Source organism: Pinus tabuliformis, chromosome X, assembly GCF_031772625.1.
Source record: "Pinus tabuliformis cultivar Carrire ecotype Pingquan chromosome X, CPIR1, whole genome shotgun sequence".
Lineage (NCBI taxonomy): Eukaryota > Viridiplantae > Streptophyta > Pinopsida > Pinales > Pinaceae > Pinus > Pinus tabuliformis.
In genome coordinates this window covers 1,236,591,320-1,236,663,408 of record NC_142308.1, presented here as the reverse complement: position 1 = coordinate 1,236,663,408, position 72,089 = coordinate 1,236,591,320, and the positions used below count along the sequence as shown (strand labels likewise).

Here is a 72,089-nt window from a genome sequence, read left to right as displayed (position 1 = left end):
CTTGGTAGCACGAAGGGAAGGAGCCCACCCACCACTCTCACTCTCACTCTCATTCTCATTCTCATCTATAGTGAATCTATCCATAGTTAGTTGACCCGGGTTGAGAAGCAATAAAAAACGGATAAGAGCTGGGGGCTGGAGGCTGTGCCGAAGAAGGAGTATGCTACATTGGATGGATGAAAGGCTCCGCTGGACATATACCTTAGATTCTTAGTGTTTTTGAAGTGTTCTATTTTTAGAGACGTTCCCGAAGTGTCCTCGGATCGTATGCGTACCTTCGCAGGTGGTGACTTAGTGCAGCAAATCTCATCGAAAGGGATTAGCAGACATACATATGAAATAGGAGGGCATATACCCTTACCCTTTCAAAAGCATCCTCAATTCTTGTACCGCCCACCTCAGCATCCACTCTATATGCATTCAATTTATTCAGAAAGCGGGATAGAGTAATTGGTCAACTCGGCGCCAAGCTCATGACCTGGATACTGCAGGTTCGAGTCCTGCTCGCGCAAGCATGCCCTGCTCGCTTTTCGAGAAAGGTGAGCTACTATCTATTCTATAGAGCTATGGAGACCCACTGAAACCACCCAACCCCGTTCTGAGTAAGGATGAGGGGTGGATGGCAGACCCCAGAACCCAACACCAAATAGAGTCCACCACCCTTGAACTCGAAAGCTTCTTATGTCTTATCTAGAGCAGGTAGTCGGTTGTCGGTTCTCAGCTGCCCTATAAAACGAAGCTAGCTACTTCCCTCTCCCACCCGTCAAAGAAACCAACCCAAGAATGTACGGAAAAGCTTGAACATCGGTTGATCTTGATCACCTTCCCCCAGAAGAGTTACGATACTGGTCACATAGGCGAAGACCAATCGAACCGGGGTGGGATAAATAGAGTCGTTTTCATGTCACCCCTCCCGACCTGTTTCACTTTTTTTCAGGCATTGAAGCTCCCCCCCAACCAACAAGTAGAGTCTATTATCTATTTTTCACAATCTACTAAAGGTCTCCTCTTTACACTAACTAAGAAAGATTGCACTAACTCTTTCTAAGGGAGGCAGTAAACAGGGCAGTAACCATTCCTCATCAAATCCCTCGCTTTCTATAAACTGTAAGACGTATTAACAATACATAAGAATAGTACTATTCTAATTATTGAAGCTGAAGTGCCCTTGCCTGAGGAAGGGATTCATCGCTTGCTCTTCTGAGAGCCCCCTCCTTTTTCTCCTCTGGCGGCTTCACACCTTTTTTGAGCGTTTTCCTATTAGAGCCGGGATGCATTCATTTGCTTCACAGTTTAGCGCCTTTATGCTTGATGATATCTTTTACCTTCATAGGGTCGTTGACAATAGCCAAGAGTCATAGAAGCCAATCATAGACAGGAGGTGGTTGTCACCAATAGACAAGACAGTCTCATTGACAGTAGTCAAATTGCCAGAAGGAAGGTCATTACCTGCCGATCATAGCCCAGTTGCCTTAGCTTATAGCCATCGCTGATCCACCACCGATCATAGTCAATCAGTCATTGCCGAAAGGAGAAGGTCCCCATATTTGGACGGGGCGGCGTACCCCTATGAAACCGTAGTTCCTACCTTAGTTAACCTACCCGCTTCTCTAACCAAGGAATGTGAAGTCGCTTGTCCCTCCGGGGGGCAAGGAACTTCACCTTTTGACTAAACCTCTCAACCTTGAATCTACATCCTGTAGACCTACTCTACCGCTACTACTCTACAACTAGTAGTTCTACTCTACAGCTTCAGACTACTGCTAATAATTGACTCTATATGGGGCCTTAGGGCAAGTAAGAGAAAGTGTCCACAGTGTCCACAGGGCCTACACAAATAACCTGCCCACAATGACAATGGGACACCCACCTAACTCCAATAGGACAATACTTCACCATACCAGTGGTCATATCACATTATATATGAAGAAACCTATCAACTATCACCTTTGGCCTAACCAGGTCCAACAGATGGAAGCTGCCTTTACCCAGGAGCCTTCAAACAGATGATGCCTTGAAGGAGCATTTTTCCAAGTACACCAAGTCCCATAGATGCTTAACCTGGTCCGACAGATCCTGGTCCCATAGATACAGCCTTAAACCTTTCATCTTCAGCCTTCATCACAAGCCCCAAAAGCCTAATAAACAGGCCCAACAGAAAGATGCTTGTAACCTTTTAATAGAACCTTTTCCCTTTTGTCAGAAGCAACCAGAACCCTTTCAATGGAATCAGCAGTTCAAATATATAAATAAGACTAGAATAACTGAAGCTAGTCCAGTCCAATAGGCTAAGACTAATTGCTTGGACTAAGGCTAAGACTAGGGACTACACTACATGGATACCATTGGGCTAAAGCAAGTCTATTAAGGCTTTCACTCCATGGAACTAAGTGCATGGACTAAGAGAGTCTATTAAGGCTTCTTACCATGATGGAGCACCTTAAGTAAGTCTAAAGTGCATGGACCTTACTCGTAAGACTAAAGCTAATTCAAGTAAGTAAGCAAGACCTGAAGTCTATCACCGTTACCATACCCGTAGAGCTATGGAAGGAAGTCAAGAAAGCTAGTACTGATTAGAGCTAATAGGACTTTCTCTAGAGCTAGTAGTACCTTATGAGTAAGACGGTCACTAGTGTCTCTTAAGGCTAGAACTTTCATAAGGCTTATTCGCGGCACACTCTATGGAACTATTACTTTCTTTTTATCTCTATGGTTGTGGGACTACTGGGACTACGGGAACCTTATGGCTAATACCTTAAAGATAGCTTACTAAGGCAATACCTAATTCTTATTCGCTGGAGCTCAAGGAAACTGGAACTTAAGGATGAGGACCTTACCTTAGTGGGAACCTTACTTACCTTACTAAAGCTTCTAATTACGACATGGGCACAGGCTTCTTTTGATCTTTCTTTTTACCATGGAATGGGGACCTCGAAGAATGCATACCTTTCAGGAAGATTTTTTCACTCTATCTTTAAGATTGAACAACTAATGAGAAAGATAGATTATTCACTACAGCTATAGGAGATCATAGCCGGCAGTCTGAGCCATATTCCCCATGCTTGCGAGTCAGTGCAGAAGTTGAAGCTGAAGCGGAAGTGAATGAAGTTACGTTACTCCATTGTTATTAGGTATTAGCTTAAGTCTTAGATCACACTAAACAGGTAGATTGTGATATGTAAGAGCTATAACTAGAGTAGTGTGTCTTCCATAATCAATAACAAGTACAGATAGTATTAACCCTATAGAAACATTTCCATAGACTAAGAGCACGTACGTATTCAATTTGTGTCAATTACACGTGGTAAGTCCATTGTTATGGTAATACTGATGTGAATATTCCAATGGCTTTGATATCATAAACCTCTCACCTTTTGCCAGGAACCAGTAGCCAGAAGCCAAGAGCTTTGAGAATATCATATTAGTTGTAACCTTTCTTCGAACTTATAGCCTTTTGCCTCTCACCCCACCTTTCTATTTATTCACTTTACAACTATGGGTTGTATGCAGGTTTCCAAGGACTCTCTCTTACCCTTGGGGCTTACTTTACTCCCTTCGAAATGCTCTTGATATCTGCGTAGATTTGGCTTGCAATCCTGTTGGTTGCCATGTGGATTCATTCCCTCGACCTCCATCCTTGCGTTATTTTGATCCTTTGATTGTACTGTCTTGTGTTCTCCCATTCTAGACTCCTCACCTGCTGTGAACGAGGATCAATTTGTCAACGGAGTTGGTGTTATGTAGCCAACCTGCACCATAATTCATGATGAGTGTGTGCGGGAATCTAAAGAAGAACCCATGGTGGAGGATGACTCCCTTCCATCCATGCCTCATCCACTTTATCCTGACATCCCTTGTGATTATGTCATTGTTGATTTCCCCTGTGAAAACCCATTTCCATATGTTTCTACTTCCGATAATTCATAGGACACATTGGATGTTAGTCTGTCATTATAGTGCGGAGAGGACACATCTTCCTCAGAAAATCCGTCCAATCTATCATCTATCTTTCCTGAAAACACATAGGGTGAAAATATTTGCTTCCCATCTACCCCTCTACCTGATTCATCAAATCATGAGGATGTCGACAAACATCCTAAATTTTCTGATCTTGGTTGTCGTGATCTATCCACTTCCTCATCCGATCACGTTGTTGACTCAATCGTTGTTAATTTGTCCAAGTCACTGGTCTACAATGATCTATCTGTCAATGAAGTTGAAACCCCCCATGTTGTTGAGGCACTTCAGCCCGAGTTGATGGTTATGTCAGGTCCTCGCTGTCCTGAGGTTGGTTTCACTTCTAGTCAGGAAATTGTTGAAATACTCAAGGCTCCTCATCACTCTCTACTTTACATTAAAGATCAACCAAACGCCCAGATTTCGCTTCCCCCACTTGAAATACACGATCCCATCGCTCATGCACTGGAAGAATCTTACGCAACAAGCAGACATGCACAATGTAAGTGGTCTACCTTTCTCACATTTGCTTGCTTGTCCAAGTTAAGAGAATGCATACACTCAACATCTACATACAGTGTAGCACAGAACCATGGCAAGTCCATAGAGTGCATGTCATGCACTATAACTCATTTTTTTTCTTTTTCTGTGGACACTTTTAAACTCGGAGTGTGTTTGTCTTCACTATTTCATCTTTCTTGTTTATTGGTTCATACAGATGTCTTCTTCATGAACCATGACTTCACCAACATGGGTCAACCAATGCATCAGTGGCTGTATTCGAAGTATCACTTCACGTGAGATGGCCCATGCACCGCTCCTTAGGAGTAGGAGTAGTGTTTTCTTGCATGCTTGTTTTCTTACTTGCTTTGTTGGTTTTTTGTCTGCTTGCTTGTTTGCTTACTTTTCTTTCGCTTTTTCTTTTGCTTCCGCTTTTCTTTGTTGTTTGTTTGTTTGTTTTGTTCGTATGATAGCTTCGCATGACACCATGTATGACTCTTGAAACAAGTTGGGTAAAGTACAAGAGGACTTTTACAACTATCAACATTTGGTTATATGTTGTCTGCTCTCTTATGTGATAACTTTCTATCTTCAGTCCATGATACATCAATGGAAAATACGTACTTTTTGAAGTGAACCTTGGTGAAAACACAACCCTTATGTGCTAACGAGTATCACCTACTCTAGTCAGTTTTTTTTGCGTTAATCCTTGTTAGCTTAATCAAGTAGAGTAAGGTGAGGGGGAAAACCTTAATAAGCATGTCAGAGGTATACATAAAATACTTCTCTTCATGAACAACCTCTTCTTCTCTCAATAATTCAAGATCCCTCTTCTACCTCTGAAATGGATACGTGTTATGCATAGTTATGAAGATGAAAAATGAAAAAAAATGAAAAAGTGAAAAAAGTTTGAAAAAATGAAAATAAATAAGGCAAAAGAAGAGAAAGGCTTCCTGCGTAGAGAGGTGATGCAAGTAACTCCGCCAGGGTATTGACAAGGCTCTCTGGCAGTGTAGCCATGCTTGTGTTCCTATGTGACTCTGTCGGGGTATTGTACAGGTCAGCTGGTAGCGGAGCAACACCAGAGATGAAACTAAGACTCTGATGACTATATTGCTTGTGCACCAATATACCCCTCAACCCAAATCGAAACAACTATGTTGCCTTGGCTTGGGATGTGTGTCAATCGACCAAGATCTTGGCAGATGCTACATCTTACAATCGAGCCAGTGTGAAACCAAGACGAACTGAGAACTAAACAATACTTCAGAAGGTGTTAGACTTTATTTTCATGAACAAGGTCCATTCATAGAGTTGGAGTTCTACCAGTGTGTCACCAAGTGTTGTAGCGGCTACAACCACCCTCCAAAATTTTGCCTTAGCTTTGTTTTGGAGCCTCCCTAACAACCTTTCACAACAACATGTCTTGCTTGGTCAGGTACACAAGCTTCAAACTTTTTCTTGCAGAAAGGAAGCCTGTCTATCAGAGCTTGATGCATCCCCCTCACAGGTTGTTTGTCTAGACTTGGTCCAGCTACAGGCTAATCATCTCTCTCAAGAAATTCCACAATTTTGGATGGAAACCAGCCTTCCCTCTATAAATTGTGCGATTATGTCTGGTAGCCTGTTGGGCTCCAAAATTGCACAATTTTGCCAGTCAGGCTCTAGAAAATTGCTCAATTCCTCCCAGCAGGGTTGCTCAGCCTAGGAATTGCACAATCTTGGACAACAGTCACCTACTCTGCCCAAATTTGCATAAATCTCCTAGGCAGCTAGCCCAACTCCCTTCCATAAATGTGCATTTTCTCCCAGTAGTTGAGCAGCCTCTTGCATGTGCAATTGAGTTGACCGGTTCCCTTCGGGACAGAGAAAAACCATGCATGCAGGGGATGCTTCTCCCAATGCAGCATGCTAAGGCATCCCTTGATTCAGGGATCTAGTTTTAGCAGTTGGAGGTTGTATGCAAGGATCATCTCGGAAACCACCCACCAAGTCTCTCTCTTCCTAGATTTGTGGCATGCACGTCACATCTTCTATTTTATCAAAACTCATGAACTAGATGCTATAGAGCTCATTCCTAAAATCAACCTTGCAGCTTTGACATCCCACATCGCATCTAGGATCCATTGACACATTCCGCTTAGTAGTTTTTGGGTAAGCTGCTTCCCATGTCTTGTGTTGCGTTTCTAGCACTTTTTGTGTTTTGCTTCATATGAATGTTGTCTGCTTGATTTCAATGAGCGCTTTCTGTTGTTTTGATACATACTAGCTTGTACTAGCACCATTTTAGTTTTTGTTAACATCTCACTGCTGTCACATGCATAGATCCAAAATGGATACTAAATCAAGAAGAAAAGGTATTACAGACTCCTATGCAGGAATTCCTATATTATTTAGTGCAATGGATCGAAAAGATTGCGAATAATACAAACATTTAACAATTGGATAACATAACAATTCAAGACATCAACATAGTAAATAATCAAGGAGTTCACCAGACTTCCTGGCTACACCTCTTGGTCCAGCTTTCAGTGTCGACCTCTATATTATGTCTTTAAGGACAAAGTTTATAGGTGTGAGATCAGAGCCATAACACAACAAACAGTGATATTACACAGGGATTTTACTCGAAAACCTTGAGTCTAAAGAGTGCAAAAACTCTCCCTTTTAGTGCCTCTTATTAACTGTTCGTAGCTATGTGTTTTCTCTGACTCTCTGTCTCCTCTCTGTCTCTGACCTCCTCCTCTCTGTGCTGCCATTGAATAGCTTTTAAGCCTATCGGTGCTGTCGGTTCAATCCCCTTCTTGGGCTCTTTGCTCCCGACGCTGTCCCTTCATCTCCCTGCTGAGCGTTTAAACAATCACTGCAAAAATGCTTAAGGCATTGAGGCCACCTTTTTACAAACGGAAGCACTGGGCACGGGTGAAAATCCCTGAGAACACACTTTTCCATTTACATAGGGAATACACGGAAATACACTGAAACAGTGGAAAATCCAACCAAAACTATAGGTTTTAACCCCATACAGAAATCACTTGCATATGAATTCTAAAACACAAAAGATAAACAATGCGAGATCATAACACATAAAACACATATACACAGAGATTTTCCCCTGGATCCCAAAACTGGGACTACCAGCTTGATTTTTCATTATGTTCCTTTCAATGTTATAATGCATATTTATTCATGCCCAAGCATCCAATACGATGGACTGAAAACCATCGCTTCTAATACCATGGACCGAAAACCATCATGTCCAAAAAACATGTGCGAAAATCATGCACAAAATCATAGGTGGGTCCGCCCAACCTAACATAGGGTCCAAAACCAAAATTTTCTGGGGCGTTGCCCCAGACCCCATAAAGTGGGGTTACGGGTGCCCTTCAAACCCCCTGTTAACTACGTGGAAAGAATATAACACAACCAAACATTCTCCCACTTGTTGTTTTCTTTCCACGGGGGCCATAAGAGAGCTTAGTCATTTTCCCAGCCCTGAAATGCCCATTGTCTCTCTACACCAAGAGAACTTCTCAGAGCTCACAGATTTTGTCAATGCATCTGCAGTATTCTTCAAAGTGTCCACCTTTACTAGCAACACCTTTTTGTCTTCTATCATATCCCTCACAAAGTGATATTGAACATCAATGTGCTTTGTCTTTGAATTATATGCAGGGTTCTTTTCCAAGAAAATTGCACTTTGGCTGTCACAGTCTATCCTTATAGCTTCCTGTACTAACCCCATACTTGAACACAATCTTTGCAACCAAACTGCTTCCTTGCTTGCATGAGTGGCTGCCATGTATTCTGCCTCTGTAGTTGATAGTGCCACTACAGATTGTTTCTTACTCATCCAACTGACTGCACCTCCAAATAGGTTAAACACATACCCACTTGTAGATCTTCTCTGATCCGGATCTCCAGCCCAGTCTGCATCAACAAATCCATGAATATCCAACACTCTGTCCAATCCTGGTCTTCCTTGGTAGCATAGACCATAATCACTAGTGCCACACAAATACCTGAAAGCCCGCTTCACTTCTGTCCAATGCTCCTTTCCTGGTTTTGACATAAACCTACTCAATACTCCCACTGCATGTGCAATGTCTGGTCTAGTATAGACCTTTGCATACATCAAGCTACCGACTGCACTTGCATATGGAACACAGGACATGTCATCTTCCTCTTCTTGTGTCTTGGGACACTGTTTAGCATATAACTTTACACCTACAGGAATAGGAACCTTCATCGGTTTACTATCCTGCATATTAAACCTCTGCAATATTGTCTCAACATACTTCCTCTCGTTTAACCAGAGCTTCCTCTTTTCCCAATCTCTTTTAATTTCCATGCCCAAAATATAGTTTGCAACACCAAGATATTTCATGTCGAATTTGGAGGACAATTGGGTCTTCAAATCCTGGATAATTTCTTTGTCATTTCCAACCAGCAACATATCATCCACATACAAGACTAGATAAATAACACGGTCACCAATTAATTTAAAATACACACAGTGATCTGCTTTGCTTCTAATGAAGCCAAGTCCCTGTATAAATGTATCAAATTTCTGATAGCACATCCTTGGTGACTATTTTAACCCATACAGAGACTTCTTTAACTTGCATACTAGTTCTTTCTTACCCTTCGCTGCAAAGCCTTCAGGTTGCTTCATGTAGATTTCCTCTTCCAGATCCCCATGAAGAAATGTTGTCTTCACATCCATCTATTCTACCTCAAAATAAAAAGCATCAGCAACAGATAAAAGTAATCTAATAGAAGTTACCTTGGCAACAAGAGAAAAAATATCACCAAAATCAATTCCCGTCACCTGGGAATAACCTTTTGCTACCAACCGAGCTTTGTATTTCTCCACTTTTCCTTCTACATTTGTCTTCTTTTTGAACACCCATTTGCTGCCAATGGGTTTCCTTCCAGCCAACAACTCCACCAGATCCCAAGCCTCATTTTTGTGCAAAGATGCCATTTCATCAACCATGGCCTCTTTCCAGAGTTTTCCATCTTCTGAATCTACTGCTTCCTTCACAGTTCTGGGATCATCGTCAGTAATAGATAAAGCAAAATTTGAACAGAAAGCATATGGACTATACCTTTCAGGCTGCCTTCTTTCTCGAACTGATCTTCTCATAGCCGGAGTTTGTGGCTCTTCATCGTCTCATTCCTCCTCTGCTGTAGAGTTTGATTCTTCCTCCTTTAGCTCAAACTCTATCTTCTCAGGTTCCTTTCACTGGACTTCATGTTTAATAACATCTTTCACCTCTCTGAACATCACATCTCGACTGTACACAACCTTCCGTGTGACTAGGTTCCAAAGCTTATAACCCTTTAAACCATCTTTATACCCAATAAAAATGCACTTTTCAGATTTACTATCCAACTTGGTTTGTTTCTCCTTTGAAACATGTACATATGCATCACATCCAAATACCCTTAGATGTGAAAGAGAGGGTTTCTTACCAGTCCATATCTCTTGTGGAGTCGTATCCTCCAACACTGATGAAGGTGACCTGTTGACCAGGTAACATGCAGTGTCCACCGCCTCTGCCCAGAATTCTTGTCCTAACTCGGCACCACTGAGCATGCTTCTTGCCCTTTCCATCAACATCTTATTCATTCTTTCTGCAACTCCATTTTGCTGAGGTGTATATGGAGTAGTCTTCTGCTGTGCTATACCACACTTCTTATAGAATACTTCAAATTCCTTACTGCAAAACTCTCCACTGTTATCTATCCTCAGCACCTTTATCTTCTTCTCTGTCTGGCTTTCCACCAGAGCCTTAAATTCTTTAAACCTATCAAAGACTTCAGATTTCTTCTTAAGGAAATATATCCATGTATTCCTTGAGAAGTCATCTATAAATGATACATAGTACATAGACTTACCCAGTGATGGAACCTTCACAGGTCCAATCACATCACTGTGCACAAGTTTTAATATATGTTTCGCCCTCTTACTACTAGAGGGGAAACTCACCCGATTCTGCTTCCCATATACACAATTTTTACAGAAATAAAAATCCAGAGAGCTATTACTCATACCTTCTACCATACCTTTACCATGAAGTATCCGAAGGCCCTTTTCTCCAATATGTCCAAGCCTTTGATGCCACAACATGGTCTTCTCTCCAGAGACCACTAGATTTTTTGCTCCACTTTCAGGAACCACAAAACAGTTGCACCCATCAACAACAGTGCTACCTTGTAGCTTGTACAGATTTCCAATCCGAACTCCCCGCATCAATACCAGTGCTCTCTGAACCATCTTGCAGGTATCCTTCTCGAACACTATTTTTACACTTGCATCATCTAGCTTGCTAACAGAAATAAGATTTTTGGCTAATGCAGGAATATGTAGAACACCTGGAAGCGTTCTAACCCTTCCACCTTGCAACTTCAACTTTACTTTTCCATGACCAACAATTCTAGCCTTCCTGTCATCCCCCAAGAAGACATCACCACCATCATATTTCTCATACTCGCAGAACCACTCTCTATGGGGAGTGAAGTAAAAGGATGCACCTGAGTCAATCAACCATGCCTCATGATCTACATGTGTACTTGAAGAAGCCAAGTACACATCCCCACCTTCATCTGAGGTGGTTTTCGCCTCTGCAGAAGGAGCCTCATCAGATCCCTTTCCTTTGTCAGGAGCTTTAGATTTACAGTCCCTTTTGTAGTGCCCTTCCTTTCCACATTTCTAGCACACCACCTTTACAGGTTTTCCTAGAGATTTAGATCTCCCTTTAGATTTAGATCTCCCACTCGATGACTTATTTTTGTTTTTGTTCTGGGTCCGCCCTCGTACAGACAAGGCATCACCATTTTGGCTCTCCATATTTTTCCGTCTCATCTCCTCCGTCAGCAAGGATGAGACTATTTCATCAAAATGCAAGGCAATTGCATTGCTACCTATTGCAATAACCAGACTATCCCACGAATCTAGTAGAGAACACAACAAACTGATGCACTTATCTTCATCTGAAATTTTAATATCAACAGATGCTAACTAACTTACCACAGTATTAAATGCATTCAGATGCTCTGTCACCGAGTCTCCATCTTTCATCCTTAGGTTATACATCTTTTTCCGCAGGAATAGTTTATTCACCAGAGACTTAGATTGGTACAAAGTCCCTAACTTGTCCCACAAAGCATTCGTCGTAGCTTCCCCTGATACATTTAGCAATACTAAATCTAAGACACACAATCGTATTGTGCTCTTTGCCTTCTGATCCAACTTCTTCCATTCTTCATCGGACACTCTCATTGGTTTAGTACCCGGATCTACTGCGATCCACTGGTCTTTATCCACCAATAGATCCTCCATCTTGAGTTTCCACAACTCAAAACTCTAACCATTAAATTTCTTGATCTCTATCTTTCCACTGCTCGCCATCTTCTTTCACCACCAGAATCGATCTCGCAGATCTCCCATTGAACAGGGTCTACCACAGGCCCGAGTGAAACCCCTAAGCAACAAAGGTGTCCCCTTGAAGCCAAAACAGCTCTGATACCAAATGTACGTTTTAACCCCATATAGAAATTACCTGCATACGAATTCTAAAACATAGAAAATAAGCAATGCGAGATCATAACACATAAAACACATATACACAGAGATTTTCCCTTGGATCCCAAAACCGGGACTACCAGCTTGATTTTTCATTATGTTCCTTTCAATGTTACAATACATATTTATACATGCCCAAGCATCCAATACCATGGACTGAAAATCATCATGTTCAATACCATGGACTGAAAACCATCGTGTCCAAAAAACATGTGCGAAAATCATGCACAAAACCATAGGTGGGTCTGCCCAGCCTAACATAGGGTCCGAAACCAAAATTTTTCGAGGTGCTGCCCCAGGCCCCATAAAGTGCGGTTACGGGTGCCCTTCAAACCCCCTATTAACTACGTGGAAAGAATATAACTCAACCCAACAGAAATGCCAAAGACATACTTCAAACGATATAAAGTTCGCCCTATAATCCTCTTGGGTCTGCCTTAATCGTAATTGCAAGTTGCATTGGCTACGAGTCATAATCTCTTTGTATTCCACATCATTGATTTGCCTTCAATCTGACGGTTCACACCCAACCTGATCATCCAACCATCTTGTGCCTTCTTCACCATCTGATCCGTGATTGCTAATCCAATGGCTGACAGCCATTTCGGGTGGCCCACTTGCATGGGAAAAACCCACCCGAAATGAGTGGTTTTCTCTCTCCTGTGCTATGCTACGTGTCGACTAGTGTATGGCATCGGGTTAAGCCCTTCCAATATCACTTACCGCCTGTAGCCTGCTCGAATTACCTTTTACCACGGAACTCAAATCCTTCACTGTTTAATTCATAACTCCTTCGGGTCTGCTGAAATCCTTCCGCCTGTGTTAAGTCCTCCCTTTAGGAATCTGTGATTCGATATCTGTCATATCCACCATTGATCTGTGTGCTCGATCAATGGTCCACATTAAGTTTCTGATCGCAGTCTCATTTCCCTTAGGGCCGCCTCTGATATATTCCTCTGGCCTCTCCTGATGCGATATCCTGATTTAATATGGGTTGTTGATCTGTCTGATTCGACGGTTCTTGTGCAGCAAGACTTTACGCTCTGATTCACTCTGTTTTCTACCATTCCTTAGTGTTTTCCCCTACGATCTCTGTTTTCTAATAGTTTAATATGAAGACTTACATTTTTAGAGGGTTTAAGATCCATTTTGGATCACACCTTCTCACTAAAAAGCTTTTGGACCACCAAAAGTTGGTTTTAGCATTCGAGCAAGTGAGGATACTGCTCCTTCACCTGTCTAAATTGTATTCATCATGCTTTGCTTGGATTTGACCCTTTGAGTCCCACTCTCAGGTACTCAACATCCCGTTGATGTGTAGTTCTTACCTTCATGTCCAGAACTGTGTCCTCCTGTAACTCATTGAGATACGCAGGCAACAAATCCCCTATAGAAGGCAATTGACTTTGCTCTTTAGGATCTTCAATCAATGAAGGTTCATACAATCTCAAGTTTTATGCATTAACGACTAAATATATCTGCATATAAGCTGGAAAATCAAGGTGAAAAGCATTTTCACCAATTTTATCAAGTATCTTGAAAGGTCCATACCTTATTGGTTTTAGCTTCTTACCTTCACCTTGCATTTTGTCTTTGCTGATGTACAACCAGACTTGATCACCAACTTGAAAACTATGTTCAACTCAATGCTTGTCATGTCTTGCCTTGTACTTGGCTTGACTTCTTTCCAGTTGTTCCTGTACTTCCTGGTGAATTTCTTGGATTTGTTCAATGAACTTGGTTGCTTTGTCCACATCACTGTGTCCATCAATTGCTATGTCTTTACCAAAGACAAAATTCAAGGGAGACTTTGGTATAAAACCAAAACAAGTCTCCAAAGGATATCTTTGAGTAGAAGAGTGCTTGGCATGGTTGTAAGCATGTTGCACATAACACAAATGCTCATCCCAAAAGTTGGGATGCTTGCTGCAATAACCTCTAAGCAACTGGATCACTGTCCTATTGACCACTTCTATCTAACCATATTTTTGTGGATGAAATGTTGTGCTCTTCTTCAACCTGATGTCCATCAACTCCCATAAACTTGACCAAAACTTCCCAACAAATCGAGAATCTCGATCAGATACAATAGAAGTGGGTAACCCAATATAAACCCATACATTCTGAAAGGAAAACTTTTTTGTTTGTTCAATGGTAATTTGCTTGTTACATGGTATCAAAATACACATTTTATTGAACATATCCACAAAAACATACAAATAATCATGACCTTTCCTAGATTTTTGCAATCCCCCACCAAAATCCATGGAAACACTTTCCCAAGGATGAGAATGAATTGGAAGTGGAGTGTACAAGCCTAATTTCTAATTATTGGGCTTTCTTGTAGCACACATAGTACACCCTTTGATATATCTAGAAACTATCTCATGCATTCTTCCAGAACCTTTGCAATTGTGTAACTATTTTTCTTATACTAAAATGACCTGATATGAGAGAAGTATGTACTTCTCAGATTACATTAACTCTTTCAGTTTGTGGAATGCATAACTTTCCCAAATGATATAAGAGTTGTTCCTTTACATAATAATCCAATTCTTCTACTTGCTTGCCATGACTTAAAGTTTCATATACATCTTTAAAAGCTACATCTTGAGCATATTGTTCAATGTAACTTTCATGCATTACTGAGTTTTTCCTAAGTATAGTAGATGCATTTATGATTGGTCTTGATAACATGTCTACAACATTATTGTGTATGCCATTCTTATATCTGATGACAAGATGAAATTGCTGTAGAAAACCCATCCACCTATAATGTCTTGATTGCTGCAATTTAGTTTGTGAGTGAAAATATTGAAGTGGTTGATGATCTGTATGTATGATTGTTTCTTTACCCATTAGGTAATGTTTCCACTTTTCCACACTTTGTACTAATGCATACAATTCTTTATCATATGTGGGATGATTAACTACTGCAGAAGTAAATGTCTCAGAATGAATGCATATGGGTTTTCCATGTTGCATCAACACTGCTCCCATGGCATAGTCACTGGCATCTGTCTCAATCTCAAATGGACGTTGAATATCTGGCAGTGCTAGTACTGGTGCTGTACTGATTTTCTCTTTTAAGGTGTCAAAGGTTTTCTGTTGTTTTCCTCCCCACTTAAACACCTATTTCAATCCTATTAAAGCATGTAATGGAGCTGCAATCAAAGAAAAGTTAGCAATAAACTTTCTCCAGTATTGTGCTGCCCCTAGGAAACTCCTAACCTCTATAACGGATTTGGGTTTAGGCTAGTTCGCAATGACCCCAACCTTAGAGGGATCTATCTTCAATTCACCACCCCCTAAAATATAACCCAAATAATTTAAAGATGTTATGCCAAATTCACATTTTGACAGTTTTACATAGAGATTTTCTCTTTTTAAAACATCTAAAGTCTGCTTTACATACTTTACATGGTCTTCCCATGTCTTACTAAAAACAAGAATGTCATATAAATAAACAATTACAAAGTCAACAATACATGGTCTGAGTACATCATTCATAACTCTCATAAATGTAGCAGGAGCATTAGTTAAGCCAAAAGGCATAACCAACCATTCATAAAGTCCTTGCTTTGTCTTGAAAGCAGTCTTCCATGCATCTTTTTCTACAACTATAACTTGATGATAACCACTTTGCAAGTCCAACTTAGAAAAGTAAACTGCTTCTTTCAATTGATCTAATAAATCATCAATACGAGGAAGAAGATAACGATTCTTGATCGTTATTTTATTTAGTGCTCTATAATCAGTGCACATTCTCCACGAACCATCTTTCTTTCTCACTAGCACGATTGGAGATCCACATGGTGATGTGCTTGGTCATATAAGCCCTTTATCGAGCAACTCATGTACCTGCTTCTTTATCTTTGCATTCTCTAAAGCTGACAACTTGTATATTCCAAAGGTAATGGAGAATCTTGCTGTAAATAAATATCGTGTACTATTTCTCACTTGGGTGGCAGACCTTTTGGTTCTTGAAATAGAACATCATACTCTAAAACAACTTTAACTAAATCAGCTTTCTGTTTAGAATCACAACGTTCAAATGCATTGGATTTTTCAGGATCCTTTGCCTTTACAACCATTAGTAAAAATTGCTTGAATTCACAATTCTTTTCATCTTCCCTGAGTTTATGAGAGAATAGTTATCTTTGAGTTTATGAGCTCTTACAATGTATTCTATTCCATTTTTAATGAGTTGATACTTATTCTCAGCTCTATAGAAAACAACTTTCCTATCATACAAGTATGGACTTCCCAAAACAATACTACATATATCCAATGGAACTATATCTAATTCAACCTCATCTACAAATGTTGATCCAATAGCAAACCTAAGTTTACATTGTCTCGTTACTTGTAGCTTTGTTTTATCACACACCCAACCTAATTGATATGGCTTCTCATGAGGTTTTGTTTGTAATCCCAAATTATTTACAACTGTTTCAGAAATCAAATTTACTTGTGATCCACTATCAAACAAAGTATCAATCTTATTGTGCTTGGAAATTACTCTAATACAAAAAAGCTCATTTCTTTCCCTCTCATTATTTTCATTATCAACAAATTGTGCAAAATTACTTGTGGATGCTTCAAAATCTTTACCTTTAATACCTGTGGCTGCAACTATTGTTTCATTGCCTAAATCTAATCCCAAGTCTTGTTGAATAGCAACAACATTCTTTTTCTTCTTACCATCGAACTTCTTAAGTTTCCGTTCTGGATGCAAAGACCAATAGTGTGCCCCATCATGTCCTTCTTTCTTACAATGAGTGCATGAAGGTATATCCTTCTTTACAGTGTTTGCTTTCCTCTCCTTCCATTTCAGTTTCTTCTTTTCCTTGCGCTTGCTTACAGAATATTTAGATGATCCCCCAACCTCTAGGTTTGCATTCTTATCTCTAGCTTCTAGATGTGTGGCTTGAACTGATACATCATCTAAGATAGTGGGATTAAACATGAGAATAGTATGCTTTAAATAGCTACGAAGACCACCTATATACTTCAATAAATTCTCAGGTGAGTCTAATGACATACCTAGAGTTAAAGCTCTCTTTATGAATCCCTGAGTATAACTCTGTACACTTTGACCCTTCAATTGACGAAGAGTTTACCAACTCGTCATTGCCTGCTGCATGTAAGCTAAAGGATAGAATTCCTTTTTTATAAAAGAAACAAATTCATTCCAGGTAGAAATGATTTTACCATGTTTTTGCAGATCAACTTGTGTCTTGCCTTCCCACCATACTAGTGTAGTTCCCCCAAGTCGAAGGCTAGCCAGCTGAATCTTCTTCCTTTCTGAATCAACATTTTGTACCTTGCAATATACATCAATTTGTCTTATCCAATTATTTAGCTTTTCTGCATTGAGTTCTCCATCATAAATTGGCAAATCAAACTTCATATCTAATTTGATTAAGTAAGTTTTCTTCTTCTTCTTAGAAGAGCTACAAGATGATGATGATGAGGATGATGATAGAGGAGATGGTGGAGGAGTCATTCCTCCTTTTCCTTTGCCTTCTGGGGAGGCAACTAAAAAACGTTCCTTTGCTGCTTTGTCTGGTTTGGGTGTTGCAGTGCTTTCACCTTGACCCTTCTTAAACTCCAAATACATCTCTTCCACCATGTATTAGAGTGTCTTAAAAATTTCTATAAGTTGAAATTATGATCCAAATGGAGCTTCTTCTGTCATTCTCCTCTGAGAATAGACTCTTCCAATCTCTGTATTAGCCTCAACAAGTTCTCCTTCTCCTAGTCTGAGCTTTAATCTAGTTATCATTCAAAATCCAGCACAAGCTTGTCTAACCTTAATAAAACCAAAACCAAATGCTTTGATACCACTTTATCCGAAATGGCTACTAAATCAAGAAGAAAATGTATTACAAACTCATGTGCAGGAATGCATATATTATTTAGTGCAATGGATCGAAAAGATTACAAATAATACAAACATTTAACAATTGGAAAACATAACAATTCAACACATGAAAACAGTAAATGATCAAGGAGTTCACCAAGCTTCCTGGCTATGTCTACTAGTCCAGCTTTCAGTGTCAACCTCTATATTATGTCTTAAAGAACAAAGTTTACAGGTGTGAGCTCAATCAAAGACATAACACAACAAATAGTGATATTACACAGGGATTTCACTCGAAAACCTCGAGTCTAAAGAGTGCACAGACTCTCCCTCTTAGTGCCTCTGATCAAATGTTCGTAGCTATGTGTTTTCTCTGACTCTCTGTCTCCCTGTTGGGTGAAACTATGTTCGTTTAATTCTGTTGTAGCACTTGCCCAACTATTTAATTTGTCAATCCAAGGTCCGTAGACTTACGAGACACATGCACTATATATGCAGGACTGAAGTGGAACTAATCTACTCTAATCTAAGTTACTGAAATCAAATTAATCTAAGAAGGCATTGAAACATTAACTATGAAAGTAGGAAATTGCATAAAGGAAAAGCAAAACAACATCTGAAGAATTGAATGACAAACAACATATGTGAGCTCACAACAATAAAACTATGTCAAACTATATTACAAGAATCAAGTTACAAATCATGAAAGCATAAAAATGAAAAACTAAGAATTCCTTTTCCATTATTCATTCATATCCAAATGAAGAGAGAGCACTCTCTTATATACATGAGGAAGATAACCTTCTCATAATTACATATCCAATATTCTCTCAAGCACTCTCAACTAATTTCCCATTATTACAAGATATGATCCCACAAATCTCTCAAGCATTTTTAACTACTTTCCCATTATTACAAAATATGGTCCCTTTGAATCCTCCATAAATCTCTCACATATCTTGGATAAGATATGCCAACCAAATCCTCCATGATTTTCTCCTTAGGAATTGGATAAGATATGCCAACCAAATCCTCCATGCTTTTATCCTTAATATGGTGGAGGAGATATGGATAAGTCTCTTGGAATTCATTCTTCACAGATTTCCTACACATCACAAAACTCACATATTCTTGAGATATATATAAAAAATATGTATATTTTCTAATAATTAATCATAAATTCACTTGTAATACAAAAATGAATAAAATGGAAAATAAGAAGGTGAAACCCAAATGTATGTATGAAAATGATATGATAAAAGGTTAATGGGATGATGAAATGTAAGGAATAGTGAAGAAAAGGTGGATGAAAATATGGCATTTCTGAGTCCCAACATCCTCCCCAACTGAACTTGTTGCATGTCCTCATGCAACCATGCATGGGTCTCTTTAAGAACATTTGGCATCTTGAACTTTGGCTTTACATGATGATGTCTTTTAATAATGAATGTTTCCAGGATATGTGAAAGACATGAGTAACAATTTACATTTTCTTATGGTTGGTTCTTGTGTGACAACCATGAATACAAAGAATGTTGGTTCTTGTGTTAACAACATTCATTTCATTTTCTGTTCTCTTTTCTTCAATAATAATGTAAACACTCACTGGAAATCATAATGTACATAAGAAAACCCTTTTGTAATATTAATGAAGCATGCCAATATTGCGTATGAAGCAAAGTGCAACAACGTATCATTGGAAAATAAATGTTGGTGAATGGTAAATGGAGTGATAGTGGTGAAGAAATGGAATCATGGAAGTGAATATGTAGTGAATATAGTTCTCCCCCCCTCAACTGAATTGGTTGCATGTCCTCATGCAACTTGACATGGCTCATGAAAGGAAATGTAGCATGGCGAGGGAATTTTCCAAAATATTCAAGTTAGCATATAAGGAATTACATGATTAAAGATTAGAAAACAACATACCTCTACTTACCCAAGAATGATGAATTATGCAATAGGAATGTAACTGCTGCTGCTGCTGGATCAGGAAAATGTGACTGCTGTTGTTGTAACTGGATCCCGGGAAATGAAGGAATCTGAACTGCTAATGCTGAATCATGGAAAAGATAAATCCTAAAAGTGGAACTGTGGTACTCTCATAGATCAGAATGCATGCTGCTGTAACTGCTGAGGGAGTCATGAAAAAGTGTATAGTCTTCACCCGCTACAAACCCGATGGTACAATTCTAAACATGCGAATGAATGTGTCGATGTCGAGCATGAATGGAAATCATTGGATTACCGGCCATTGATGTATGCCGTTAACCAATGCGAGGCAACTCACCATTGATGTCAATGAGTGCCAAGGTACCGGAGTACATCTTGCAAAGTGCGAATGGATGTGTCGAGGTCGAGCCACTTGCAAGATCTGAAGATCAAGGGACATTGATGTATTCCCATGATCGTCAGCGAGAGAACTTGCCATTAAGGCATGCAAGCCTCTAGATACTCAAAAGGAACTCTAGTCTATTTCCCAGATAAGGTGTTGATGTCAATGGGGCAAGACTTGTTGAAAGGTGGGCCTTAAGGAATCCCACATCAGTCAACGCGAGTTTGTACAAAAAGATGTGGTAGGACTATAGATGGAAAGAACTCACGGACAAGCAGTTTGGACCAGCATGGCTAGGAAATCAAGGCAATGTAATCATGGAAAGGGAATGAGTTTTATTCAGAAGGCAAACTAGAAGGCAAAAATAAACTGAAAAGGATAAAGGGATGTATGCGATTCAGAAAAATAGGTGTGCATGAAGTCGTGAAAGATAAGGAAATGGAAGATGGGCTGCAACACAAGGATGGTCTAGGCGTTTGGAAGGAAAAAGGGAAGTAATAATGATGCAAAAAGATTTTTGTGTAGTGGAAAATGTCATGATATGTGTAGTGAAGAATTAGTTCCTTCAATCATCCAATGATGCATATTTCATTGTGATTTCGAGAAATCACTTTTGCATTAGATTGTCTTCAACGCTTAGCACCATTCCTGCATAAAAATTGTCACCTTTGTGTGCCATCTCCATCGATCATTCCTGTATGAAGTGACTCAAAAACAAATTAGCTCACTTTCAAGAATTTATGAAATGTCCATTTTTTAATTATTTTTTAAAGTTACACTAATTGTGGATGAAAAAGGGTGTTGCATCGTAATGTTGAGCTTCCTGCATAAGCTTCTCATTAACCTACACATAACACCAATCTCATTTCACTTGTTAGTATATACATCCTAATTCTTGCCCACAAAAATAAATGATAAATTCCAACATACTTTTATTTTCCCCCAACTAGAAATATTGCATGTCCCCATTCAATGTACTCATTGATTGTGCAATACTTTTTCAAAATGTTTTTATTGGTTTGCAGGAAAATTGATTGAAAACATTTGAAAAGGCTTTTTTATTTCTTAGGGAACAAGTATTATGAATGAATGAGGGCCATTTTTTTATTTTTTTTTATTACTATTAATAAATAACAAATTAAAAAAATAAAAGTTATCGATTTTTTTATTTTTTTATTTTTTATTTTTAATTAAAAGCAAAACTATTTTAGATATACACATAAAACCAGAATTTTCAGAGCAAGGAGATCGTATTTTCCAATGAAGCGTAACAGAATTAGCAAGCACCCCCAAAGAAGTCACGCAGGCCGTTTCTGAGAGCATTGGTAGAGTATTTGACATCAGATTCATACATGTATGGCCCTTTGCAAGACCCGCTGCGACAACCCAAAGATCTTCTCCACCAGGATCATTTTGGCGAACAAAAAGAACTAGTGTTGCTATCTCATAATTGATGGTGATCATGAATTGAACTTCTGGGATGTTCGTATACAATCAGCAGCTGAGAAAGTGAAACATACAATTGAGCGTTTTGCTTCTTCATTGAAAATGGATCACATATGTGAACTTGACATAGCAACAACTGTGAGAAAAAAGCTTTTCAAAAATAAGAAAAAGGCTTATAAAGAGAAGAATGTTGAACAGTCATCTTCAATGAGGGTCTAGCCATTACAAAATTAGAAAAATGCAGCAAACAAGAGTGAATTATCAGAGTGCAAACCCAATTACTCCCGTCGCCTCATAGTGGATGCCAACATCTTCAGAACGCAACCCCTTAAAAACGTCAGTTTTGAAAAGAAGTTTGTGATCAAACTGGGACAAATCTAGACAAACAAAGACATGGGTTTTTTCCACAACAGAATAAATTACAACACCCAAAAATCATTTGCCTAAATTTCTAACGGTCTAAGAGGGAATCATGCTTCTTCGGGACCCTGTTTAGATGACTGCGTGAAGAGAATCATCCGCTTTATCTACATCATCCAGAAGTGGAATATCCAAGTTGATTTTCTCCTCAACAGCTATCACCATATGCTTGATCTTATTCTCAGTTACTTTGGAAGATAAAAGCTCCTTGTCTTTCACAACTTGACCTTCCAAATAATTGATGCCGTGATTATCAAGATTAGTAGGTTTCTCTTTATCTACCACCAGTAAATTAGCATTTACATCTTGTACATCTGTCTTTTGAAGGCTCTGTGAGGTGGATATGCTGATTGCCATTTGCTTTGTCCGTTGTTGCATGCCAAGTATCATATCTTTGCGGTTGTGTAAATCCCTCTCACTCAGGACGGGCTCGGCAGGCGGATTTTGAAGAAGAGATTCCAAGCGGTCGAGCTTGGTAGCCAAGAGCATGATCTTACGCCGGGCTCCTATCAGGATAGAGTTGGGATCCCCTCCAACTGCCTAAAAAGAACCTCGCTCCCTAATACGTGATTCATTGTCCTCTGCTAATCGCATCGCGTCCTCCACTTCGTGGATCCATGCATCAAATACAATCATCTGTTGAGACGACATCTCCCTCCTCCTCCAAACATGTAATGGAAGGAAGCAGCTGACTCAATCCCACTACATTAGATTTCGTTTACTCAGACATATCCACAAAAACGTTTTCCTCCAGTTCAGATGTTTATTTTGCAGAATGCTTGCATGAATCGAAAATTTTCATTTTCATTTTTATTATTATTATTATTATTATTTTTAAATTTTTAATTTAATGAAAAACTAAAATTTAGAAAGAAACAAAATTTTCTCTAGATTTAGTTTTTTTTTTTTTTTTAACAAATGGACACAATGATTTTCATATTGAAAGATGTTTTGATCAAGCATATTGCAAAACATTTATTTATTCTTGAAATTAGTCTAAATCATCCCTATTTTCTGATCCTCGCGATCACACTAAGCGCAGAGGAGAGCATACTTATTCTAAGAAAAACTGAAAATGAAAGCAAAAACTAAAAATGAAAGCCTACCTATTCTATACTAATTAGGAAAAAATTAGTTACGTGTAATTAAACTTCCAATGAAGCCATTCACATAGCAGTAACAACAATAGATTCAGTAGCAATTTGTCAAATGAAAAATGAAAATATTCAAGAGTGAATGAGTCTAGTTGTTGTAACTGCAAATCAAAAAAATAAAAAGATGAATCTAATCTAGTACTTACCTGGAACCATTGTTCGATAAAGCTTTGATAAGCACAGTTTCTCTCACTTAGATCACTTTGTAACTCCTCTTCTTCTACCTCGATCTACTGTTCTTCTTCCTCGATCTCCTGTTCAAATGATTGTTCGCCATCAGATATGCAGGATTCTTCATATGTTGAATCTTTGTTTATTTTTTGGGGAGTAGTTGAATTGTCAATTCTTGTCAAGATCTCTTTTTCCAGGGAAGAAGAGATTTTGACTTCTGCAAGGATTTGAGTGAGTAGTTCCAAGATGAAACTCATTATAAAACCATGTGGAAAGAGATTCTAAAAACAAAACAAAAAAATCAGCACACTAAAAATTGAATTAAAAACAAAAGGACCACAGAAATAATCTTGAATTCAATACTCAAGTAAACCCTCTTACAAGGATTGCTCGTTAATTGAGTAATTGAATGCTTCAATTACAACCATGAACCATGAATTCATCAAACACTCTTCACAGTTGCGAAAATCAAACACACCTGTAGAAATTGAAATTCACACTTGCATAAATGTAAACACACCCTACATGCCCTGATCCATAAGAGGTCGAGCCCATTACGGTATCTCGAATGCGATGCGTAGGCTGTTCCCCACGTCTTACCGCCTTAACACCTTGGAGTTAGGAACATGTCTAAACACAATTGCATGAAAAATCAAACTAAACTTCAATCCATCGTGCCTCCCCGGCAACGGCGCCAAAATGTTGGGTGAAACTATGTTTGTTTAATTATGTTGTAGTACTTGCCCAACTATTTAATTTGTCAATCCGAGGTCCGTAGACTTACGAGACACATGCACTATATATGCAGGACTGAAGTGGAACTAATCTACTCTAATCTAAATTACTGAAATCAAATTAATCTAAGAAGGCATTGAAACATTAACTATGAAAGTAGGAAATTGCATAAAGGAAAAGCAAAACAACATCCGAAGAATTGAATGACAAACAACATATGTGAGCTCACAACAATAAAACTATGTCAAATTATATTACAAGAATCAAGTTACAAATCATGAAAGAATAAAAATGAAAAACTAAGAATTCCTTTTCCATTATTCATTCATATCCAAATGAAGAGAGAGCACTCTCTTATATACCTGAGGAAGATAACCTTCTCATAATTACATATCCAATATTCTCTCAAGCACTCTCAACTAATTTCCCATTATTACAAGATATGATCCCACAAATCTCTCAAGCATTTTTAACTACTTTCCCATTATTACAAAGTATGATCCCTTTGAATCCTCCATAAATCTCTCACATATCTTGGATAAGATATGCCAACCAAATCCTCCATGATTTTCTCCTTAGGAATTGGATAAGATATGCCAACCAAATCCTCCATGCTTTTCTCCTTAGGAATTGGATAAGATATGCCAACCAAATCCTCCATGCTTTTCTCCTTAATATGGTGGAGGAGATATGGATAAGTCTTTTGGAATTCATTCTTCACAGATTTCCTACACATCACAAAACTCACATATTCTTGAGATATATATAAAAAATATGTATATTTTCTAATAATTAATCATAAATTCACTTGTAATACAAAAATGAATAAAATGGAAAATAAGAAGGTGAAACCCAAATGTATGTATGAAAATGATATGATAAAAGGTTAATGGGATGATGAAATGTAAGGAATAGTGAAGAAAAAGATGGATGAAAATATGGCATTTCTGAGTCCCAACATCCTCCCCAACTGAACTTGTTGCATGTCCTCATGCAACCATGCATGGGTCTCTTTAAGAACATTTGGCATCTTGAACTTTGGCTTTACATGATGATGTCTTTTAATAATGAATGTTTCCAGGATATGTGAAAGACATGAGTAACAATTTACATTTTCTTATGGTTGGTTCTTGTGTGACAACCATGAATACAAAGAATGTTGGTTCTTGTGTTAACAACATTCATTTCATTTTCTGTTCTCTTTTCTTCAATAATAATGTAAACACTCACTGGAAATCATAATGTGCATAAGAAAGCCCTTTTGTAATATTAATGAAGCATGCCAATATTGCGTATGAAGCAAACTGCAACAAAGTATCATTGGAAAATAAATTTTGGTGAATGGTAAATGGAGTGATAGTGGTGAAGAAATGGAATCATGGAAGTGAATATGTAGTGAATATAGTTCTCCCCCCCTCAACTGAATTGGTTGCATGTCCTCATGCAACTTGACATGGCTCATGAAAGGAAATGTAGCATGGCGAGGGAATTTTCCAAAATATTCAAGTTAGCATATAAGGAATTACATGATTAAAGATTAGAAAACAACATACCTCTACTTACCCAAGAATGATGAATTATGCAATAGGAATGTAACTGCTTCTGCTGCTAGATCAGGAAAATGTGACTGCTGTTGTTGTAACTGGATCCCGGGAAATGAAGGAATCTGAACTGCTAATGCTGAATCATGGAAAAGATAAATCCTAAAAGTGGAACTGTGGTACTCTCATAGATCAGAATGCATGCTGCTGTAACTACTGAGGGAGTCGTGAAAAAGTGTATAGTCTTCACCCGCTACAAACCCGATAGTACAATTCTAAACATGCGAATGAATGTGTCGATGTCGAGCATAAATGGAAATCATTGGATTACCGGCCATTGATGTATGTCGTTAACCAATGCGAGGCAACTCACCATTGATGTCAATGAGTGCCAAGGTACCGGAGTACATCTTGCAAAGTGCGAATGGATGTGTCGAGGTCGAGCCACTTGCAAGATCTGAAGATCAAGGGACAATGATGTATTCCCATGATCGTCAGTGAGAGAACTTGCCATTAAGGCATGCAAGCCTCTAGATACTCAAAAGGAACTCTAGTCTATTTCCCAGATAAGGTGCTGATGTCGATGGGGCAAGACTTGTTGAAAGGTGGGACTCAAGGAATCCCACATCAGTCAACGCGAGTTTGTACAAAAAGATGTGGTAGGACTATAGATGGAAAGAACTCACGGACAAGCAGTGTGGACCAGCATGGCTAGGAAATCAAGGCAATGTAATCATGGAAAGGGAATGAGTTTTATTCAGAAGGCAAACTAGAAGGCAAAAAAAACTGAAAAGGATAAAGGGATGTATGCGATTCAGAAAAATAGGCGTGCATGAAGTCGTGAAAGATAAGGAAATGGAAGATGGGCTGCAACACAAGGATGGTCTAGGCGTTTGGAAGGAAAAAGGGAAGTAATCATGATGCAAAAAGATTTTTGTGTAGTGGAAAATGTCATGATATGTGTAGTGAAGAATTAGTTCCTTCAATTATCCAATGATGCATGTTTCATTGTGATTTCGAAAAATCACTTTTGCATTAGATTGTCTTCAACTTTTAGCACCATTCCCGCATAAAAATTGTCACCTTTGTGTGCCATCTCCATCGATCATTCCTGTATGAAGTGACTCAAAAAAAAATTAGCTCAATTTCAAGAATTTATGAAATGTCCATTTTTTAATTATTTTTTAAAGTTACACTAATTGTGGATGAAAAAGGGTGTTGCATTGTAATGTTGAGCTTCCTGCATAAGCTTCTCGTTAACCTACACATAACACCAATCTCATTTCACTTGTTAGTATATACATCCTAATTCTTGCCCACAAAAATAAATGATAAATTCCAACATACTTTTATTTTCCCCCAACTAGAAATATTGCATGTCCCCATTCAATGTACTCATTGATTGTACAATACTTTTTCAAAATGTTTTTATTGGTTTGCAGGAAAATTGATTGAAAACATTTGAAAAGGCTTTTTTATTTCTTAGGGAACAAGTATTATGAATGAATGAGGGCCATTTTTTTATTTTATTTTTATTTTATTTTTTTATTTTATTATTATTATTAATAAATAACAAATTAAAAAAATAAAAGTTATCGATTTTTTTATTTTTTATTTTTAATTAAAAGCAAAACTATTTTAGATATACACATAAAACCAGAATTTTCAGAGCAAGGAGATCGTATTTTCCAATGAAGCGTAACAGAATTAGCAAGCACCCCCAAAGAAGTCGCGCAGGCCGTTTCTGAAAGCATTGGTAGAGTATTTGACATCAGATTCATACATGTATGGCCCTTTGCAAGACCCGCTGCGACAACCAAAAGATCTTCTCCACCAGGATCATTTTGGCGAACAAAAAGAACTAGTGTTGCTATCTCATAATTGATGGTGATCATGAATTGAACTTCTGGGATGTTCCTATAGAATCAGTAGCTGAGAAAGTGAAACTTACAATTGAGCGTTTTGCTTCTTCATTGAAAATGGATCACATATGTGAACTTGACACAGCAACAACTGTGAGAAAAAAGCTTTTCAAAAATAAGAAAAAGGCTTATAAAGAGAAGAATGTTGAACAGTCATCTTCAATGAGGGTCTAGCCATTACAAAATTAGAAAAATGCAGCAAACAAGAGTGAATTATCAGAGTGCAAACCCAATTACTCCCGCCGCCTCATAGTGGATGCCAACATCTTCAGAACGCAACCCCTTAAAAATGTCAGTTTTGAAAAGACGTTTGTGATCAAACTGGGACAAATCTAGACAAACGAAGACATGGGTTTTTTCCACAACAGAATAAATTACATAACCCAAAAATCGTTTGCCTAAATTTCTAACGGTCTAAGAGGGAATCATGGTTCTTCGAGACCCTGTTTAGATGACTGCGTGAAGAGAATCATCCGCTTTATCTACATCATCCAGAAGTGGAATATCCAAGTTGATTTTCTCCTCAACAGCTATCACCACATGCTTGCTCTTATTCTCAGTTACTTTCGAAGATAAAAGCTCCTTGTCTTTCACAACTTGACCTTCCAAATAACTGATGCCGTGATTATCAAGATTATTAGGTTTCTCTTTATCTACCACCAGTAAATTAGCATTTACTTCTTGTACATCTGTCTTTTGAAGGCTCTGTGAGGTGGATACGCTGATTGCCATTTGCTTTGTCCGTTGTTGCATGCCAAGTATCATATCTGTGCGGTTGTGTAAATCCCTCTCACTCAGGACGGGCTTGGCAGGCGGATTTTGAAGAAGAGATTCCAAGCGGTCGAGCTTGGTAGCCAAGAGCATGAGCTTACGCCGGGCTCCTATCAGGATAGAGTTGGGATCCCCTCCAACTGCCTAAAAAGAACCTCGCTCCGTAATACGTGATTCATTGTCCTCTGCTAATCGCATCGCGTCCTCCACTTCGTGGATCCATGCATCAAATACAATTATCTGTTGAGATGGCATCTCCCTCCTCCTCCAAACATGTAATGGAAGGAAGCAGCTGACTCAATCCCACTACATTAGATTTGGTTTACTCAGACAGATCCACAAAAACGTTTTCCTCCAGTTCAGATGTTTATTTTGCAGAATGCTTGCATGAATCGAAAATTTTCATTTTCATTTTTATTATTATTATTATTATTTTTAAATTTTTAATTTAATGAAAAACTAAAATTTAGAAAGAAACTAAATTTTCTCTAGATTTAGTTTTTTTTTTTTTTTTTAACAAATGGACACAATGATTTGCATATTGAAAGATGTTTTGATCAAGCATATTGCAAAACATTTATTTATTCTTGAAATTAGTCTAAATCATCCCTATTTTCTGATCCTCGCGATCGCACTAAGCGCGGAGGAGAGCATACTTATTCTAAGAAAAACTGAAAATGAAAGAAAAAACTAAAAAAGAAAGCCTACCTATTCTATACTAATTAGGAAAAAATTAGTTACGTGTAATTAAACTTCCAATGAAGCCATTCACATAGCAGTAACAACAATAGATTCAGTAGCAATTTTTCAAATGAAAAATGAAAATATTCAAGAGTGAATGAGTCTAGTTGCTGTAACTGCAAATCAAAAAAATAAAAAGATGAATCTAATCTAGTACTTACCTGGAACCATTGTTCGATAAAGCTTTGATAAGCACAGTTTCTCTCACTTAGATCACTTTGTAACTCCTCTTCTTCTACCTCAATCTATTGTTCTTCTTCCTCGATCTCCTGTTCAAATGATTGTTCACCATCAGATATGCAGGATTCTTCATATGTTGAATCTTTGTTTATTTTTTGGGGAGTAGTTGAATTGTCAATTCTTGTCAAGATCTCTTTTTCCAGGGAAGAAGAGATTTTGACTTCTGCAAGGATCTGAGTGAGTAGTTCCAAGATGAGACTCATTATAAAACCATGTGGAAAGAGATTCTAAAAACAAAACAAAAAAATCAGCACACTAAAAATTGAATTAAAAACAAAAGGACCACAGAAATAATCTTGAATTCAATACTCAAGTAAACCCTCTTACAAGGATTGCTCGTTAATTGAGTAATTGAATGCTTCAATTACAACCATGAACCATGAATTCATCAAACACTCTTCACAGTTGCAAAAATCAAACACACCTGTAGAAATTGAAATTCACACTTGCATAAATGTAAACACACCCTACATGCCCTGATCCATAAGAGGTCGAGCCCATTACGGTATCTCGAATGCGATGCGTAGGCTGTTCCCCACGTCTTACCGCCTTAACACCTTGGAGTTAGGAACATGTCTAAACACACTTGCATGAAAAATCAAACTAAACTTCAATCCATCGTGCCTCCCCGGCAACGGCGCCAAAATGTTGGGTGAAACTATGTTCGTTTAATTATGTTGTTGTACTTGCCCAACTATTTAATTTGTCAATCCGAGGTCCGTAGACTTACGAGACACATGCACTATATATGCAGGACTGAAGTGGAACTAATCTACTCTAATCTAAATTACTGAAATCAAATTAATCTAAGAAGGCATTGAAACATTAACTATGAAAGTAGGAAATTGCATAAAGGAAAAGCAAAACAACATCTGAAGAATTGAATGACAAACAACATATGTGAGCTCACAACAATAAAACTATGTCAAATTATATTACAAGAATCAAGTTACAAATCATGAAAGCATAAAAATGAAAAACTAAGAATTCCTTTTCCATTATTCATTCATATCCAAATGAAGAGAGAGCACTCTCTTATATACATGAGGAAGATAACCTTCTCATAATTACATATCCAATATTCTCTCAAGCACTCTCAACTAATTTCCCATTATTACAAGATATGATCCCACAAATCTCTCAAGCATTTTTAACTACTTTCCCATTATTACAAAGTATGATCCCTTTGAATCCTCCATAAATCTCTCACATATCTTGGATAAGATATGCCAACCAAATCCTCCAAGATTTTCTCCTTAGGAATTGGATAAGATATGCCAACCAAATCCTCCATGCTTTTCTCCTTAGGAATTGGATAAGATATGCCAACCAAATCCTCCATGTTTTTCTCCTTAATATGGTGGAGGAGATATGGATGTCTCTTGGAATTCATTCTTCACAGATTTCCTACACATCACAAAACTCACATATTCTTGAGATATATATAAAAAATATGTATATTTTCTAATAATTAATCATAAATTCACTTGTAATACAAAAATGAATAAAATGGAAAATAAGAAGGTGAAACCCAAATGTATGTATGAAAATGATATGATAAAAGGTTAATGGGATGATGAAATGTAAGGAATAGTGAAGAAAAAGATGGATGAAAATATGGCATTTCTGAGTCCCAACATCCTCCCCAACTGAACTTGTTGCATGTCCTCATGCAACCATGCATGGGTCTCTTTAAGAACATTTGGCATCTTGAACTTTGGATTTACATGATGATGTCTTTTAATAATGAATGTTTCCAAGATATGTGAAAGACATGAGTAACAATTTACATTTTCTTATGGTTGGTTCTTGTGTGACAACCATGAATACAAAGAATGTTGGTTCTTGTGTTAACAACATTCATTTCATTTTCTGTTCTCTTTTCTTCAATAATAATGTAAACACTCACTGGAAATCATAATGTGCATAAGAAAGCCCTTTTGTAATATTAATGAAGCATGCCAATATTGCGTATGAAGCAAACTGCAACAAAGTATCATTGGAAAATAAATGTTGGTGAATGGTAAATGGAGTGGTAGTGGTGAAGAAATTGAATCATGGAAGTGAATATGTAGTGAATATAGTTCTCCCCACCTCAACTGAATTGGTTGCATGTCCTCATGCAACTTGACATGGCTCATGAAAGGAAATGTAGCATGGTGAGGGAATTTTCCAAAATATTCAAGTTAGCATATAAGGAATTACATGATTAAATATTAGAAAACAACATACCACTACTTACCCAAGAATGATGAATTATGCAATAGGAATGTAACTGCTGCTGCTGCTGGATCAGGAAAATGTGACTGCTGTTGTTGTAACTGGATCCCAGGAATGAAGGAATCTGAACTGCTAATGCTGAATCATGGAAAAGATAAATCCTGAAAGTGGAACTGTGGTACTCTCATAGATCAGAATGCATGCTGCTGTAACTGCTAAGGGAGTCGTGAAAAAGTGTATAGCCTTCACCCGCTACAAACCCGATGGTACAATTCTAAACATGCGAATGAATGTGTCGATGTCGAGCATGAATAGAAATCATTGGATTACCGGCCATTGATGTATGCCGTTAACCAATGCGAGGAAACTCACCATTGATGTCAATGAGTGCCAAGGTACCGGAGTACATCTTGCAAAGTGCGAATGGATGTGTCGAGGTCGAGCCACTTGCAAGGTCTGAAGATCAAGGGACATTGATGTATTCCCATGATCGTCAGCGAGAGAACTTGCCATTAAGGCATGCAAGCCTCTAGGTACTCAAAAGGAACTCTAGTCTATTTCCTAGATAAGGTGCTAATGTCCATGGGGCAAGACTTGTTGAAAGGTGGGCCTTAAGGAATCCCACATCAGTCAATGCGAGTTTGTACAAAAAGATGTGGTAGGACTATAGATGGAAAGAACTCACGGACAAGCAGTGTGGACAGGCATGGCTAGGAAATCAAGGCAATGTAATCATGGAAAGGGAATGAGTTTTATTCAGAAGGCAAACTAGAAGGCAAAAATAAACTGAAAAGGATAAAGGGATGTATGCGATTCAAGAAATTAGGCATGCATGAAGTCGTGAAAGATAAGGAAATGGAAGATGGGCTGCAACACAAGGATGGTCTAGGCATTTGGAAGGAAAAAGGGAAGTAATCATGACGCAAAAAGATTTTTGTGTAGTGGAAAATGTCATGATATGTGTAGTGAAGAATTAGTTCCTTCAAGCATCCAATGATGCATTTTTCATTGTGATTTCGAAAAATCACTTTTGCATTAGATTGTCTTCAACGCTTAGCACCATTCTTGCATAAAAATTGTCACCTTTGTGTGCCATCTCCATCGATCATTCCTGTATGAAGTGACTCAAAAACAAATTAACTCATTTTCAAGAATTTATGAAATGTCCATTTTTTAATTATTTTTTAAAGTTACACTAATTGTGGATGAAAAAGGGTGTTGCATCGTAATGTTGAGCTCCCTGCATAAGCTTCTCGTTAACCTACACATAACACCAATCTCATTTCACTTGTTAGTATATACATCCTAATTCTTGCCCACAGAAATAAATGATAAATTCCAACATACTTTTATTTTCCCCCAACTAGAAATATTGCATGTCCCCATGCAATGTACTCATTGATTGTACAATACTTTTTCAAAATGTTTTTATTGGTTTGCAGGAAAATTGATTCAAAACATTTGAAAAGGCTTTTGTATTTCTTAGGGAACAAGTATTATGAATGAATGAGGGCAATTTTTTTGTTTTATTTTTTATTTTTTATTTTTATTTAAAAGCAAAACTATTTTAGATATACACATAAAACCAGAATTTTCAGAGCAAGGAGATCGTATTTTCCAATGAAGCGTAACAGAATTAGCAAGCACCCCCAAAGAAGTCGCGCAGGCCGTTTCTGAAAGCATTGGTAGAGTATTTGACATCAGATTCATACATGTATGGCCCTTTGCAAGACCCGCTGCGACAACCAAAAGATCTTCTCCACCAGGATCATTTTGGCGAACAAAAAGAACTAGTGTTGCTATCTCATAATTGATGGTGATCATGAATTGAACTTCTGGGATGTTCCTATAGAATCAGTAGCTGAGAAAGTGAAACATACAATTGAGCGTTTTGCTTCTTCATTGAAAATGGATCACATATGTGAACTTGACACAGCAACAACTGTGAGAAAAAAGCTTTTCAAAAATAAGAAAAAGGCTTATAAAGAGAAGAATGTTGAACAGTCATCTTCAATGAGGGTCTAGCCATTACAAAATTAGAAAAATGCAGCAAACAAGAGTGAATTATCAGAGTGCAAACCCAATTACTCCCGCCGCCTCATAGTGGATGCCAACATCTTCAGAACGCAACCCCTTAAAAACTTCAGTTTTGAAAAGAAGTTTGTGATCAAACTGGGACAAATCTAGACAAATGAAGACATGGGTTTTTTCCACAACAGAATAAATTACATAACCCAAAAATCGTTTGCCTAAATTTCTAACGGTCTAAGAGGGAATCATGGTTCTTCGAGACCCTGTTTAGATGACTGCGTGAAGAGAATCATCCGCTTTATCTACATCATCCAGAAGTGGAATATCCAAGTTGATTTTCTCCTCAACAGCTATCACCACATGCTTGCTCTTATTCTCAGTTACTTTCGAAGATAAAAGCTCCTTGTCTTTCACAACTTGACCTTCCAAATAACTGATGCCGTGATTATCAAGATTATTAGGTTTCTCTTTATCTACCACCAGTAAATTAGCATTTACTTCTTGTACATCTGTCTTTTGAAGGCTCTGTGAGGTGGATACGCTGATTGCCATTTGCTTTGTCCGTTGTTGCATGCCAAGTATCATATCTGTGCGGTTGTGTAAATCCCTCTCACTCAGGACGGGCTTGGCAGGCGGATTTTGAAGAAGAGATTCCAAGCGGTCGAGCTTGGTAGCCAAGAGCATGAGCTTACGCCGGGCTCCTATCAGGATAGAGTTGGGATCCCCTCCAACTGCCTGAAAAGAACCTCGCTCCGTAATACGTGATTCATTGTCCTCTGCTAATCGCATCGCGTCCTCCACTTCGTGGATCCATGCATCAAATACAATTATCTGTTGAGATGGCATCTCCCTCCTCCTCCAAACATGTAATGGAAGGAAGCAGCTAACTCAATCCCACTACATTAGATTTGGTTTACTCAGACAGATCCACAAAAACGTTTTCCTCCAGTTCAGATGTTTATTTTGCAGAATGCTTGCATGAATCGAAAATTTTCATTTTCATTTTTATTATTATTATTATTATTTTTAAATTTTTAATTTAATGAAAAACTAAAATTTAGAAAGAAACTAAATTTTCTCTAGATTTAGTTTTTTTTTTTTTTTTTTAATAAATGGACACAATGATTTGCATATTGAAAGATGTTTTGATCAAGCATATTGCAAAACATTTATTTATTCTTGAAATTAGTCTAAATCATCCCTATTTTCTGATCCTCGCGATCGCACTAAGCGCGGAGGAGAGCATACTTATTCTAAGAAAAACTGAAAATGAAAGAAAAAACTAAAAATGAAAGCCTACCTATTCTATACTAATTAGGAAAAAATTAGTTACGTGTAATTAAACTTCCAATGAAGCCATTCACATAGCAGTAACAACAATAGATTCAGTAGCAATTTTTCAAATGAAAAATGAAAATATTCAAGAGTGAATGAGTCTAGTTGCTGTAACTGCAAATCAAAAAAATAAAAAGATGAATCTAATCTAGTACTTACCTGGAACCATTGTTCGATAAAGCTTTGATAAGCACAGTTTCTCTCACTTAGATCACTTTGTAACTCCTCTTCTTCTACCTCAATCTATTGTTCTTCTTCCTCGATCTCCTGTTCAAATGATTGTTCGCCATCAGATATGCAGGATTCTTCATATGTTGAATCTTTGTTTATTTTTTGGGGAGTAGTTGAATTGTCAATTCTTGTCAAGATCTCTTTTTCCAGGGAAGAAGAGATTTCGACTTCTGCAAGGATCTGAGTGAGTAGTTCCAAGATGAAACTCATTATAAAACCATGTGGAAAGAGATTCTAAAAACAAAACAAAAAAATCAGCACGCTAAAAATTGAATTAAAAACAAAAGGACCACAGAAATAATCTTGAATTCAATACTCAAGTAAACCCTCTTACAAGGATTGCTCGTTAATTGAGTAATTGAATGCTTCAATTACAACCATGAACCATGAATTCATCAAACACTCTTCACAGTTGCAAAAATCAAACACACCTGTAGAAATTGAAATTCACACTTGCATAAATGTAAACACACCCTACATGCCCTGATCCATAAGAGGTCGAGCCCATTACGGTATCTCGAATGCGATGCGTAGGCTGTTCCCCACGTCTTACCGCCTTAACACCTTGGAGTTAGGAACATGTCTAAACACACTTGCATGAAAAATCAAACTAAACTTCAATCCATCGTGCCTCCCCGGCAACGGCGCCAAAATGTTGGGTGAAACTATGTTCGTTTAATTATGTTGTTGTACTTGCCCAACTATTTAATTTGTCAATCCGAGGTCCGTAGACTTACGAGACACATGCACTATATATGCAGGACTGAAGTGGAACTAATCTACTCTAATCTAAATTACTGAAATCAAATTAATCTAAGAAGGCATTGAAACATTAACTATGAAAGTAGGAAATTGCATAAAGGAAAAGCAAAACAACATCTGAAGAATTGAATGACAAACAACATATGTGAGCTCACAACAATAAAACTATGTCAAATTATATTACAAGAATCAAGTTACAAATCATGAAAGCATAAAAATGAAAAACTAAGAATTCCTTTTCCATTATTCATTCATATCCAAATGAAGAGAGAGCACTCTCTTATATACATGAGGAAGATAACCTTCTCATAATTACATATCCAATATTCTCTCAAGCACTCTCAACTAATTTCCCATTATTACAAGATATGATCCCACAAATCTCTCAAGCATTTTTAACTACTTTCCCATTATTACAAAATATGATCCCTTTGAATCCTCCATAAATCTCTCACATATCTTGGATAAGATATGCCAACCAAATCCTCCATGATTTTCTCCTTAGGAATTGGATAAGATATGCCAACCAAATCCTCCATGCTTTTCTCCTTAGGAATTGGATAAGATATGCCAACCAAATCCTCCATGCTTTTCTCCTTAGGAATTGGATAAGATATGCCAACCAAATCCTCCATGCTTTTCTCCTTAATATGGTGGAGGAGATATGGATGTCTCTTGGAATTCATTCTTCACAGATTTCCTACACATCACAAAACTCACATATTCTTGAGATATATATAAAAAATATGTATATTTTCTAATAATTAATCATAAATTCACTTGTAATACAAAAATGAATAAAATGGAAAATAAGAAGGTGAAACCCAAATGTATGTATGAAAATGATATGATAAAAGGTTAATGGGATGATGAAATGTAAGGAATAGTGAAGAAAAAGATGGATGAAAATATGGCATTTCTGAGTCCCAACATCCTCCCCAACTGAACTTGTTGCATGTCCTCATGCAACCATGCATGGGTCTCTTTAAGAACATTTGGCATCTTGAACTTTGGATTTACATGATGATGTCTTTTAATAATGAATGTTTCCAAGATATGTGAAAGACATGAGTAACAATTTACATTTTCTTATGGTTGGTTCTTGTGTGACAACCATGAATACAAAGAATGTTGGTTCTTGTGTTAACAACATTCATTTCATTTTCTGTTCTCTTTTCTTCAATAATAATGTAAACACTCACTGGAAATCATAATGTGCATAAGAAAGCCCTTTTGTAATATTAATGAAGCATGCCAATATTGCGTATGAAGCAAACTGCAACAAAGTATCATTGGAAAATAAATGTTGGTGAATGGTAAATGGAGTGGTAGTAATGAAGAAATTGAATCATGGAAGTGAATATGTAGTGAATATAGTTCTCCCCACCTCAACTGAATTGGTTGCATGTCCTCATGCAACTTGACATGGCTCATGAAAGGAAATGTAGCATGGTGAGGGAATTTTCCAAAATATTCAAGTTAGCATATAAGGAATTACATGATTAAATATTAGAAAACAACATACCACTACTTACCCAAGAATGATGAATTATGCAATAGGAATGTAAATGCTGCTGCTGCTGGATCAGGAAAATGTGACTGCTGTTGTTGTAACTGGATCCTAGGAATGAAGGAATCTGAACTGCTAATGCTGAATCATGGAAAAGATAAATCCTGAAAGTGGAACTGTGGTACTCTCATAGATCAGAATGCATGTTGCTGTAACTGCTAAGGGAGTCGTGAAAAAGTGTATAGTCTTCACCCGCTACAAACCCGATGGTACAATTCTAAACATGCGAATGAATGTGTCGATGTCGAGCATGAATAGAAATCATTGGATTATCGGCCATTGATGTATGCCGTTAACCAATGCGAGGAAACTCACCATTGATGTCAATGAGTGCCAAGGTACCGGAGTACATCTTGCAAAGTGCGAATGGATGTGTCGAGGTCGAGCCACTTGCAAGGTCTGAAGATCAAGGGACATTGATGTATTCCCATGATCGTCAGCGAGAGAACTTGCCATTAAGGCATGCAAGCCTCTAGGTACTCAAAAGGAACTCTAGTCTATTTCCTAGATAAGGTGCTGATGTCCATGGGGCAAGACTTGTTGAAAGGTGGGCCTTAAGGAATCCCACATCAGTCAATGCGAGTTTGTACAAAAAGATGTGGTAGGACTATAGATGGAAAGAACTCACGGACAAGCAGTGTGGACAGGCATGGCTAGGAAATCAAGGCAATGTAATCATGGAAAGGGAATGAGTTTTATTCAGAAGGCAAACTAGAAGGCAAAAATAAACTGAAAAGGATAAAGGGATGTATGCGATTCAAGAAAATAGGCATGCATGAAGTCGTGAAAGATAAGGAAATGGAAGATGGGCTGCAACACAAGGATGGTCTAGGCATTTGGAAGGAAAAAGGGAAGTAATCATGACACAAAAAGATTTTTGTGTAGTGGAAAATGTCATGATATGTGTAGTGAAGAATTAGTTCCTTCAAGCATCCAACGATGCATTTTTCATTGTGATTTCGAAAAATCACTTTTGCATTAGATTGTCTTCAACGCTTAGCACCATTCTTGCATAAAAATTGTCACCTTTGTGTGCCATCTCCATCGATCATTCCTGTATGAAGTGACTCAAAAACAAATTAACTCATTTTCAAGAATTTATGAAATGTCCATTTTTTAATTATTTTTTAAAGTTACACTAATTGTGGATGAAAAAGGGTGTTGCATCGTAATGTTGAGTTCCCTGCATAAGCTTCTCGTTAACCTACACATAACACCAATCTCATTTCACTTGTTAATATATACATCCTAATTCTTGCCCACAGAAATAAATGATAAATTCCAACATACTTTTATTTTCCCCCAACTAGAAATATTGCATGTCCCCATGCAATGTACTCATTGATTGTACAATACTTTTTCAAAATGTTTTTATTGGTTTGCAGGAAAATTGATTCAAAACACTTGAAAAGGCTTTTGTATTTCTTAGGGAACAAGTATTATGAATGAATGAGGGCAATTTTTTTGTTTTATTTTTATTTTTATTTTTATTTTTATTTTTTTATTATTATTAACAAATAACAGATTAAAAAAATAAAAGTTATCGATTTATTTATTTATTAATTAAAAACAAAAGTATTTTAGATATACACATAAAACCAAAATTTTCAGAGCAAGGAGATCGTATTTTCCAATGAAGCGTAACAGAATTAGCAAGCGCCCCCACAGAATTCAGCGCATTCCATTTCTGAGAGCATTGGTAGAGTATTTGACATCAGATTCATACATGTATGGCCCTTTGCAAGACCCGCTGCGACAACCCAAAGATCTTCTCCACCAGTATCATTTTGGCGAACAAAAAGAACCAGTGTTGCTGTCTCATAATTGATGGTGATCATGAATTGAACTTCTGGGATGTTCCTATAGAATCAGCAGCTGAGAAAGTGAAACATACAAATGATGGTTTTTCTTCTTCATTGAAAATGGATCACATCTGTGAACCCGACACAGCAACAACTGTGAGAAAAAATCTTTTCAAAAATAAGAAAAAGGCTTATAAAGAGAAGAATGCTGAACAGTCATCTTCAATGAGGGTCTAGCCATTACAAAATTAGAAAAATGCAGCAAACAAGAGTGAATTATTAGAGTGCAAACCCAATTACTCCCGCTGCCTCATAGTGGATGCCAACATCTTCAGAACGCAACCCCTTAAAATTTTCAGTTTTGAAAAGAAGTTTATGATCAAACCAGAACTAATCTAGATAAACGAAGACATGGGTTTTTTCCACAACAGAATAAATTACATAACCTAGAAATCGTTTGCCTAAATTTCTAACGGTCTAAGAGGGAATCATGGTTCTTTGAGACCCTGTTTAGATGACTGCGTGAAGAGAATCATCCGCTTTATCTACATCATCTAGAAGTGGAATATCCAAGTTGATTTTCTCCTCAACACCTGTCACCATATGCTTGCTCTTATTCTCAGTTACTTTGGAAGATAAAAGCTCGTCTTTCACAACTTGACCTTCCAAATAACTGATGCCGTGATTATCAAGATTAGTAGGTTTCTCTTTATCTACCACCAGTAAATTAGCATTTACATCTTGTACATCTATCTTTTGAAGGCTTTGTGAGGTGGATACGCTGATTGCCATTTGCTTTGTCTGTTTTTGCATGCCAAGTATCATATCTTTGCGGTTGTGTAAATCCCTCTCACTAAGGACGGGCTTGGCAGGCAGATTTTGAAGAAGAGATTCCAAGCGGTCGAGCTTGGTAGCCAAGAGCATGAGCTTACGCCGGGCTCCTATCAGGATACAGTTGGGATCGCCTCCAACTGCCTGAAAAGAACCTCGCTCCCTAATACGTGATTCAATGTCCTCTGCTAACCGCATCGCCTCCTCCACTTCGTGGATCCATGCATCAAATACAATTATCTGTTGAGACGACATCTCTCTCCTCCTCCAAACATGTAATGGAAGGAAGCAACTGACTCAATGCCACTACATTAGATTTGGTTTACTCAGACAGATCCACAAAAAATGTAGAATGCTTGCATGAATCGAAAATTTTCATTATTATTATTATTATTATTTTTCATTTTTTTTTTTATTTAATGAAAAACTAAAATTTAGAAAGAAACTAAATTTTCTATAGATTTAGTTTTTTTTGTTTAACAAATGGACACAATGATTTGCATATTGAAAGATGTTTTGATCAAGCATATTGCAAAACATTTATTTATTCTTGAAATTAGTCTAAATCATCCCTATTTTCTGATCCTCGCGATCGCACTAAGTGTGGAGGAGAGCATACTTATTCTAAGAAAAACTGAAAATGAAAGCAAAAACTAAAAATGAAAGCCTACCTACTCTATACTAATTAGGAAAAAATTAGTTACGTGTAATTAAACTTCCAATGAAGCCATTCACGTAGTAGTAACAACAATAGATTCAGTAGCAATTTGTCAAATGAAAAATGAAAATATTCAAGAGTGAATGAGTCTAGTTGCTGTAGCTGCAAATCAAAAAAATAAAAAGATGAATCTAATCTAGTACTTACCTGGAACCATTGTTCGATAAAGCTTTGATAAGCACAGTTTCTCTCACTTAGATCATGTTGTAACTCCTCTTCTTCTACCTCGATCTGTTGTTCTTCTTCCTCGATCTCCTGTTCAAATGATTGTTCGCCATCAGATATGTAGGATTCTTCATATGTTGAATCTTCGTTTATTTATTGGGGAGTAGTTGAATTGTCAATTCTTGTCAAGATCTCTTTTTCCAGGGAAGAAGAGATTCTGACTTATGCAAGGATCTGAGTGAGTAGTTCCAAGCTGAAACTCATTATAAAACCATGTGGAAAGAGATTCTAAAAAAAAAAAAAATCAGCACAATAAAAATTGAATTAAAAACAAAAGGACCACAGAAATAATCTTGAATTCAATACTCAATTAAACCCTCTTACAAGGACTGCTCATTAATTGAGTAATCGAATGCTTCAATTACAACCATGAACCATGAATTCATCAAACACTCTTCACAGTTGCAAAAATCAAACACACCTGCAGAAATTGAAATTCACACTTGCATAAATGTAAACACACCCTACATGCCCTGATCCATGAGGTCGAGCCCATTACGGTATTTCGAATGCGATGCGTAGGTTGTTCCCCACGTCTTACCGCCTTAACACCTCGGAGTTAGGAACATGTCTAAACACACTTGCATGAAAAATCAAACTAAACTTCAATCCATCGTGCCTCCCCAGCAACGACGCCAAAATGTTGGGTGAAACTATGTTCGTTTAATTCTGTTGTAGTACTTGCCCAACTATTTAATTTGTCAATCTGAGGTCCGTAGACTTATGAGACACATGCACTATATATGCAGGACTGAAGTGGAACTAATCTACTCTAATCTAAATGACTGAAATCAAATTAATCTAAGAAGGCATTGAACCATTAACTATGAAGGCAAGAAATTGCATAAAGGAAAAGCAATACAGCATGTGAAGAATTGAATGACAAACAACATATGTGAGCTCACAATAATAAAACTATGTCAAATTATATTACAAGAATCAAGTTACAAATCATGAAAGCATAAAAATGAAGAACTAAGAATTCCTTTTCCATTATTCATTCATATCCAAATGAAGAGAGAGCACTCTCTTATATACATGAGGAAGATAACCTTCTCATAATTACATATCCAATATTTTCTCAAGCACTCTCAACTAATTTCCCATTATTACAAGATATGATCCCACAATCTCTCAAGCATTTTTAACTACTTTCCCATTATTACAAGATATGATCCCTTTGAATCATCCATAAATATCTCACATATCTTGGATAAGATATGCCAACCAAATTCTCCATGATTTTCTCCTTAGGAATTGGATAAGATATGCCAACCAAATCCTCCATGCTTTTCTTCTTAAGAATTGGATAAGATATGCCAACCAAATCCTCCATGCTTTTCTCCTTAATATGGTGGAGGAGATGTGGATAAGTCTCTTGGAATTCATTCTTCGCAGATTTCCTACACATCACAAAACTCACATATTCTTGAGATATATATAAAAAATATGTATATTTTCTAATAATTAATCATAAATTCACTTGTAATACAAAAATGAATAAAATGGAAAATAAGAAGGTGAAACCCAAATGTATGTATGAAAATGATATGATAAAAGGTTAATGGGATGATGAAATGTAAGGAATAGTGAAGAAAAAGGTGGATAAAAATATGGCATTTCTGAGTCCCATCATCCTCCCCAACTGAACTTGTTGCATTTCCTCATGCAACCATGCATGGGTCTCTTTAAGAACATTTGGCATCTTGAACTTTGGCTTTACATGATGATGTCTTTTAATAATGAATGTTTCTAGGATATGTGAAAGACATGAGTAACAATTTACATTTTCTTATGGTTGGTTCTTGTGTGACAACCATGAATATAAAGAATGTTGGTTCTTGTGTTAACAACATTCATTTCATTTTATGTTCTCTTTTCTTCAATAATAATGTAAACACTCACTGGAAATCATAATGTGCATAAGAAAGCTCTTTTATAATATTAATGAAGCATGCCAATATTGCGTATGAAGCAAAGTGCAACAAAGTATCATTGGAAAATAAATGTTGGTGAATGGTAAATGGAGTGATAGTGGTGAAGAAATGGAATCATGGAAGTGAATATGTAGTGAATATAGTTATCCCCCCTCAACTGAATTGGTTGCATGTGCTTATGCAACTTGACATGGCTCATGAAAGGAAATGTAGCATGGTGAGGTAATTTTCCAAAATATTCAAGTTAGCATATAAGGAATTACATGATTAAAGATTAGAAAACAACATTCCTCTACTTACCCAAGAATGATGAATTATGCAATAGGAATGTAACTGCTGCTGCTGCTGGATCAGGAAAATGTGACTGATCTTGTTGTAACTGGATCTCGGGAAATGAAGGAATCTGAACTGCTGATGCTGAATCATGGAAAAGATAAATCCTGAAAGTGGAACTATGGTACTCTCATAGATCAGAATGCATGTTGCTGTAACTGCTGAGGGAGACGTGAAAAAGTGTATGTTATGAAACCAACTCAAGAAAAGATAGAAAAGATAGATCAACGCCTTAGAATTCAGCCTCTTCGAGGGGGCAACCTCCTTTACATTACATAAATGAACAATTCTTGGATGATTCAAATGACAAAACCTCTTTTCTATATATAGGAGTCTAAGGAGTCACAATATAATCCAGCTGACCTAACAATAATAATATAAAGCCACGAAAAATACAATAGAGGGATTCTATGGGGCACAGTAATAACAATATGGGGGCAATAGGGGCACAACAATATTAATAAGGGGTATAACTACAATAGTAATGGGGTAATCACTAGTATTATAGGGACCCAACAATCCTGTCTCCTTCAAAAAAGTGTTGTCCTCAACGCTTGAGTAGTTCTGGATACTTCTGCATAAAATTTTCATCCTCCCATGTGGAATCTTCAATGGATAAGTTCTTCCACTTGATAAGATACTCTGAAACTAAACGATTTCGTAGCTGTCAAGTTCTTGTTTCTGTGACTGCTTCCAGTTCCAATATAATTTTTCCTTCCTCGTCAAGTTCTGGCAATATTGTTTGAACTGGGAGCTTGTCGCCTATAACCTTCTTTAAACATGAAACATGGAAAACTGGGTGTAATCGAGAAGCTGCAGGAAGCTCCAATTTGTATGCCATAGTACCAATCTTTTGCAACACCTTGTATGGACCATAATACTTAGGTGATAATTTATTATCCTTCTTAGCTTGCTTGGGGGACATTTCCTTATATGGTTGTAGCCGTAGGAATACCCAATCACCTACATCAAAACTTCTTTCACTGCGATGTTGATCTGCCTGTTGTTTCATTCTATTCTGTGCCAACACGAGGTTATCCTTTAAGAGTTGGAGGACTTGTTGTTGATGTTCGATGTGATGTTCTACTGCCTGAACCTTAGAATTTTCTCTTAAATATGATGTGATGGATGGTGGTTGATACCCATAAAGTGCCATAAATGGGGTCATTTTTGTTGCTATATGGAAGGAAGTGTTATACCACCATTCAGCCAGAGGCAACCATTTGACCCATTGTGTCTGTTTATCAGATACAAAGCAACGAATATATCCTTCCAAACATTTGTTCACTATCTCAGTTTGCCCATCAGATTGAGGATGATAAGATGAGCTATGAGCTAACTGAGTACCAAGACAAGAAAATAATTTTGTCTGAAAATTTCCAGTGAAAATGGGATCTCTGTCACTTACAATAATCTTTGGGTTTCCATGTAGCTTTTGAATTGTTTCCATAAATGCAGTAGAAACTGTACTGGCTTTAAATGGATGTGATAATGCACAAAAGTGTGCATACTTGGTAAGTTTGTCAACTACCACCATGATGACACTCTTTCCCTCAGACTTGGGTAAACCTATGATAAAACCCATTGAAACCTCCTCCCAATGTTGGCTTGGAATGGATAAAGGTTGTAATAGACCCGGTGTCTTAATTGTTTCAACTTTATTTTGATGGAAAACCAAACATTCAGCCACAAACTTTTGAATATCTGATTTAAGGCCATCCCAAAAAAATTCCTTCTTAACCCTGTGGTAAGTTTTTAAAAATCCTGAGTGCCCTCCTAAGGGAGAAGTGTGCAATTCCATAAGAATCTTTTGTTTTAGCTGGGAATTCTTACAGATGTATAAGCGATCCTTGTACCATAATGAATCATTTTGCCAGCTAAATGTACCAGACGTACTGGAATCTTGTTGTAACTTTCGAATAAGTCCCCACACTTCTTCGTCATTCTTCCATTCCTCCCTTGCTTCGTTTATCCAATCTGGTTGGATAATAGAAATGGCGCACAACAATGCTTCCACATCCTCATCCTTTCTTGAGAGTGCATCTGCCACCACATTTTTCTTCCCTTTTTTGTAGATGATTTCAAAGTCATAACCCAACATCTTTGTGACCCACTTTTGTTTCTCTTCAGAGGATAATCTTTGTTGTAAAATGTATTTAAGGCTATCATGATCCGTTTTTACCTTGAAGTGTCTACCCATTAGGCAGGGTCGCCATTTCTTAAGTGCATGGAGTATTGCCAACATTTCCTTCTCATAAATAGCTTTGCTTAAAAACTTTCCCTTGATTGGACGACTTTCAAAAGCAATGGGTCTTTCATCTTGCATTAGAACAGCACCAATTCCATTTCCTGAAGCATCACATTCCACAATAAAGGTTTTTGTGAAGTCCGATGTAGCTAATACCGGTGCTTGGCACATTGCCTCTTTAAGATGTTCAAAGGCCTTTGTTGCTTCCGGAGTCCATGAAAATGCATCTTTCTTCAATAATGTTGTTAGAGGTGCTGCTATTCTCCCATAATTCTTAAAAAACTTGCGATAATACCCTGTCAACTCGAGAAATCCCCGCAGATGATTTATGGATGTGGGGATTTTCCATTCCTTAATGGATTTAATTTTGCTAGGGTCTACCTTAACTCCTTCATGAGATACAATATGACCCAAATATTCCACCTCCTGGACTCCAAAGAAACATTTGGATCTTTTTGCATATAATTGTTTCTCCTTCAATAGTTGTAGCACCTTGTCAACATGTTCAACATGATCCTTCCAAGACTTGCTGTAAATTAGTATATCATCAAAAAATACTAACACAAATTTTCTAAGGAATGGTTTGAAAATTGAATTCATCAAACCTTGAAATGTTGAAGGTGAATTGGTAAGGCCAAAAGGCATGACCAAAAATTAATAATGACCCTCATGAGTTCTAAATTCTGTTTTCGGAATGTTTTCAGTCTTCATTCTGATTTGATGATATCCTGAACGAAGATCCAACTTGGTGAAGTAAATTGATCCATGCAATTCAACCAGTAATTCATCAATGACAGGAATGGGGAACTTATCTTTAATAGTGAGCTTGTTGAGCTCCCTATAATCCGGACACATACGCCATGATCCATCCTTCTTGTGCACCAATACTACTGGAGCAGAGAAAGAACTTTGACTCGGTTGAATTATACCAGCTTCTAGCATTTCTGCAACCATACATTCAATTTCACTCTTTTGGACATAGGGATATCTATACGGCCTGATGTTTGGAGGAACACTTCCTGGAATCAGATGAATAGCATGATCATGATCACGCATAGGTGGGAGACCTTTGGGAGTCTCAAATACCTTGGAATGAGTGTCCATGACTTTTTGGAGATCTGGAGAAATAGATGATTCCGATGTGGAAACATCTAGCGAGCATAATTGTGAAATTACACCTCTTTGCTCCTTTTTTAGAAGCTTTGTCATACTATTAGAGCTGATTAACTTTCCTGGTTTCCCTGCAATACCCCTTAATTCAACTTCCTTTCCTTCCGTAGAAACTTTGATGAAAAGTTCTTGAAAATTAAAAGCTATTGTACCCAGGGATTGTAGCCATTGGACTCCTAGTACAACATCAACACCTCCCATTGGAATGGAAAGCACTGGGCTAGTCAATACATATTCTCCCATGGATAGCTTGATATTATGGCACTTTCCAGAGAAATTTATTGTTCCTCCATTTGCAATCATCACTTGACACTCTGGTGCTGGATATAGGAAGCAATTCAATCCTTTTGCTACCTTACAATGAATAAAATTGTGGGTGCTTCCTGAATCAATCAACACTATTACCTTTTTCTTCTTGATTTGTCCTTCTATCTTGATGGTTTGAGGAGTGGTAATTCCCGCCAATGCATTACAAGATATGGTCGGATTTATTTGTTCTTCATCTAGGCTTTTTTCCTGGAGTATATCCTCTTCTTTTGACCTTTCTTGCTCCTTTTCTTCTTCCTCTTCACAATCTATGTAGAATAATTTCTTCTCAACACACTTATGACCTTTAGTGTATTTGCTATCACAACTGTAACAAAGCTCTTTTGCTCTTTTTTCTTCCAATTGTTGTGGTGTCAACCTTATAGGTTGTGGAAGACTAGGGGCAACAACACTTCCGTCTTTATAGTTGTGAGTGGTATGCTTCCTGGTTGCCATAATTTTGCTTTCCATTTTTCTTTCTAACCTGAATGCCTTCTCTAATGAATCAGGTTCCCAAAGGCGAACATCATGTTGGATATTATCCTTTAAAGACCCTATGAACACATCAATCCTATGCTCCTCTAGAATATCTTTTACCCTTATGTTCAATTTTTGGAACTCCTCAATGTGCTCCATTAGTGAACCCTTTTGTTTGAGACTTATCAATTGGCTAAAAAAAGTGTTTCTTTTTGTATCCTCATAATGTGCTATCAATTCTTCTGTAAAAATTGCTCAAATGATAAATGGTTTACGAGAGCAAAGCCATTGATACCATACAAACTGATTTGGTTCCAAATATAAAGTTGCCATACGTACCTTTTGTGTGTTTTGCACATTATTGAGATCGAAGAATTGCTCCATCTGTAATATCCATGTGGCAGGATCCTTGCCATCAAACTTCCTCATATCAATTTTTGGAATATGGTGAGTCTTCGATCCAAAATTAGCGTCTATGGAATCATGATTAACATTTCTTTTGTTCTCATCATGAGTTTCCTTTAGTACCCTTTCACCCTTAGGGACTATTTCTTGTAGCAACTTATTCATATTTATCTTCAATTCGTCCATGTCTGTCTTCAAATCTATCTTCAAATCATCCATCTTAGCTTCCACGTCAATCATCTTAGCTTCTACGCCTTTCTTTAAATAGTCCATATTAGCTTCTACACCTTTCTTTAAACCATCCATCTTAGCTTCTACATCTTTATTTAAACCATCCATCTTAGATTCTGTTCCTTTTTGTGCAAGGGACAGTTGTTGCACTCGGTCTTGTAATTTTGATATATCATGTTGCATTTCTTCCTCTTCTTCATGAGTCATGCTAGAGCTTTCAGGTTCCTTACTAGGTGTTTGCATTTTCTTTCCTAGGGGCATTAGTTACCGATAATAATGCTCTACTATGCCCTTTGAATTCCTTCAAAATAAATTTTAAAACCAAGCTTAAGCAAAAATTTAAGAAAATCTACACACCTTTTTCACTTTGTAGGAGCTCGATATTGTCTCTGATGTATCTCTGTACTTTCCAATCATCTAGTTTTGAATTTGTGAGGTGTAGTAGCCCTCTGTGTCCTCTTTCCAATGCCACAAGTCTGACCCAAATTCGATTCTCCAAGGAAGAGTTATGTGAAATCTCCCATAGTGTCTTGCTTATAGACTAGTTCAGTAGAGCGAACTTGTACGACGTGCCACGAGTCACTGTTTCGACCTTTGGATCTGAAAAATTCATACAAGAAACTACATTCTGTCCTCTTTCTGTACCTTCTTATGAAAATTCAATCCGATCCCCAGAGAGAAAGTTATGACGATTTTCCCACGGTAACCTGTTTTGAATGTAATTCAGGCGTCTACAAAAAGACCAATGTTGTGGGGAAAAATGCCTATGCAGGATGATCCTATCCACCTAAGGTGTGACAGCGCCTTAGCAACAAACGAATACAACTATTATGATTTCTTCCTTTATGAAATGTGAAAGAGGGGAGATCGGCAGACTTACTGTTGTCTTCCGGTTGTCCCTCGATCTAAATCCTCTTCTCTTTGTGTGTCCACAACTACTTGTCTCCTTGCTTGCTTAAGAGAACAGCTACTTGATTTCCACGAGATCACAAGAGAACAACTACCTGTGACAAGAGAACAGCTACTTGCGACAAGAGAAGAACACAATACAAAGGCAAATATACATATTCATAAATGATTCAGGATTAGAAGTAAATCAAATACACTAATGCAATCATACAAAATACACCAGCATATAGGAAAGAATCAAGATAGCTTTATTGATTGATAACAAGGTTCAGGAAGAGATACAACCCATAGGGCTCCAATCCAGCATCTCCTTCCCAGCAGAATGGAATTCCTTCTTCAGCACCCTTTAAAGCATTAAGCACCCAATGTTTCAAGCCACAAACCAACAGCAATTCTTGCAATAACAAAATTCCAGCCTTTTAGATCTCATGGAGGTGAGATCCATATATAGATGTTTGGAGAGAGGATGAGTCAGCTTGAGATCTGACTAGTGTCCTCTCCCTCTGTCAGTTCTTGAGTCCACTTGGAGGTTCTTGCTTCCACTTGGAGATTTGGAACCTCTTACTCATCACCAGTCGAATTCCTTGATGCAAGTGTCATTTTGGAAGCTTCCTGGGCATTGACACATTGAGGAATGAGCCTGCCACTTGTCCAATTACGCTCAGCGCAGGTAGCCTTTGTTGGAGTTGACATTCAACGCAGGTAGACAGTGGAGCAGTTGACATTCAGCGCAGATGCTCAGTGGAGCAGTTGACATGATCCAAAATTGGCTTGTTTTTTAGTGTTTTCAGGTGGAGAACTTCTGTGAATTGTTGTGGTTGGTTTGCCTTGTTCCTCTAGGGGTAGGAACAACATGTTTAGGGACTTTGGATCCCTTAGATTATGGACATTTCGTGCTCGAGGCTGTAAGGCACAAAAATGTCTATAATAGTTTCCCCCTAAAGTATGAGGCTGTTTATCGGGTGAAATGCTTTATCCAGGAGGGTCCGAAGTTCATCCATCTGCTGGGAGGAGACCTGTAATAAAATACAATACAATACATTATGGTTCATACTGCTTTCATGATCTAGCTGAGGCGGGCATTCCCTTGCTCAGCTTTATAAGTTCATTTTTGTACATAGAACAGACGATCGTCTGATGGTAGACTGATAATTTTGGCGAAATTATCATCCTTTGAGTAGGATGATCATCTGCTGCAATGATGTACATGTCAAATGTCTTTATTTTTCCTGAATATATATCGCAGCCTGGATGGATGAAACTAGATCCGGGGTCTTCAAACTCGTTCGATCTTCACTCTAAGTACAAGTCGATCCATGTGAGAATTGCGTTGAAGTCGAACATGGAAAGACATCGCTTGATTACCGGTCAATGATGTAAACCATTAACATGCGCGAGAGGAATCACCGATAATGATAATGACCCTCAAGGTACTGCAGTACAATTCACGTGGTGTGAATAAAGGACTTGGCGTCGAACACCACGCAAAATCTTCCGGTCGAAGGTCATTGATGTATACCTGTCGCCGGAAGTGAGAAACTTGCCATTGAGGCATGCAAGCTTCAAAGTACTGAAGGGGTTGTTCCTAGATCGACTTCTTGGATAATGAGCTGATGTCGACAAGAAGCGATCCGTCAAAGGAGGGCCTTGATGAATCCCACATCAGTGACACGGAACGGAGCTAATGACTTTAATGGAGGTGAAAATGATCTGTGACATATGATTCAGGGTGGCGGTCATGAATGGATGAAGGATAATGTATGGCAGTGGATGGGACCCGGTTGACTCTTTCTGAACGACTTCTCTTGAACATATGGCAACACTGATGCGATGGGTCGGTAGCATTACCCCAAATATGGATGGTATGGCGAGACCATGGTGATGTGTCCGGTGAATGAAACAACCCAACCCGATTGTGATACGGAGGAAAAGTGTCATGTTCAAGAGAGACCTGCTACCATCAAAGTTTTCTTGATTTTTCCCAATTTTTCCTGAGTCATTGCTGACCAGTACCTCTTTATTTTTGTCAAGCTTGAGGAGGATAACATATGGTTGTTCTATAACCTGCCCTTCAGGCAAGCCCATCGCTATGTTTTAACGAGCTTAGCGATAGTGAAACTCGTTCTCGTCTAAAGACAAGTTTGTCGCTATTTAATAATTTTAACGAGTCTAACGACAAGGATAACTCGGTCCTTTTCATTTTTAGAGAGTCTGAAAAGGTACATAAAGTTAACTCCAAAATTCCTTTTTCGTCATCTAATCCCTTAAGTCCGAAAAAGTATAAAACAATACAGAAGGGATGAGTTTTCGATAATTTTAACGAGCCGAATAAAACAAGCACTCGACCTTTTTGTGCAATAATCCCTTAGGTCCAAAAAGATTAAAATCTAGAGGAGGGATGGCTCTTCCTGTCCTTTAACGAGCTGGAAGGCCAAAACTCGACAATCTTTTCATATTTTACGAGTCAATTGAAAAGAGCTTAAAGAAGACTCGTCTTTTGAGGAACGAGTGATAAACAGGGATAGCAACTGATTCCAGGTACAGGTTGGAATTTTCCAATCACGGCAGTGTCACAAGGATGGCTAGGTGAAATCACTCTTCGCAGTTGTTCCTCAAAATGGGTAAACAATCATATGGGGGTGAACGATCAGCCAAATGAAAAGTGGAGGTGGCAGGTGCAAACACGACCAAGGTTTTTATGGCTGATAAATTTACGATCACAGCGGTTATTTACTGGGATAGGTTCATTTTTTTAGTTAAAAATGAGCTTAAACACTGGAGGAAACTCTGCTCACTGCTTATATTTATTTTTTAACGAGCATGAAGACCGCGTTAAAACTGCTCGGATCTTGCGTTTATTTTTTAACGAGCATGAACTTTATGCTAAAACTGCTCGATTACCCAGTCATTTGATAAGAGTGTCTCATCAAGATTCTATTTTTTATGGAGCTTCATCTCACTAAGCTTTGCTCCCCATCCTTTCTTTATGCAAGTTCGGAAACGGCTAATCCTACGAGTTTAAAGGGTTAGACCTACAGGTTTAAAGGGAGGACCTAAAAATTTAAAAATAAATAGTCACCCCTTGCTTGCACTCCAAAAGGTTTGCATGCCCCAAGGTATAAAGTATGATTTCAAGGTTACCTCTACTTTTCTGCCATCGAAACTTTCGTTTCACCAGGAGAGGTCTACCTCTTTCAGGTTACCCAAAGATTGTCTCGTTAATCTTTCAAACAAAACACTTCCTCGGCAATGTCTACCGAAATAGACAGAGGTGAGTGACGACCCCCACCTCCTCACATAACTTTGACAAAAGAATCTTATTCCAGAACAACCCCTCTTCCAAATAACGGACGGGGTACGGACTAGTCATATTCTCCTGCGGAAACCTACCCTATACCCAAAGTTTTCCTGCCGAAGCAGACCAGGACGCATGCCCCCTGGGTTCCAGTCATATCCTCCCGGATTACTCGCGCTCATCAGGAGGACGGACCGTGGGTTGAGACACTTCTTGCGTGTATAGACCATTTAGGGATGGTACATGACTATTTGCGATGTGTGATCCGGGAAACGAAAGTTGGTCCACGAGCTTGACCATTCTTCCTTCATGCGGAAAACACATTACTCTAAAGAGTGAGGAGACTACAGCTCCCATGCAATATATATAGTCTCGTCCAAGGAGTAGGTTATAATCCAAGGGTCCTTGAACGACCATCACGTTCATTTGAACGGTCTTCCCTTTCAATGTTATAGGCACATTGGGGAGGATCTCTAAAGGTCGACTGGTTCCTTTATCAAAACCTGATAGATTTCTCATCTCAGGTAAAAGCGCTGGCGAACCAATCGCTTTCCAAGCAATAGAGGAAAGGATACTCACAGATGCCCCCTCATCAATGATAGTGCCAGCCATTACCATTCTGTATATTTGACAAATAATTCTGAATGGTACACTGGCTGGCAACCGGGGTCTGCCTAGTTGGTTCCAATCAAAGGACACAACCAGGTTGCTTGGTGGTGGGACCGAATAGACGGTCGGATATCGCTCTGATGAACTTCCTTCCTGCGATAAGGAATGGTGGCATTGCCCCCTTGATCATCAGAGTCAATGCTGATAAAGAGAATTTGGACGGTGTCGTCTTTATTCTCCTCTGTGATGGTGTCATTCGAATATGGAGCCTCTGAAGGCAAAACCGGGTCAACTGCCGTATCAACCTTTTGACTTTCGTCAGGCATGGATCCAGACGGTTCTTCTTCAATGACAGGTGCTTCGGCTGACCACCTAGGTGGCTCAGCCGGATTCTCAACTAGTGAGGGACTTGGCAGGAGTCTTTGATATCCAGGAGGGAGATGCGCTCGTAAAATCGGGCGATCTTCCAGAACTCTTTTTGCCTCGTCTAAGAAGGGACAACGGTGGATGGCGTGATCGCCTTCACACAATCTGCAGGGAAATTTAGCTCTCTCGCTCTGTCCTGGAGCTTCACTCCCACTAGTTGACGGTGAGCAGTCGACATGGCTATCAGAGGTCGATGCTACTGAATTGTGCAAACAGGGGGACCAGTCTCTTAGTATCCGCGGGATACAGGGACAATCTCTATGGAAGTGGTCTCCCTTGCATATGACGCATGGCGATTTAGGCCTTACGAGTGCGGTGTGTGGATTTTTGTTAGATGACACTTGTTTGCCCCCAGTCGCCTTAGGCTCCTTCTTCTTCTTCTCTTTCTTCTTCTTCTCCTTCTTCTCCTTAGGAACCTGGTTTTTAATTCGACCAATTCCGTCAAGCGAAGAGGAAGGAGGGGAGGAAGATGAAGTTGAAGGCTGGGAGGCAACTCTTGTCTGCTCTAACTGTTGACTCGACTGTTCAGGAATAGTGGTATTCTGAACGACATTGGTTGAAAAGAGCCAAACTGGTAGGCCAATTGTCAGTCCTGGAAGCGACAATGTGGCCATGTGGGGCGTACCAACATCTCCCCAAGAGGAGAAGGGACTAGGATTTCCACCAAGAGGAATTCCTTGGTTGGTGTGCTCCATCTCTTCAACCTAAAGATCAACGCAGGAATTAAAGGGTGATTGTTCCGTTTAAAATAAATTGTTAACGATGCTTTTAGACACAACTTGCTTTTTCAGTTTTAAAGAGTCGAGAAAAAGCTAAAGATGACTCTAGTCTCCTTCGATGTTTTAACGAGGCCGAAGTGACAAATGCTCGGATGAAATTTTTCTGTTATAGAGTCTGAAAAAGGCCAAAAGAAACTGCTCTGGAGTTCTAGGCAGAGGGTGTGCCAAACTTTTCGCAAAACCGCAGAATACTTTTTAGGGTACGGGCGGTCGATCTTCGTGAATGCTGTGTTCACTGCATTGCGATCAGTAGGGCGGCCGACACGGCTTCCTAAGGATAAAAGATATATGCCTATAGGGGTCTCCCAATATATACGCGACGGTACATGGGAGCACGATCCGTACTAGCGCTACCGTCTCTCAGGAGGAATCACCCACCTTCTTCGAGATCGACAGTCACTAGGCTTAACGACGCCGGAACACGTCTCTAGCCTAGACCTCTATGTTGTGCGTTATGTTACAAAGCGTTGTTAGGTTCATTCAGTTTATTTTAGGTTGATCTTTTTAAAGTTTGTCTTTCAAGGTTCACCACGAGATGTATGATACAACTTCCTAAATGCAGTCTAAGATGATAAGCAAGCTTTACAATCTTTCAACTTTGAAAATCCTAGCTACTAAGGGAAAAGAATAACACTATCTTTTCTCAAAGAGCAATCAGCACACTCTAATGCACTTTCCCTAAATCCAACATGCAAACTATCGAATGCAAAATGCACAATGCAGGTGTTTGTTTTTCACTTTCTTAGTATAAATGCCTACAAAGAAAGATTTTTGCACAACTTTGAATTTGCTTTTAAAATGATCAATACAAACAAGTTCACTTTCTTCGAAATCAACAAGGGTAGAAGAGATTACAATCACTTTGCGATTTTCGAAATAAAGACTTGTTTTGACACTTTGAAAGAGACAAATTCAAACCAATAAGCAAAAGTAAATCTATAATGAATCTGAAAAACAACCAATGAACTCTCTTCTAAGATCACTATAAATCAGATCTGAATCAAAGGCTTCAGGATGACTACTTTACTCATGCAAAGGAAAACTGTAAATGACGCCACAAACACATAAAAACATTCACAGTCTTTTTGTACAAAAAGAGGCGGAATCTAAGCAAAGAAAAGGAGTTATCAGACTGGTACCTATGCTGGTTAAAGGGTACAAAAAACAGAGATCAAAACAGGGCAATAGACAGCAAAGAACCCCAACTGCACAAAGCCACACTGGATCAGCGCAAGTCTAACATTGTGGAGTTGACATTCAGCGCAGGTAGCCTTCACGGGACCTGCGTTGAAATGCAGACTGCCTTCATAGTGCCTGCGCTGAAAGAGAAGCTCTCGTTTCCCTTGGTTTCTGGGTCACAAAATGCTCAAAAATCAACTGTTTCAGGCCAAATCAGAAACACAAGCAAGGTATAAACAGAGGGATGCTTTGAGAGGGTACTAAAAGACTATCACAAGGATCATCAAATCATTTGTGGATCTAGTTTAGATCATAGACAAGTCCAGCAACTGGATCAAAGCAGCAACTTTCTACTTTGCATCCGGGAAAGATGCAGTTCGATAGTTGTTGTCAAGTCTATGAAGTAAACAAATGACGGAAACACAAATGAAATGAATAAACAAGTTCTTCCCCAGCGGAGTCGCCAATTTTTTGTGGGGAAAAATGCCTATGCAGGACGATCCTATCCACCTAAGGTGTGACAGCGCCTTAGCAACAAACGAATACAGCTATTATGATTTCTTCCTTTATGAAATGTGAAAGAGGGGAGATCGGCAGACTTACCGTTGTCTTCCGGTTGTCCCTCGATCTAAATCCTCTTCTCTTTGTGTGTCCACAGCTACTTGTCTCCTCGCTTGCTTAGGAGAACAGCTACTTGATTTCCACGAGATCACAAGAGAACAGCTACCTGTGACAAGAGAACAGCTACTTGCGACAAGAGAAGAACACAATACAAAGACAAATATACATATTCATAAATGATTCAGGATTAGAAGTAAATCAAATACACTAATGCAATCATACAAAATACACCAGCATATAGGAAAGAATCAAGATAGCTTTATTGATTGATAACAAGGTTCAGGAAGAGATACAACCCATAGGGCTCCAATCCAGCATCTCCTTCCCAGCAGAATGGAATTCCTTCTTCAGCTCCCTTTAAAGCATTAAGCACCCAATGTTTCAAGCCACAAACCAACAACAATTCTTTGCAATAACAAAATTCCAGCCTTTTAGATCTCATGGAGATGAGATCCATATATAGATGTTTGGAGAGAGGACGAGTCAGCTTGAGATCTGACTAGTGTCCTCTCCCTCTGTCAGTTCTTGAGTCCACTTGGAGGTTCTTGCTTCCACTTGGAGATTTGGAACCTCTTACTCATCACCAGTCGAATTCCTTGATGCAAGTGTCATTTTGGAAGCTTCCTGGGCATTGACACATTGAGGAATGAGCCTACCACTTGTCCAATTACGCTCAGCGCAGGTAGCCTTTGTTGGAGTTGACATTCAACGCAGGTAGACAGTGGAGCAGTTGACATTCAGCGCAGATGCTCAGTGGAGCAGTTGACATGATCCAGAATTGGCTTGTTTTTTAGTGTTTTCAGGTGGAGAACTTCTGTGAATTGCTGTGGTTGGTTTGCCTTGTTCCTCTAGGGGTAGGAACAACATGTTTAGGGACTTTGGATCCCTTAGATTATGGACATTTCGTGCTCGAGGCTGTAAGGCACAAAAATGTCTATAACAACCAACTTCCTCAAATCATATCTCCGCAAATATTGCGCAAAAAAGCTCTGAAATTCAGATACAAGGTTCAACGCGATTTCTTCTCAAATGGGTTTTTTTGCGACTTATGGAACGTCACAGAAAAAAATTTATAGCGAAAATGCCACGATGACTTGTTTGGAGCAGCGAAACCCTAGAATCCAAAGCTCTAAAACCAAATGTTATGAAACCAGCTCAAGAAAAGATAGAAAAGATAGATCAACGCCTTAGAATTCAGCCTCTTTGAGGGGGCAACCTCCTTTACATTACATAAATGAATAATTCTTGGATGATTCAAATGACAAAACCTCCTTTCTATATATAGGAGTCTAAGGAGTCACAATATAATCCAGCCGACCTAACAATAATAATATAAAGCCACAAAAAATACAATAGAGGGATTCTATGGGGCATAGTAATAACAATATGGGGGCAATAGGGGCACAAAAATATTAATAAGGGGTATAACTACAATAGTAATGGAGTAATCACTAGTATTATAGGGACCCAACAATGTATAGTCTTCACCCGCTACAAACCCAATGGTACAATTCTAAACATGCGGATGAATGTGTCGATGTCGAGCATGAATAGAAATCATTGGATTACCGGCCATTGATGTATGCCGTTAACCAATGCGAGGCAACTCACCATTGATGTCAATGAGTGCCAAGGTACCAGAGTACATCTTGGAAAGTGCGAATGGATGTGTCGAGGCTGAGCCACTTGCAAGATCTGAAGATCAAGGGACATTGATGTATTCCATGATCGTCAGCGAGAGAACTTGCCATTAAGGCATGCAAGCCTCTAGGTACTCAAAGGAACTCTAGTCTATTTCCCACATAAGGTGCTGATGTCGATGGAGCAAGAGTTGTTGAGAGGTGGGCCTTAAGGAATCCCACATCAGTCAACGCGAGTTTGTACAAAAAGATGTGGTAGGACTATAGATGGAAAGAACTCACGGACAAGTAGTGTGGACTAGCATGGCCAGGAAATCAAGGCAATGTAATCATGGAAAGGGAATGAGTTTTATTCAGAAGGCAAACTAGAAGGCAAAAATAAACTGAAAAGAATAAAGGGATGTATGCAATTCAGAAAAATAGGCGTGCATGAAGTCGTGAAAGATAAGGAAATGGAAGATGGGTTGCAACACAAGGATGGTCTATGCGTTTGGAAGGAAAAAGGGAAGTAATCATGACGCAAAAAGATTTTTGTGTAGTGGAAAATGTCATGATATGTGTAGTGAAGAATTAGTTCCTTCAAGCATCCAATGATGCATGTTTCATTTTGATTTCGAAAAATCATTTTTGCATTAGATTGTCTTCAACGCTTAGCACCATTCTTGCATAAAAATTGTCACCTTTGTGTGCCATCTCCATCGATCATTCCTGTATGAAGTGACTCAAAAAAAAATTAGCTTATTTTCAAGAATTTATGAAATGTCCATTTTTTAATTATTTTTTAAAGTTACACTAATTGTGGATGAAAAAGGGTGTTGCATCGTAATGTTGAGCTTCCTGCATAAGCTTCTCGTTAACCTATACATAACACCAATCTCATTTCACTTGTTAGTATATACATCCTAATTCTTGCCCACAAAAATAAATGATAAATTCCAACATACTTTTATTTTCCCCCAACTAGAAATATTGCATGTCCCCATTCAATGTACTCATTGATTGTGTAATACTTTTTCAAAATGTTTTTATTGGTTTGCAGGAAAATTGATTGAAAACATTTGAAAAGGCTTTTTTATTTATTAGGGAACAAGTATTATGAATGAATGAGGGCAATTTTTTTATTTTTTATTTTTTATTTTTTTATTTTTTTATTATTATTAATAAATAACAAATTAAAAAAATAAAAGTTATCGATTTTTTTATTTTTTATTTTTTATTTATTTATCTTTTTTATTAAAAACAAAACTATTTTAGATATACACATAAAACTAGAATTTTCAGAGCAAGGAGAACGTATTTTCCAATGAAGCATAACAGAATTAGCAAGCTCCCCCAGAGAAGTCAGCGCAGGCCGTTTCTGAGAGCATTGGTAGAGTATTTGACATCAGATTCATACATGTATGGCCCTTTTGAAGACCCGCTGCGACAACCCAAATATCTTCTCCACCAGGATCATTTTGGCGAACAAAAAGAACCAGTGTTGCTGTCTCATAATTGATGGTGATCATGAATTGAACTTCCGGGATGTTATTATAGAATCAACAGCTGACAAAGTGAAACATGCAATTGAGCGTTTTTCTTCTTCATTGAAAATGGATCACATCTGTGAACCTGACACAGCAACAACTGTGAGAAAAAAGCTTTTCAAAAATAAGAAAAAGGCTTATAAAGAGAAGAATGCTGAACAGTCATCTTCAATGAGGGTCTAGCCATTACAAAATTAGAAAAATGTAGCAAACAAGAGTGAATTATGAGAGTGCAAACCCAATTACTCCCGCCGCCTCATAGTGGATGCCAACATCTTCAGAATGCAACCCCTTAAAAAGTCAGTTTTGAAAAGAAGTTTGTGATCACACCAGGACAAATCTAGACAAACGAAGACATGGGTTTTTTCCAAAACGGAATAAATTACATAACCCAGAAATCGTTTGCCTAAATTTCTAACGGTCTAAGAGGGAATCATTGTTTTCGAGGCCCTGTTTAGATGACTGCGTGAAGAGAATCATCCGCTTTATCTACATCATCCAGAAGTGGAATATCCAAGTTGATTTTCTCCTCAACAGCTGTCACCATATGCTTGCTCTTATTTTCAATTACTTTGGAAGATAAAAGCTCCTTGTCTTTCACAACTTGACCTTCCAAATAACTGATGCCATGATTATCAAGATTAGTAGGTTTCTCTTTATCTACCACCAGTAAATTAGCATTTACATCTTGTACATCTGTATTTTGAAGGCTCTGTGAGGTGGATACGCTGATTGCCATTTGCTTTGTCCGTTGTTGCATGTCAAGTATCATATCTTTGTGGGTATGTAAATCCCTCTCACTCAGGACGGGCTTGGCAGGCGAATTCTGAAGAAGAGATTCCAAGCGGTCGAGCTTGGTAGCCAAGAGCATGAGCTTACACCGGGCTCCTATCAGGATAGAGTTGGGATCCCCTCCAACTGCCTGAAAAGAACCTTGCTCCCTAATACGTGATTCAATGTCCTCTGCTAACCGCATCGCCTCCTCCACTTCGTGGATCCATGCATCAAATACAATTATCTGTTGAGACACCATCTCCCTCCTCCTCCAAACATGTAATGGAAGGAAGCAGCCGACTCAATCCCACTACATTAGATTTGGTTTACTCAGACAGATCCACAAAAACGTTTTCCTCCAGTTCAGATGTTTATTTTGCAGAATGCTTGCATGAATCGAAAATTTTCATTTTTATTATTATTATTATTTTATTATTTTATTATTTATTTTTAATTTAATGAAAAACTAAAATTTAGAAAGAAACTAAATTTTCTCTAGATTTAGATATATATATATATAGATATATATATATATATATATATATATATATATATATATATATATATATATATATATATATATATATATATATTTTTAACAAATGGACACAATGATTTGCATATTGAAAGATGTTTTGATCAAGCATATTGCAAAACATTTATTTATTCTTGAAATTAGTCTAAATCATCCCTATTTTCTGATCCTCGCGATCGCACTAAGCGCGGAGGAGAGCATACTTATTCTAAGAAAAACTGAAAATGAAAGAAAAAACTAAAAATGAAAGCCTACCTACTCTATACTAATTAGGAAAAAATTAGTTACGTGTAATTAAACTTCCAATGAAGCCATTCACGTAGCAATAACAACAATAGATTTAGTAGCAATTTGTCAAATGAAAAATGAAAATATTCAAGAGTGAATGAGTCTAGCTGCTGTAACTGCAAATCAAAAAAATAAAAAGATGAATCTAATCTAGTACTTACCTGGAACCATTGTTCGATAAAGCTTTGATAAGCACAGTTTCTCTCACTTAGATCATGTTGTAACTCCTCTTCTTCTACCTCGATCTGCTATTCTTCTTCCTCGATCTCCTGTTCAAATGATTGTTCACCATCAGATATGCAGGATTCTTCATATGTTGAATCTTCGTTTATTTCTTGGGGAGTAGTTGAATTGTCAATTCTTGTCAAGATCTCTTTTTCCAGGGAAGAAGAGATTCTGACTTCTGCAAGGATCTGAGTGAGTAGTTCCAAGCTGAAACTCATTATAAAACCATGTGGAAAGAGATTCTAAAAACAAAAACAAAAAAATCAGCACACTAAAAATTGAATTAAAAACAAAAGGACCACAGAAATAATCTTGAATTCAATACTCAATTAAACCCTCTTACAAGGACTGCTCATTAATTGAGTAATCGAATGCTTCAATTACAACCTTGAACCATGAATTCATCAAACACTCTTTACAGCTGCGAAAATCAAACACACCTGCAGAAATTGAAATTCACACTTGCATAAATGTAAACACACCCTACATGCCCTGATCCATAAGAGGTCGAGCCCATTACGGTATCTCGAATGCGATGCGTAGGCTGTTCCCCAAGTCTTACCACCTTAACACCTCGGAGTTAGGAACATGTCTAAACACACTTGCATGAAAAATCAAACTAAACTTCAATCCATCGTGCCTCCCGGGCAACGGCGCCAAAATGTTGGGTGAAACTATGTTCGTTTAATTATGTTGTAGTACTTGCCCAACTATTTAATTTGTTAATCCGAGGTCCGTAGACTTACGAGACACATGCACTATATATGCAGGATTGAAGTTGAACTAATCTACTCTAATCTAAATCACTGAAATCAAATTAATCTAAGAAGGCATTGAAACATTAACTATGAAGGCAGGAAATTGCATAAAGGAAAAGCAATACAACATGTGAAGAATTGAATGACAAACAACATATGTGAGCTCACAACAATAAAACTATGTCAAATTATATTACAAGAATCAAGTTACAAATCATGAAAGCACAAAAATGAAAAACTAAGAATTCCTTTTCCATTATTCATTCATATCCAAATGAAGAGAGAGCACTCTCTTATATACATGAGGAAGATAACCTTCTCATAATTACATATCCAATATTCGCTCAAGCACTCTCAACTGATTTCCCATTATTACAAGATATGATCCCACAAATCTCTCAAGCATTTTTAACTACTTTCCCATTATTACAAAATATGATCCCTTTGAATCCTCCATAAATCTCTCACGTATCTTGGATAAGATATGCCAACCAAATCCTCCATGATTTTCTCCTTAGGAATTGGATAAGATATGCCAACCAAATCCTCCATGCTTTTCTCCTTAATATGGTGGAAGAGATATGGATAAGTCTCTTGGAATTGATTCTTCACAGATTTCCTACACATCACAAAACTCACATATTCTTGAGATATATATAAAAAATATGTATATTTTCTAATAATTAATCATAAATTGGGATTTTCACCTGAAGCTTGAAGCCGGAGCTGCGAAAGATGAACCCTACAGCCGCCGCCGCCGCAGCACCCTCGGCCTCCGTTTGGCCTCGGCTCACGGCTGTTGAAGGGGCAGATCCATTCCAGATAAGAAGGCCGGAGACGAATCAGACCTTGAGCAGAGTTGCGGAGCCGAAATCCAACTGCGAAGATGCAGCCGCTGTCGCATCCCTGTCCTCGGCGGCCGCTTGGCCTCTGCGTGGACCTGATGCTGAAAGGAGGGCTCGACTCAGGAGATATTAGAGACGGGAACCCGAGTTGAAGCGCCATGCGGAGGTTGAGCCGAAGGAAAAGGCGAATGTCCATGCGTTGAGCTTAGGAGAGCATAGCCATGGCAGCTCTGACCCCTCCATTGATCAGGGGTCTCTCCACAGGTTGGCCGCCCTTCCCTTTGCAGCAGATCCGAGCTGGAGCAAAAGATACCTCAGGCAGAAGATCTCTTCTCTCCTGCTGCCTCCTATGTGTAAAGAGATGGAAGATTCAACAGATTCTGGCCCCGTGCTGCTCCAGAAATATTTTGAAAATTCCTCTGCCCCCTTTCAGGTTCAAATAGCACAGATCTTTGGCAAGACCATTCTGCAATGGGTAAACCCTACAGATCTGGTGCAGAACCTCAAAGCAAATCTGGAGCATAGACTTGGGATCCCCTCAGCCCTACAGAGACTTATTTTCCAAGGTAAACAGCTCGAAGATCCTCTTCCTCTCTCTTTTTACAGCATAAAAAGCAACAGTTCTTTAGTGTTTTCCTTTCGCTTGAGAGGTGGAGCTGCAGGGCAATCCTCTTCTGATCCTCCATACTCCTACAAAGCTGCAGTCCGCTCTGAGATACCCGCAACCCTAGAACCTCCCAAACCAAAGCCTTTTTTGGTTGACAAATTGGAGGAGGTTCCCTCTGTTGAGATCTCCTACTCTGACCTTGCAGACGACACCCAAAAATTTGCTGAAAGGGCCATCATCTGCAGATTCAATGGGCTCTGGCCACGCTCAAAGGATCTTTATGACTGGATCAATGACAACTGGACTGACCGCTGCAAGGTTTATTTCTGTGCAAAGGGATATTTTATAGTGTTGTTCGATAACCCCGAGCACTACGAAACCGCCTTAGAAGAAGGCCCTTGGTTCATGGGTTCAGCTGGCCTCTTCTTAACTCCATGGTTCCCAAACTTTGACCCAGCTTCTGCAGTCATCACTAAAGCCCCTGTATGGATCAGACTTCCAAATCTCCCAATACACCTGTGGCGCACAGAAGTATACAGGCAAATAGGCAACACCTTGGGTTGCTTTTTAATGGGAGATTACAAGAGGGAACAGCAAGGTCTCTATACATATGCTAGAGTATGTGTGGAGCTAGATTTAAGCAAGGGATTGCCAGAGCAAATCAATCTCAAGATCAATGACTCTGTTTGGACCCATTTTCTAGATTACGAAAACACTGCCTTCTGATGCCGCCACTGCCACCTAACAGGGCACCTGCAGAACTCCTGCCCATCGCTGACAGCAAGAACGAAAAAGGGCATATTCGCAAAATCCAAACCCAAGCGTTGGGCTCCCTGTCCACCGCCGCCAGCTGGAAGCTCTAGCTCCCCAAGTATGGAGGATGAGGAAAGCAATTCAGAACCAGACCAAGCGCCTCAGCCGATGGTTCTGCCCACGGATACTATGGAGCACACCCATGTCACAACAAGCTCCCAGAAACGCGCCCATGAGACTTCCTCCTTTGAATCAGAAAAGGAGTTCCCGAAGATAGAGAATTCCAGTCTTCAAGTTGTTCTAGCTCATTCTCCCCATGATGGCTGGACAAAAGTCAACAAAAAGAAAGGGAAAAAACACTGTGTTGTAGTTTCTGACCCTCTGGGGTAAAAGTCTGTTAGTCAGTCTTTGCTCTCAAATTATTTGATGTAGCTCTGAAATTGAATCTTTCCTCCGGGACCGAGGTTGATGGATCCATCATTTCCGGTCTGCCGGTCTCTTGCTTCTCCTTATTGTACTATATTTTACTTAATAGATTTAGTCTTTATCGAGAAAAAAAAATAATTAATCATAAATTCACTTGTAATACAAAAATGAATAAAATGGAAAATAAGAAGGTGAAACCCAAATGTATGTATGAAAATGATATGATAAAAGGTTAATGGGATAATGAAATGTAAGGAATAGTGAAGAAAAAGGTGGATGAAAATATGACATTTCTGAGTCCCAACACTCCCCTCTGTCTTTGACTTCCTCCTCTTTGTGCTGCCATTGAATAACTTTTAAGCCTATCGACGCTATCGGTTCAATCCCCTTTTTGGGCTCTCTGGCTCCTGCCATTGTCCCTTCATCTCCTTACTGAGCGTTTAAATAATCATTGCAAAAATGCTTGAGGCATTGAGGCCACCTATTTACAAACGAAAGGACCGGGCGCAGGTGAAAATCCTTAAGAACGCATTTTTCCATTTACACAGGGTATACATGGAAATACACTGAAACAGTGGAAAATCCAACCGAAACTCCAAAATCGGACTTCAAAAAATATATAGTCCGCCCTATAATCCTCTTCGGTCCACCTTGATCACAATCGCAAGTCGCATTAGCTATGGGTCACAATCCCTTTGTATTCCACACCGTTGATCCACGTTCAATCCGATGGTTCAAATCCAACCCAATCATCCAACCAGCTCGTGCCTTCTTCACTGTTTGATCCGTGATTGCTAATCCAACGGCTGATGGCCATTTCGGGCGGCCCACTTGCACGGGAAAAACCCACCCGAAATGAGTGGTTTTCTCTCTCTTGCGCTATGCTATGTGTTGGCCAGTGTATGGAATTAGGTGAAGCCCTTCCAATACCACTTACTGCCTGTAGCTTGACCGAATTACCGTTTGCCACGGAACTCAAATCCTTCACTGTTAAATTCATAACTCCTTTGGGTCTGCTAAAAGCCTTCCGCCTGTGTTAAGTCCTCCCTTTAGGAATCTACGATGCGATATCTGTAATCTTCGTCATTGATTTGCGTGCTCGATCAACAGTCCACGTTAAGTCACCAATCGTAGTCACATTTCCCTTAGGGCCACCTCCGATATACTCCGCTGGCCTCTCCCAATGTGATATCCCGATTAAATCTGGGCCGTTGATCTGTCCGATCCGACGACTCCTATGCAACGAGACTTTACGCTTTGCTTCACTCTGTTTTTCACCATTCCTTAGTGTTTTCCTCTGTGATCTCTGTTTTTTGATAGTTTAATATGAAGACTTACATTTTTAGAGGGTTTAAGATCCATAACAGATCATGCATGAAACTGTTTTTCATGAACGGTGATCGATTCAGTGACTCGCCTCACCCACATGCATGTGGTTCCATTTTCTGAATTTTTCATTCACTCTTTGCATGCATGATCATTCACTTATGCTTACACTCAGTGTCGCCATGCATTCACATTCACATAAACTTTCAATTGCTTATCGGCGAGTCTAGGCAGCCTTGGCTCGGACTTTTCCTCACCAAGACAACATTGTGCAATCCTAAGAGGGAAGGCTCTGTCTTCCTCTTATGAAATTCACATTTCTACCCAGTGAATGTCCTCCAGTCTTGCATTGCGCAATTTTGAGGGACAGTGACTGCTGGCCCAAAACTTTTGCGCAATGGAGTCACTGATCCTGCAACCATTGTCAGTTGAGATTGCGCATTACACATTTCCAGCAGTCAGCAACCAGATTGGACTGTGCATTGCATAGTTCCAACAATCAGTTAGCCTCCCAGCTGCCTAGACTAGACTGTGCCTTGTTCAATCTTGGCAGTCAGTCTCCCGACCTCCCGGCGGAAATTTCACAACCTTCATGATCAGTCACATAGGTATGTTGCAAGTCAATTCTCAAGTTCATTTTGGTTTTCGACTTATGGATTGCTTTCCATAAGTGTTTCCATGTCACTAGGTATCACAAGTGTTCATCTGCCTCTCAGCAGTATAGGTACAATGGTTTCCAAGAGAGTAGAGTCGAAGACACCATTCAGAGCACACTTGGGGATGCAACTGATCAAGTGTCTATGGACTTGCCTACCCATGAAGACATTAAGGTGTTCGTAGACAAGGGCATCAAGATATGACAACAGTAACATCACAACGAGCATCATCATGAACAACAGCTAAAGGCATCATACTGGATTCAACGAATGCAAGAGGAATTTTGTTGACAACACAGAGGTGGAAAAAAGTTGCATGCTCAAGTAGATCCACTTGTGGTGAAAACAACCTTGGAGACTCAAGCTATGAGGCGACGACACGACATGAAGGTCGCGCGAAGATAGAGAATGGAACAAAGAAGGAGTTGGATGTGCTGAAGCAGTAACTCAAGGGAGAACATGCGCTGCACAAACAAGCGAATGAGTTGCAGCAGGAATAGGAACAACATGGGGTGCAACATGCACTCATGGATGAATCTACACCCGTACAAGTTAAAGATCCATCCCAGTAGCTGGCACGAAGCAGACATGGTGAGAAGTGTTGTTGATCACATGCAAGTTAATTCAGCAACATGCATGATCAACGTGCACACACATGTGATCCCACCCATTCAACACACTCATTGAGGCAAAGACAAGGAGCAACTCCAACTGGAGCTGAACATGTAGTTGACAGTTGATGCACATGACCACCAGCACACACTGGAAGATCAACATAGACACTATGCATCAATTTTTTTTCGATTCAATTGCACCAAATAAGACCATGCACATGTTAGTAGATGAGATGGATGGAGGAGCCACACCAATGCACCCGGATGCAACGGAGGCAAGAGTTCGCTTAAGCAAGACATCACCATGGAGCGTATGCACACCATCACGAATGACCAAGCTTGGCATCAACTCACCACCTTCAGCATCACACGCATGTCAAAGAGTTGGTCTCACCACAATGGACATAATGTCAGTGATGTTTTGCATGGCTTGCTCAAGCCATTTTGTCTCACATGGGCACATGTGCATTGTAATGTAACGTCTTGTCAAGTGGAAGTTCAAGTGTTGATAGTTGGATGTAACAGTCATAGATTAGATGAAGAGTCATGAGGATAGATGAACTGTCACAAAGTGGAATGTCAAGGGTCACCCCACCTTTTGATATAAATAGAATCTCATAACTCATTATAAAGGCTTTTGTTTGGCCAAGCTTCCGATAGGACTATCTTAGAGAGAGCTTGGACAGTATTGTAACAAGCCTTAGCTTCTCCACCGCGCAGAGCTAGTACATCTCTTTCGAGGAGAAGGCAGTTATGGAATTAACGTTCCGCTATCAGAACTAGTGGTTGGACATAGATGTATTGTATGATTCAAACTTACAATTCTTAATATAACAAGAGCTAGCACATTTCATGCATATGTTGTATTGTATTCTATGCTATCTTGTTTACTCTAAATGATATATGTATTGGTTTTCTTACGCATGCATGTATAGCTATCCGTGTATGAATGTATGAATATTTTTGAAATGTGTTGTTGGTTTAACCATCACTTTGGATTGTTTGCTAACTTTCCTTCCATGTTGTGATGCATCTTCGCTCGTGTATTCCCTTATTAACTGCGTGCTATCACAGGTTTCCAAGGGGCGCACTCATCTCAAACACTATGTGTTAGAACCTCTCATGCACCTTCCTTAGCTCACTGCAGTTGTCACACCCTTGCTACCAACAGAGTTATCCTACTTGCCTCTGTGCGAAATTTTGGTCAAGGCATTACCGTATGACCCACTTCTGGGACTCTTACACCAAACGGTCTAAGGTCTAATTGGGACTTCTTACCTGGGACATCTCCTTACATGTTGGTGGGTCCAACACTGTCAATAACTATTAAACTCACTAATTTGGCTTCTTCATCTGAATGGTCAATAAATTCCATCAAGTCCCATGCTTTAGAATAAACTTCTATATTACCATCAATAACTTTTTTATCACTAGTTCTGTCATAGTAGTTGATCATGCAATATATCAAAGAGGTTTCTCTCATCTTCCAATACTTTTAGCCCAGGTACCTAAAATTTTTTTGTTCTTCCGGCACTGGTGGTGTTGATTAATTGACTTCAACATGCCCTGTTTTGTGTCTTAACAATTTGATCAATTCTTTAGTACTAACCTTTACCTTTTCAATGCCATGTTTCATATGATTCTTCGTCTAGTTAAAAGCCCATTCATTGGCTATCCATGGTGTTATCACTCAGGTTGTTCCCTTTGACTCCTAAGGGAATACGGCCGAGGTAACCACAAACCAATCTTTGGATCGCAGGTTCTAGCCTACCTGCAATCAGAGAGGGCTCTCTCTTTCTGATTTAGCTTTGTTTTGGGAATTTTAGGCTAGCTATGAAACACTGAATTTTGTTTGAAGTTTGGTTGAATGATATCTTCTAAAAGAGGGGCATGCAATATTCAGAGAGTTTTATTCCATTGGGCAATGGGAGTCCATGATTGTGTGTCGCTTAGAGTATGTGATAAAGATAGTGTCACTGCAGAGCCAGACAGGTATTCATGAAACAAACATTCGATTTAAAAGAAAAGCAATATGAACTCACACAATGAAAGGCAATGAAGATTTCTTTCACTGTAAAATGAGAATAAAGGGTTGAATGCTATTCAAGAGCAATTAAGAATTCCTGAATAGATTTCACCATGGAAAAGTTAGAGTAAATGGGAGCATTTAAGAATTCCACATTTATAACTAGTTCTGGAGAAAACATAATTAGTAACAAAGATTGAGTTTAAGGTGCCTCTATGGACAAATCTTGAACTATTCTTTTTCCTTACTGCTAAGATTATTAAACATAGAGCATAGATGGGTTCTGTAAACAAAGAAAAGACAAAACACGGTTCAGAAAAACTTATTGCATCATGAGATAACACGGAATCCCGCAGTAGCCAACAATCTCATCACAACATGTCCAAGCAAAGCCAAATTGGGAAAACTAACAGCATCTTGTATTCAACTCTGAGAAGATACAACAGAGCTCTCCAGAATAAAATCAACAACCCCAAATAAGTTATGCGTGGGGATATATATACAAAAGTGTTTCACAAAATATCTGAAAGATGAGTCATTAACTCATAAATTTCTTACCAACTTCCCAAAAATAGTAGATACAACAGTTATTGCTATTAAAATAGACAAACAACAGCTGTTCATTTCTGTCAGAGTTCTTTGACTTTGCAACCAACTGGGTCGGCCGAGTGCTTTGCATCCATTTCGAGGAATTTCGCCTTTTGCTGCCTTGTCACGGTGCGGCTGCTTTAGCCCCGTCATCTGTACTCGTTCATTTGTGCCAAGTCACTATCCTTGTTATCCAGCTGCTCTTCCTATTGCCGCCCAGGTAGATTGAACATGTGAGTCATTTGAAAATGCTGACTCGAGATTGATCAAAAAGACTTCAAACAAAATTTGATTTATCAAAGTAATGTTTCTATCATGCCTCTCCACCAATCTTCAGTAGGCAATTGGTGTCTCTGTATTTTAATCAGAGTCTCATCAGCTTCAGTGTATTTGTAGTAATTTGGAGGCACTTCAAAAAGGTGCTTGATCTCATGCTCAATAAAAAACAAATTTTCTAACTTCTCATAGAGAGTCTGCCCAGATGGGGGCCCTGTTTCCTCTGAAATGCTTGCGGATGCTGTTATTTGATTTGTTGCATAATTGTTGACCCTCTTGGCATAATTTTCATGTGATAATAACCTTCCTGCACTAGTTACCAAGCTGGGAAGACCTCTGTTATGCAATGCTGTGATTTTTGCAATAAATTCATTTACCTCTGTTTGCATTTCTTGACACTTTCTGTCCAATGTCTGCACATAATTCCTCAAGGTAAGCACCCTCTTTATTAGTAAAATGGTATCAGTCCTGTCTCTGATACCCATTCCTGCTAGCTGAAGGCCAGTGCGATTGTTAAGGACTTGAATCATTCTGTTGGCTATTTCAGGCATATTCCCTAGGGATGCCCGGGCTCTTTGATTTTCTGATTTGGCCCTGCTTAGGAGATCCATTTGCTCATGGATAGTTTCAATGGACTGCCATTGGTCTGTAATGGATTGAACAATGTTGGCCCATAGAATCTTCTTGATTTCACTTATAGTTTTGTCCAGAGTAAGCTCTTTTTCTAAATCCTTTATCCCTTTTTCAAGAGCTCTTATCTCTCTTGCCCTTTCAGCCAAATTCTGCTTGGATTTGTCATATTTTTCTTCAAGCTTGGCTAACTTTTCTTTAGCCTCTTTCAGTTCAGCCATCTGTACTTCTAGAGCTTCAAGCTCCTTCATCATATTCTGCATGCTGAGGCTGGGTACCTGTTCTGATGCTGTTACCTGTGCTGTCACTTTCGGTGCTGGTGCTGAGCCTGAAAGGCCTGCCTCTGATGTTTGCCCGGTGGGAGGAGCTGGTGGAGTTATTATTTGAGGAGTATCCTCAATGTTTATGGTTGCATGTGGTGGCTGAGGTGCTTGCTCTTCTTGCCTTTGCTTTAGGGTTGCCTCCAAGGCACCCTCTGTCTCTATCAACCTCTTATGTAGGGCTAAGAGCAAAGCAACCACATCTTCATCTTTCTTTTGCTGGGCAACACCTTCAGTCTGAGGGTGAAGGGTAGGTGGTAGCTTAATTTGCTTTCTCAAAGCTGCTATGTCTTCATCTTTTTTCTTCATTAATGCTTGCACACCCTTAGGGTCATTTGGATCATGTCCCAGCTCTATAATAATTTCTTCCAAGGACTTGATTCTGTTGTCCTTGGCTTGAGATGAAGCCTTCTCTAATTCTAACTGGGCAGTAGTGTTATGTAGAGAATTTTGCAATCTGTGTGCTAATAGAGTTTTATCAGCCAATGTAGAATAGACCATCTCCCCTGTTTGCTTGTGTAGCTCGATCTGGTCCATGGGGTGGATGTCTTTGGCAAACACTTCCAAGTTAGTTCTGATGTAGTCTGCAGCTGACTGAGGTTGTTGTATGGTAGGTCTAAAATGACTGAGAATCATCTTTCCTTCTTGAATATCATAGGCTGACATGAGCCTTTCTTGATTGGTTGGTGCCATTCTAAGCAACTGGTTATAGAGCTGGTATCTAACCGGCTCATTTCTTGCTTTTATGTCTGTGAACTAATTTTTGATGCTTGATTCTGATCTTAATTGTTGCCCTGAGGAGCTAACCTCCCCTCCTTGCTGTCTCTCTTGCTCCTGCTGAAAGGAGCTGGCTGATGCTTCTGTGCTAGGAGGACCCATGCCCATAGTTGGTCTGTCAGGCATTTCCTCCTCAGAGAAAGGATTAAGTCTTTGCCTTTTCTCACCTTGCTGATCTGTTGAAGTGGTAGGAGGAGTCTCCTCTTGTCTATCCCTTTTCTTCATTCTTTCCTCATTTGCTGGTGTTTGTAAAACTGTAGCTTCAACTGTTGCTTCCTGCATTGGAGGTATTTTTTCTTGAGTTTGCTGGTCTGTGGAGGCAGGTTGCTCAGCCATTTCCTCTGGTTGCTCCAAATTGGGGAGTGGTTGTTCTTGCTGTATTTCCTTTTCTTTAGCTGTGGTTGCTGCTTGGCCAGCTGCTTGGGCAAACTGCTGGGGAACAGTGGAAGATGAGGCAC

At 38.7% G+C, this 72,089-nt stretch overlaps 5 protein-coding genes and 1 pseudogene across 5 annotated transcripts; 1 reads left to right on the top strand and 5 right to left on the bottom strand.

The window, feature by feature from the left end:
* Window positions 1-21,460: 21,460 nt before the first annotated feature.
* On the top strand, window positions 21,461-21,915 carry LOC149144426 (uncharacterized; annotated as a pseudogene).
* A 273-nt stretch (window positions 21,916-22,188) lies between these two features.
* Window positions 22,189-22,605, bottom strand: LOC149144425 (syntaxin-52-like). The gene has a single exon (XM_089452152.1). The coding sequence runs from the start codon at window positions 22,603-22,605 to the stop codon at window positions 22,189-22,191; it is 417 nt and encodes a 138-aa protein (XP_089308278.1).
* A 5,481-nt stretch (window positions 22,606-28,086) lies between these two features.
* Window positions 28,087-28,503, bottom strand: LOC149144424 (syntaxin-52-like). Its single transcript, XM_089452151.1, has one exon. It carries the CDS (start codon window positions 28,501-28,503, stop codon window positions 28,087-28,089), a length of 417 nt encoding a protein of 138 aa, XP_089308277.1.
* Window positions 28,504-33,909: 5,406 nt separating this feature from the next.
* On the bottom strand, window positions 33,910-34,488 carry LOC149144423 (syntaxin-52-like). Its single transcript, XM_089452150.1, has one exon. It carries the CDS (start codon window positions 34,486-34,488, stop codon window positions 33,910-33,912), a length of 579 nt encoding a protein of 192 aa, XP_089308276.1.
* A 5,364-nt stretch (window positions 34,489-39,852) lies between these two features.
* On the bottom strand, window positions 39,853-40,428 carry LOC149144422 (syntaxin-52-like). Its single transcript, XM_089452148.1, has one exon. The coding sequence runs from the start codon at window positions 40,426-40,428 to the stop codon at window positions 39,853-39,855; it is 576 nt and encodes a 191-aa protein (XP_089308274.1).
* A 19,233-nt stretch (window positions 40,429-59,661) lies between these two features.
* LOC149144421 (syntaxin-52-like) lies at window positions 59,662-60,240 on the bottom strand. The gene has a single exon (XM_089452147.1). The coding sequence runs from the start codon at window positions 60,238-60,240 to the stop codon at window positions 59,662-59,664; it is 579 nt and encodes a 192-aa protein (XP_089308273.1).
* Window positions 60,241-72,089: the final 11,849 nt, after the last annotated feature.

Coding starts and splice junctions, on each gene's coding strand:
- LOC149144424 (XM_089452151.1), bottom strand. CDS start 28,503: ATGCTCTTGGCTACCAAGCTCGACCGCTTGGAATCTCTTCTTCAAAAT.
- LOC149144425 (XM_089452152.1), bottom strand. CDS start 22,605: ATGCTCTTGGCTACCAAGCTCGACCGCTTGGAATCTCTTCTTCAAAAT.
- LOC149144421 (XM_089452147.1), bottom strand. CDS start 60,240: ATGGTGTCTCAACAGATAATTGTATTTGATGCATGGATCCACGAAGTG.
- LOC149144423 (XM_089452150.1), bottom strand. CDS start 34,488: ATGCCATCTCAACAGATAATTGTATTTGATGCATGGATCCACGAAGTG.
- LOC149144422 (XM_089452148.1), bottom strand. CDS start 40,428: ATGTCGTCTCAACAGATAATTGTATTTGATGCATGGATCCACGAAGTG.